Genomic DNA, 72089 nt, shown 5'->3' with positions numbered 1-72089 from the left:
CCATCTGGGTGAGAACGTGCAGCTCCTCCTCCCCAGAGCTCTCTGGTCTCATCAGATGGCTGGCCTCCACTACTGTCTTTGGGGCAGGCCAGCTCTGAGCGACTGAGTGCTAATGACTATGAACTGGAGGGTCATACACCTGAGGTTGTAAATCTGGTTGTCAATCATTTCTCAAAGTTGGCACCACTGCACAGGCTGACAATTAGCCTGAATAAAACTAAGGTGATGTTTTTAGTTGCCCCAGGCAAATCGGGCAAGCAACCAAAAATTACCATCAATGAGTGGAGTTAAAAGTCATATCCAATTCCCACAGCCTGTGTAGGCGGCTTGCTATCTAGTAACAGGTCCTCTGCTCTGCTTTTCTGTGGTTCTTTGAACAGTCACCAGTAGTGGAGCTCATTATCAGAACAATGAGTAACAACCCATTTTAATAAATCCAGCTTATTTGAGGGAGCTTGACAGACAGAATTTGCAGTGATAAAGCATCTGATTTATCAGATAAAGACCAAAGTGCAAGACTGCCCTGCTGTCCAGTCTCCTCTGTGGATGTAAAATTTAGTTCATTACCATTACCTCCTGGAAAAACATTAATTCCACTCTGTACAAAACATCAAATGGCAGCGCTGGTAAACTTGTCAAGGAATAGAGCTGCTAATCAGCAATTGACATAATATTCGACCTGCCTTTTTAGGAACTGGCAATAGTTACAGTTCAACAGCCACGGAAATAATGAAGTTTTGCAGAAGTGCACAAGAAAAATCTATAGAAGTTATAATCCATTGCATAGATTGCTAATATTCTAACAGTGTTTGTGTAATAATGATCCAAACTTCTATAATTTTTTTAGGAAGAAAAGTTTAATTTCCTGCACTGTTTGGTTTCTTTTATCAGCAAATAGCTCAAATGTAAACTCTATAAAAGCCAAGGACAAATAAAAGGAGAGAATGTTAGGATTGAATTGAGGACATAAACTGCTGTAGGGTTTGCTTTCTGTACCTTAAGCTGGATAAAATCTTGGAATTTCCTTTCTCTCACTATCTTATTTTTTGCTACTTCTTTCTCACCAAGCCCATGTGAAGTTCATTAGAATAATAACATTCTTGATTCCAATGCATCCAAAAGTATATACTTTCAAGAAAACATATTTTGCCTGTCCAAATCGAATTATTTCTGGAATGGAAGTCACAAACTACTAAACAACTTATAACCTTGTGCATGTATTGAAATCAATAAACTTAGAAATATAGATTGCTAACACTGCCAGGAATAGAGACTGACCTTAATTTATTTAGTAAACATTATTCTTGTTGTCTCAAGGTGTCATCTTCCAAAAACTGGTTTTATCCTGTAATAGAAGAAAACTTTGACTTAAAAAAAAATGTCTCATCTATCTGCCCAAAAAGGTCTAAGAGGTATATGTGCTCTTGATGTGATGACAGATTCCTTTACATCTTTTTCCTTCAAAAGAAAACTTTGAGCAGGAATCTGCTGGCAAACACATCCAGAACTTCCTTAGAAGCACTAAGTCTGACTCCCCACTACCACAAGCCAGCTGGGTGCTGAAAACTACCAATTGTGATCAAGCCCACCCCTCATGAAGATCCTTCAACGTTGAGGGATGGGTAGTAATATCTATAATTTCCCTATCTGAGACGTGTTTTTGGAACACGGAGATGGCTGAGAATGAAAACAGTGAGCTGTGGTTGCAGTTCACTGACAGGTGAGTCTTGCGCATTGAAAGAAATCGAAGGTATTTTTATGCCAAGTGCCCCACACCCCAGCACTTACCTGCCACAGGGTAGATGCTAAACAAATGTTACTTTCACTTTTCTCCTCTAATACTACTCTATGTTCATATAGCATTTCAAAGAACGTGAAGAGTATTAACATGCATTATCTTATTTGACCCTCACAACACCATTTGGATATCAGCTTTATTTTATGTTTGAAAATACAGACAATCTAAGAGGACAATCTATATAGCCCTAGGTCACACAGCTAGTCTTAGAATCCACAACCCTGATCTTCTGATTTCAAGACTCAATCTCCCCTTTACTGCTCTGAGCTGCAAGTATTTGGTAACGTGTATCTGGCTATTTTCTAACTTATTTTTAAAATTCTCTTCACTGTGTGCCTTCATACTTCCAGGGATCATTTATCATCTCCTTTGTTTCCTTTTCTGTTGGTTTCGCTGTTTCCCTGGTTCTTAGGTTGTGAAAGTGTATAATGTGAAAGGTATAATGTTCATAGGCCTGTGATTAAAAGTTCTTTATGCAGGATCTTGAGCTTTTCAAAGTTAAAGATACCCTACACACAAAGCACATTTTATTCTGGGCCTTGTTTTTCTTTAAGCACTTTTGGTCAAATATCAAACACAATTTGCATTTTGCTTGTGAGATGGAAAGAAACAGTTTTGTGGCTATAGCTATTATTGTGCCATTACCATTCTGAGGTGTTGATTTCGTGCTTCACATTCTTCCTGTGTTCTTAACTTGATGTCCCGTCTTGAATTTTTATTTCACTCTAATCATTTTTAAAATTTGAAGTCTTCTTTTTACTTTGGCAATTTCAGTCGGAACACTACGTTTGAAAATAATGTTCACAGAAAAACTGAAGGTTAAATCAGTTTTATTCTGTAAACAGTGCCTAAATTATCATCTCCTTCCCGTAACAGCCCAATTAATATGTTAGAGCATAACGGAAAAGCCAGAAACCGTGCTGAAAACGTAGAGCTAGTGCGACACCTCCTGGTGAGGAACAAACTGCATTTTGTCAACAGCAGCAAAAACTATTTCAGATGACGGTCCTTCCGGATACATTTTATTCCAACAAACCTCTCTTTCGTGACTACCTGGTATGTCTCAGGCTCTGTGACAGGTACTGGAACTACTGATAGGGCAAGATATGATCCTTCCATTCAATAATCTAACCATCTACTAGGGAAGAAATATCTGTCTGCACACCGATCTGTAGAGAGATTACAATCGTGTATGTCAGCACAGTAATTGGGTTGGGGACGCACAAGATGCTACAGGGGCCTACAGAAGCAATTTACTCTCATGATCAGGGAGGGCTTCACAGAGATGGTGATGCTAAAGTCTTGAAAGATGAATAGGTCTTCTGAGGCAACTTTTTTTTTTTTTTTTCTGTGGTACGCGGGCCTCTCACAGCTGTGGCCTCTCCCGCTGCGGAGCACAGGCTCCGGAGGCGCAGGCTCAGCGGCCATGGCTCACGGGCCCAGCCGCTCCGCGGCATGTGGGATCTTCCGGGACCAGGGAACGAACTCGCGTCCCCTGCATCGGCAGGCGGATTCTCAACCACTGCGCCACCAGGGAAGCCCTGAGGCAACTTTTAACTGGGGCCAGTGTAGAATCCCAAGCTGATCTGCAAATCAAGTTACTTTTATTTGTGTGTGAGATTGGGTGACTTTTCTAAGAGAAATAAGGGGTGGAGGGTTGGTTGCATTTTTTTTGTTTGTTTACCTAAGTCAGGGCAGGGAGGGGAGTATCCTATTTTTTACAATATTTAGGGGTTTTTTTTCTATTAACATTTCCTTTTAGCCTTGAATTTTTACTAAATTTCCTCCTGTTTATAAAATCTTGCTTCTAATCTGAGAATTTGAAATCTAAGTACTTAACGCTACACCAATTTTTCCAACGAGGTCAAGCCACTTTAACACCAGAACATGGTAAACAATTTGCAGCCGTTCAAGCAAGGTAGGAAGCAGGGCATATGGAGGGGAAGGGGCTGCACAATGGAAATCAGAAGTTATTTCAACTCACCTGGAGTACAGAGAGCATAGAGAGAGATGTGGCTGGAGAGATGGAGAAGGCCCAATCCCAAGGGGCTTTGAAAGCTCAACTAAGAAGTGTGGGTTTATAATCTAGGCTTCAGGCACCAGTGGAAGGAAGATGTAAGCGTGACAGTGATACAATCAGATTTTCTCATTAGAAAAATCACCCTGGCTGCAGTGTGGAGGGAGGGAGGAAGACTAGTGAAGGCCAGGCAGGTGAAGTAGAAAGCTGTTTAAAAGAGCTCTAGTGACATGAGAACCTGAATTGGGGCAGGAAAATGTGGGGATGGGCAGAGTAGAAAGTGCTTTGGAAAGGAGCATCAGCCAATATTAGAGTACGTCTGGATGTGGACTCTGAGAAGGAAGGAGTTTTAAAGATACTTTATGCTTATATGGCTAAAAAGAAAAAGAACATTCTTTTCCTTAAACAAAGAGAGAAAACCCTGTCTCTTAACGCAGATCTCTTCTTTGTCTTTGTATGTGATGTTAGGAAAGAGTTAAAATATTTCTCATCATATGAAAGCATAATTTCTCCACAAGCCAAGCATGCAATTTTACAAACTAAATTTGGAGACTTTCAAAAAATATTGATCGCACCTGAAAACATTAAATGCATGCAATTTGGAAACAAGGGCCCAGAAACAGCAATTTGTATCAACAGTGCCTAAGTACTCCTATAAAAAGCACACCCACGATCTTTGGGAAATTCGGATCACCATAATATTTTTCAAAGGAAGGTTTAAAAATCTTGAATGAACAGCTATGATTATAAACTGAAAAATTACATATAATGCAAAAGAGACCATGGTTTCCCTTGCTGTCGAAGTAATTCTAAAGAATACATTTTGTCCATTGAGTATCAGAAAAAGACATGCACTTATATTCATTTATTCTACAAATATTTGTTGGGTGTTTGGATGAATGAGCTGCCCAGAAAGATACAAATATGAAATACAATATAAATCCCTCACCTTCCAGGAATGGATAGTCCAGTTTATTTTTCAAAATATCTGTATGTACATGTACATACACATATATGTATGCATATATGCACACATATATGTATGTATACATATATATATCATATACATCCATCAAACAATAGTCTTAAAACCATAAAGTGTGAGAAAATATTATAGAAATAAACTAAAAATCTCTTCTTCAGTAAACATATTTGACCTGTGACAGTTGAAGAGTGAGAACAGATTATTTAATTCAAGTCTTTTTTATATAAAAACATAACTTTACAGCTTTAAAACATACCTTATACTTTTAACCATCTATATCTAACTAACTAACCATCTATACTGCCTAACAATATAATGTCCCTCCTTTAATTGGGTATATTAAATAAAACATAGAAACTTTAAAAAAAGAAATCAGGTAACTGGAGTAACAACCTGAAGTTATAATATATATATAACATATATAAACTTCTTTGGGTACTACATACAGAAGATGTGCATTTTTAAAATAGTTTCACTTAATACATTACGTGGTTCCACAAGAATAATTGTTATACACAGTATTCTTTTCAAAAAAAGTATGTATTGAGTATATTAAAAGCAGCACAAAGGAGAATAAAAATTTGCAACATAAAGTGAGTCAACCTTGCTGGGTAATGTGGTTATAACCATAACTTGCAAACATGTATCCTATAGTAACTAAACAGGCAAGCTGAATTATTTTTACCTGTAAAAATATTTGATCAAGAAATAAAAATTATGTTTATTGAAAGTCTATTTTTGAATCATCTGCTTAATATCTACAACATGTATTTCAGATGCTAATTTAAATGTCATCAGGTGGCTTTTATTCATATTTTGGAATTTTACATTGGTCTGAGATGCAAGAATTGAAAAAAAAAAACAAAAACTCCAAGTTTCTTATAAAAACCAGCTTTGGCTACATTATCTTGATGTCTTTAGCAGAATGTTTACCACATCCTGATCTATGAAGCAATGAGCCTTGGGGAGACCTTCAAGATGGCAGAGGAGTAAGATGTGGAAATCATCTTCCTTCCCACAAATACATCAGAAATATATCTACATATGGAACAACTCCCACAGAACACCTACTGAACACTGGCAGAAGACTCAGACTTCCCAAAGATATATATATTTTATTTTTTCCTTTTTCTATTTTTGTGAGTGTGTATGTGTACTCTTCTTTGTGTGAGTTTGTCTGTATAGCTTTGCTTTTACCATTTTTCCGAGGATTCTGTCAGTCCTTTTTCTTTTTTTTAGTAAAGATTTTAGTGCTTGTTATCATTGGATTTGTTTTTGGTTTGGTTGCTCTCTTCTTTCTTTTTTTAATTAATTACTTTTTAATTATTTTAAATTTTAAATAATTGTTTAATTTTAATAACTTTTAATTTTATTTTTACTTTCTTTCTTTTTTTCTCCCTTTTCTTCTGAGCCGTGTGGCTGGCAGGGTCTTGGTGCGCTGGCTGGGTGTCAGATCTGTGCCTCTGAGGTGGGAGAGCCAAGTTCAGGACATTGGTCCACCAGAGACCTCCCAGCTCCATATAATATCAAACGGTGAAAGCTCTCCCAGAGATCTCCATCTCAATGTGAAGACCCAGCTGCACCCAACAACCAGCAAACTCCAGTGCTGGACACCCTATGCCAAACAACTAGCAAGACACAATTCCACCCATTAGCAGAGAGACTGCCTAAAATCATAATAACATCACAGACATACCAAAACACAACATTGAACGTGGCACTGCCCACCAGAAAGACAAGATCCAGCCTCACCCACCAGAACACAGGCACCAGTCCCCTCCACCAGGAAGCCTACACAACCCAATGAACGAACTTTAGCCACTGGGGGCAGACACCAAAAACAACGGGAACTGCGAACCTGCAGCCTGTGAAAAGGAGACACCAAACACAGTAAGTTAATCAAAATGAGAAGACAGAGAAACACACAGCAGATGAAGGAACAAGGCAAAACCCCACCAGATAAAGAGGAAATAGGCAGTCTACCTGAAAAAGAATTCAGAATAATGATAGTAAAGATGATCCAAAATCTTGGAAATAGAATGAAGAAAATACAAGAAACGTTTAACAAAATTAGAAAACTAAAGAGCAAACAAACAATTATGAACAACACAACAAATGAAATTGAAAATTCTCTAGAAGGAATCAGTAGCAGAATAAATAAGACAGAAGAACGGATAAGTGACCTGGAAGATAAAATAGTGGAAATAACTCTTGCAGAGAAGAATAAAGAAAAAAGAGTGAAAAGAATCGAGGACAGCCTTAGAGACATCTGGGACAAGATTAAATGCACCAACATTCGAATTATAGGGATCCCAGAAGAAGAAGAGAAAAAGAAAGGGACTGAGAAAATATTTGAAGAGATTACAGTTGAAAACTTCCCTACTGTGAGAAAGGAAATAGTTAATCAAGTCCAGGAAGCACAGAGAGTCCCATACAGGATAAATCCATGGAGAAAAACGCCAAGAAACATATTAATCAAACTATCAAAAATTAAATACAAAGAAAAAATATTAAAAGCAGCAAGGGAAAAACAACGAATAACATACAAGGGAATCCCCATAAGATTAACAGCTCATCTTTCAGCAGAAACTCTGCAAGCCAGAAGGGAGTGGCAGGACATATTTAAAGTGATGAAAGGGAAAAACCTAAAGCCAAGATTACTCTACTCAGCAAAGATCTCACTCAGATTCAACGGAGAAATTAAAACCTTTACAGACAAGCAAAAGTTAAGAGAATTCAGCACCACCAAACCAGCTTTACACAAATGCTAAAGGAACTTCTCTAGGCAGGAAACATAAGAGAAGGAAAAGACCTACAATAACAAACCCAAAACAATTAAGAAAATGGTAATAGGAACATAAATATCAATAACTACCTTAAATGTAAATGTACTAAATGCTCCAACCAAAATACATAGATTGGCTGAATGGATTCAAAAACAAGACCCATATATATGCTGTCTACAAGAGACACTCTTCAGACCTAAGGACACATACAGACTGAGAGTGAGTGGATGGAAAAAGAAATTCCATGCAAATGGAAATCAAAAGAAAGCTGGAGTAGCAATTCTCATATCAGACAAAATAGACTTTAAAATAAAGACTATTGCAAGAGACAAAGAAGGACACTACAGAATGATCAAGGGATCAATCCAAGAAGAAGATATAAAAATTGTAAATATTTATGCACCCAACATAGGAGCACCTCAACATATAAGACAAATGCTAACAGTAAAAGGGGAAATTGACAGTCACACAATCATAGTAGGGGACTTTAACGCCCACTTTCACCAATGGACAGATCATCCAAAATGAAAATAAATAAGGAAACATAAGCTTTAAATAATAAATTAAACAAGATGGCCTTAATTGATATTTATAGGACATTCCATCCAAAAAAAACAATATACTTTCTTCTCAAGTGCTCATGGAACATTCTGCAGAAGAGATCATATCTTGGGTCACAAATCAAGCCTTAGAAAATTTAAGAAAACTGAAATTGTATCAAGTATCTTTTCTGACCACAATGATATGAGACTAGATATCAATTACAGGAAAAAAATCTGTAAAAAATACAAACACCTGGAGGCTAAACAATACACTACTAACTAACCAAGAGATCACTGATGAAATCAAAGAGGAAATCAAAAAATACCTAGAAAAAAATGACAATGAAAACACGACAACCCAAAACCTATGGGATACATCAAAAGCAGTTCTAAGAGGGAAGTTGTTAGCAATACAATCTTACACCAAGAAACAAGAAAAATCTCCAACAAACAACCTAACCTTACACTTAAAAGCAAGTAGAGAAAGAAGAACAAAAAAAACCCCAAATTTAGCAGAAGGAAAGAAATCATAAAGATCAGATCAGAAATAAATGAAAAAGAAATGAAGGAAACAATAGCAAAGATCAATAAAACTAAATGTTGGTTCTTTAAGAAGATAAACAAAATAGATAAACCATTAGCCAGACTTATCAAGAAAAAATGGGAGAAGACTCACATCAATAGAATTGGAAATGAAAAAGGAGAAGTAACAACTGACACTGCAGAAATACAAAGGATCATGAGAGATTACTACAAGCAACTCTATGCCAATAAAATGGACAACCTGGAAGGAATGGACAAATTCCTAGAAAAGCACAACTTTCTGAGACTGAACGAGGAAGAAATAGAAAATATAAACAGACCAATCAGAATCACTGATATTGAAACTGTGATTAAAAATCTTCCAACAAACAAAAGCCCAGGACCAGATGGCTTCACAGGCGAATTCTACCAAACATTTAGAGAAGAGTTAACAGCTATCCTTCTCAAACTCTTCCAAAATATAGCAGAGGGAGGAACACTCCCAAACTCATTCTACAAGGACACCATCACCCTGACACCAAAACCAGACAAAGATGTCACAAAGAAAGAAAACTATGGGCCAGTATCACTGATGAACATAGATACAAAAATCCTCAACAAAATACTAGCAAACAGAATCCAACAGCACATTAAAAGGATCATACACCATGATCAAGTGGGGTTTATCCCAGGAATGCAAGGATTCTTCAATATATGCAAATCAGTCAATGTGATACACCATATTAAACAATTGAAGGTGAAAAACCATAGGATCATCTCAATAGATGCAGAAAAAGCTTTTGACAAAATTCAACACCCGTTTATGATAAAAACCCTCCAGAAAGTAGACATAGAGGAACTTAACCTCAACAAAATAAAGGCCATATATGACAAACCCACAGCCAACATAATAAAGGCCATATATGACAAACCCACAGCCAACATCATTCTCAATGGTGAAAAACTGAAAGCAGTTCCTCTAAGATCAGGAACAAGATAAGGTTGCCCACTCTCACCACTATTATTCAGCAAAGTTTTGGAAGTTTTAGCCACAGCCATCAGAGAAGAAAAAGAAATAAAAGGAATCCAAATCAGAAAAGAAGAAGTAAAGCTGTCACTGTTTGCAGATGATATGATACTATATGTAGAGAATCCTAAAGGTGCTACCAGAAAACTACTAGAGCCAATCAATGAATTTGGTAGAGTAGCAGGATACAAAATTAATGCACAGAAATCTCTTGCATTCCTATACACTAAAGATGTAAAATCTCAAAGAGAAATTAAGGAAACAGTCCCATTTACCACTGCAACAAAAAGAATGAAATACCTAGGAATAAACCTACTTAAGAGACAAAAGATCTGTATTCAGAAAACTATAAGACAATGATGAAAGAAGTTAAGGATGATACAAACAGATGGAGAGATATACCATGTTCTTGGATTGGAAGTATCAGCACTGAAAATAACCCTACTACACAAAGCAATCTACAGATTCAATGCAATCCCTATCAAACTACCAATGGCATTTTTCATAGAACTAGAACAAAAAATTTCACAATTTGCATGGAAACACAAAAGACCCCGAATAGCCAAAGCAATCTTGAGAAAGAAAAACGGAGCGGGAGGAATCAGGCTCCTGGACTTCAGATTATACTACAAAGCTACAGTAATCAAGACTATGGTACTGGCACAAAAACACAAATATAGATCAATGGAACAGGATAGAAAGCCCAGAGATAAACCCATGTACATACGCTCAACGTATTTTTGATAAAGGAGGCAAGAATATACAGTGGAGAAAAGACAGCCTCTTCAATAAGTGGTGCTGGGAAAACTGGACAGCTACATGTAAAAGAATGAAATTAGAACACTCCCTAACCGCATACACAAAAATAAACTCAAAATGGATTAAAGACCTAAATGTAAGGCCAGACACTATAAAACTCTGAGGAAAATATAGGTAGAATGCTCTATGACATAAATCACAGCACGATCCTTTTTGACCCACCTCTGAGAGAAATGGAAATAAAAACAAAAACAAATGCGACCTAATGAAACTTAAAAGCTTTTGCACAGCAAAGGAAACCATAAACAAGATGAAAAGGCAACCATCAGAATGGGAGAAAATATTTGCAAACAAAGCAATTGACAAAGGATTAATCTCCAAAATTTACAAGCAGCTCATCCAGCTCAATATCAGAAAAAACAAACAACCCAATCGGAAAATGGGCAGAAGACCTAGACATTTCTCCAAAGAAGAGACATGAAAACACATGAAACACATGAAAGGATGATCAACATCACTAATCATTAGAGAAATGCAAACCAAAACTACAATGTGGTATCACCTCACACCAGTCAGAATGGCCACCATAAAAAAATCTACAAATAATAAATGCTGGAAAGGGTGTGGAGAAAAAGGAACCCTCTTGCACGGTTGGTGGGAATGTAAATTGATACAGCCACTATGGAGAACAGTATGGAGGTTCCTTAAAAAAACTAAAAATAGAACTACCATATGACCCAGAAATCCCACTACTTGGCATATACCCTGAGAAAACTATAATTCAAAAAGAGTCATGTACCACAATGTTCATTGCAGTTCTATTTACAATAGTCAGGACATGGAAGCAACCTAAGAGTCCTAAGCAACAGTTGAATGGATAAAGAAGATGTGGCACATATATACAATGGAATATTACTCAGCCATAAAAAGAAATGAAATTGAGCTGTTTGTAGTGAGGTGGATGAACCTAGAGTCTGTCATACAGAGTGAAGTAAGTCAGAAAGAGAAAAACAAATACTGTATGCTAACACATATACATGGAATCCAAAAATATATATACATATATATGGTTCTGAAGAACATAGGGGCAGGACAATAATAAAGACACAGACGTAGAGAATGGACTTGAGGACACAGGAAGGGGTAAGGGTAAGATGGGACAAAGTGAGAGAGTGGCATGGACATATAAACACTACCAAATGTAAAATAGATAGCTAGTGGGAAGCAGCTACATAGCACAGGGAGATCAGCTCGGTGCTTTGTGACCACCTAGAGGGGTGGGATAGGGAGGGTGGGAGGGAGATGCAAGAGGGAAGAGATATGGGGATATATGTATCTTGATGTATGACTGATTCACTTTGTTATAAAGCAGAAACTAACACACCATTTTAGAGCAATTTTACTCCAATAAAGATGTTAAAAAAAAAAAAAGGGTCTTCATGGGGGTCAGATAAATAAGCAATGTTGCCAAATTTACAAGCTGTTTTGGCCCTCTATCAGGCCTGTGAGGGACCAATTGTCCTTAACCAGCTTTCCCATAAACTTTGACACACTTTACATGTAGCCAGGTGGATTCAAAATAAGGGATAAACTGCTTTCTCTTTTGATGTTAATGAGTGAAAGAAAGCTATTTTAAATCTATTGAAATCTTTGGATGTATGTAACCATCATAGGCAAGATGATTTTAAATTAAGTTTTGATTCCTTCCTGAAACCGACCACATGCTCTTTCCTCAGGGCTTTTACTTGCTATTCCCTTTGCCTGGAAAGCTCTACATCCAGATATCTATCTGCATGCCTGACTCCCTCGTTTCTTCTAGATCTCTTGTTCAAATATCACCTTCATGGGAGGCATCCCTGACCAAGCTACATAAAATAGCAATTGCTCCCAACCCTCTCTTGCCCCTTACTCTGCTTTATTTTTCTGTATAGCTCTTATCATCACTCAACATTCCATGCACTTACCTGTCTATCTGCTTATCACTGTCTCATTCCACTAAAGTGTAAATGCTATGAATTTACGGATGTATATTCATTGATGTATAACCTGCCTATAGAACAATGCCTGTCTGAGAGCAGGTACTTAAGAAATATTTGTTAAGTGAATGATGTTTATTTGAAGGAGTTACAAAAGTTTTTCATCAGATGGGAAAGGTAGAGGTTTTCACAATTTACCAACTACTTACTATGTGCAAGTACTAGTCTCTACCTTACTTGAGACAAAAGACCATCGCCCATCCCTGGACAAAAAAAAAGGAGCAGTGGGAATCAGGCAAGTCAAAGGTAATTGTAGTCGATTACACCTCAGTACAACTGGGAAAAATCGATGATTGCCATTCATTCACTCATTTAACAGGTATTTATTGAGCACTTAATTGAAGAGAAATAAATTTTTCACAAGCTTTCTCTGTGCCAAGCATTGTGCGAAGGCACAGTAAGATTTATCTAATATATTTTATAGCAACCCAATATGGTAAGTAACTCTTATCCCTGACTTACAACCAAGCAATCTGAGGCCTACTAAGGCCCCAGGTTACCCCACTAGTGAAAGATAAAGATTAGACCCTAGTTCTGTCTGACTCAGTACTGTTATTCTGCTTAAAGGGATGTGGAGAAAAGCCATCTAACCTGTTAGTGAGACCAAAACAGCCCTCTGGGGTAGAACACTGACTACCTCCAAAAGTAATATGCTGGAATAAGGCAAAGATTGGAGGGTAGTGCATGCCTCAGTGAATGGCGTGCATGAAATATCGTGATACTCTACTTTCCGTACAGAAAGAAACACGGGTCTTCTGGGCTTCTGTTTTCATTAATAAAGTAGGCTAAATTTTGGCCCTCTGAATTACAATAAACACAGACACACACACACACACACACACTCACACACACACCCCATTAGAAACAATGGCAAAATCAATTTAATATGTGATATAACTCAATCATGCAAGGCAAATAATCAGCATGAGGGAATTACACATAAAGATGAGATTGAGGGAGATCTAGTATTCCAGACTCTAACAAAAGAGATATGATTGCCTATAAATAATATTTTCCATTTATAGCATATAATTAAATAACTTATGTGGCAATTAAATTACATGCCAATTAAATAGAATGGCAAGTTTTAATAAAACAAGTTCAAAACAAGTGGAAGTTATTACTGAAGCACATCAATTGCTTTTTTTTCTACTAAGTTGAATTGACATTCTAAAAATTAATACTGACCTATGTTATGCACTTTCAGTATTTAGAAAATAAGTTTACGAATTAGGCTGCTAAAAGTTTTCAAGGTAAAAATTAAATAAGGTTAAGAGGGTTACATGCTTGTTTCATCCAAACAAAATAATAAAGGAAAATAAATGTTTTGATGGATTGGTTTTACTTTTATTTTTTTAAGCATTCCGTTTTTTTCTCTTAATCATCCAGAGTGAGGTTTTCTTTGAAGCAAGATGGCATGAGCTGAGCTTTGATAGCACATACTTGATCCAAATATCAATTTTGTAATTTCTAGTTAATGTACAAACAGGTATACATACCTCTGTGTGTTCTTCTGGGACACAATTTAAACTCAGATTAAATATATATACATGATATACATTGTGTGTGTGTGTAACTTGAAAAAGAAAATTTTACAGGTAGGAAAACCTAACCCACCTTTATACTCTTGATTCCTCAAACATTTGCGTGCCTGCCCTTGGCTAGCACTCTGCTAGGTCTTATTCCTCGCCTCAAGAAGCTTAAGTTCTAGTGCAAGGCAGTTAAATGGAAAGATGAAAATATTCACTCTTCCTGATTAGCAACTGCCTAATCATTCTAAGATTCAGCCATTCCACCTTCTTTCCTATTGTTTTTTAAATTTATAGAAATTTGCTTTCATAAATGGTTTGAGTGACATCTGATGAATAGCTGCTCCCACATTCCACCTACTTACCAGAGGGAAAAATATCTTGCTCATCTTCTAAATACTGCACACAGGAATACATACAAATCATCTTAAAATTAATCAGATGATTACTTTCCAACTTTATCCGGAAGAAGGATTATAAGTGGGGAATAAATGGCATGGACAGGAGTAAAGGCAGGAAAGTTCTGAGTCTGAAGGGCAAATCAGAGGGGAAAGCTGAGCAGCACATGCTGCATTCAATTGGCTAAACTTAAGTAGATGAAGCCAAGTGGTGAAAATAAGGCTGGAAATGGAAGATTGATTATGGGTTTGGTCCAGGGTTAGGTTTCATCGAGGAGCTTTTGTAGGACGGTGGTTGAAGGTAGTTGAGGGTGTTCTAGTGACCAGCCTAGCCTTGATGGAATGTGAGGGCTGGTTAAGACCAATGGACTGAGGAGCAATGAGGGATCAAATGAATGAAGGGACTAAATGAAGGTGAAGAGCAGGTATAATTAAAATAAGGGAAAAGGATTTTAAACTACGGAGTATTAAATTTTCCCAGTCCTCATCCCCTGGGTACTGGAAGTGAGGTAAATGAGGTCACAGTCACAGTAATAACACAAATTCTGTTATTTGAATTCAGTCACTGGCTCAGGGCATCCAGCTCCCTGAAAAAATCTTCCCCAAGTATTTCTGGGGGACTCAGGGCTGTCTAGACTGAGTCTACTTTCCAAGAACCTGAGTGCTGCTGCTTTTCTACTGGGCACCCCAGTCCCCCAATCTGCCTCTGGCCACCCCCCACCATTGGGAAAAATGGGCACAGTGCTTGGACCCACCTGGCTGCAAACTCCCGATTCCTTGATGAAATCACAGTGGTATGAATTTTTACTTTAAAAATGCACTGTGAGTAAATATTCATGCAACAATTAGGGTATGTTCCACAAATTAATACACAATGAATATTTATTGATTTATTCAAGAAATGTTTGCTAAGTTCCTTTTGTGTGTGAGGCACAGAGACGGATTTAGGAAATGAGAGACAGAGCCCCAGCACTCAAGAAATTTTCACCACTCTGGTCAGAGAAGCAGGCAAATAAACAGTAAACTGCAATAGCTTACGACGTGCTTATTTGTTTCTATGTTTGCGGTGTGTGTGCGTGGGTGTGTGTAGCTCCATCTTCTTCCAAAAAGAATTTAAAACCCTAGGCAGGAAGGCAAGTGTTCAGTTTTACTCTAGGAGCACAGAGGAAAGGTGCCTGACTCTGACTAGGGGTGGTTAGGGAAGACTGTCTCCAGGAGCTTATCCTATTGGGAGGCCTGAAATTCCATGTGCCACCTTGACCTCTTTGAGCCTCACAAGGCCCTAAAAGTTTAGCCATTGAGTTTCTCTGCTCTAGCCAGATAAGCCCTCACCTGGCGGGAAAGCCTCCCCACCCAGCTAGTTCCTCTATCAGTCGGACTGGCTGCAACCTATCCTGTCCTCAACTTAACAGGTCTTCCCTCAATGCCAGCCTGTGAAACGCTTCAAACAGACAAGTCACATCCCCCAGTGGGAACCACGGGGTCCCCTATCCTCTTGTTCCTGCAAGGCCTGCTTCCCACACCCCATCTGACTTCTTCTGCCCCCAAGTGCAGAAGAAGTGCAAGTGCCCATGTGGCGCCGCAGGGCATTCAGTGCCCTCTTCTCTGGGCTGCGAGGATATGTGACTAATAACTCTTGCTACTTTCATCTAACCAGTGTTGGGTTTTGCGTTTAGCCATCTCACACTATTTAGGGCAAGAGATCCCTCCTTCACCACCTGGGTGACTAGAAGGTAATCAGAACAGTCGTGTCAGTTAAGGTTTGAAGAATGAATAAGATTTAGGTAGGTGGAGAAATGGAGAAAAGCATGTCAGAACAGAGATATAAAAGGGTATGGTATATTGTAGGAAGGACCAGTAGGTTGGTAAGACCCGCACGTAGTGAAGGTTGAGGCTAAAGAGGCAGGGCCCTTTGTGCAAAGCTATGGAGCTCATCATTTTTCCTAAAACACATTAAGAGATTTTAATCAGACATTTTACAGAGAACACTCTGGCAGTGTGTGGTCAATGGATTTAAAGTAGGGCGAGAATAAAAGCCGAGCAGCCAGTGAGAATGCCATGACAGAATTCCAAGCAGGAAGCACGGACCGTTCAGACCAAGGCACTGGCAGTGAGTCAGGTTCTGTAGGTACAAAGAGAATAGAATCCATTCAACTTGGTGGCCACCTGGATGAAGGACTGGGGACACAGGGGAGGGAAGAAGAGAGAATGACTGCTGGACCTTGGTCACCAGGTTCAAGTTGTCTTCATGCACTGAGACAGGAAATACAAGAGGAACAGGTTTGTGACTGGGAAGAATTCAATTCTGGACATACTGATTTGGAGAGGTTTGTGGAACATCCAACTGGTTTCCAGTGGGGAGTCCATATATAGGCCTTAGAGCAGGTTGGAGATAAATGTTGGAGAGTCATCAGCTCAAAGGTGATACGAATGCTTGTGTTCAGTATAAGGGGATGCAGAAAGACAAGGGGGATGTCAGTCAAGGACAATGTATACAGGAAGGAGTCACAAAAAGTAAAGCACATCCACGTGTAAGAGGTGAGTGGAAGAAGCGATGTTTGCAAAGAAAACTGAGAAGGGTCCAGGGGTATCAGGAGAATGATGTTCTGGAAGTCCAGATGGGAAAGAAATTGAGGTGTTTATATTTTAAAGGAGATAATGAAGGTACAGGATTAAGGGGATAAATGATAGAGAAAAGTTCATGAAGAGGCCAGAGCAATGGGATTCAGAGAAAAGACAGAGAAATTATGCTTAATAAGGGAAGTTATCACTTCCAATGAAACAGGAGATAAAGACAAAAGGATGCACATAAATTTGTGTGAACAGGGTGAGTATTTTCTTCATTGAGAGAAAAAAATTCCAGATAAATTGCTTACCACTGGGTGGAATAAAACTCTGGAAAACAGTGTTCCTCATTTGGTTAACACGAAGGCTGATGATAAAGAGGCAAAAAAATTCCAGCTACTTTAGAGTTTTCATTTATGTGGAAATGTAATTGGATAGACATAAACAGAACATAATCTGAGATGCACTTAGAAGCTAGGGATAGGTCTATAAACAAGAATATGGGAAACCAGTTAATAAACTCAAAACCTACTCTAGGATGAAAGAAACTGCAAGACATGTAAACACTCAAACTACATGTATAAACTGTGAAATAGAATTGCAGTGTTAGTTCCTAATAAAATAATAGTTCACCAAATAATACAAAGGTACGATTTTGTAAAAAAAAAAAAGCATTTGTCACACCACTTACTAAAACTGCTTTGCGGGCTTCCCAGGTGGCGCAGTGGTTGAGCGTCCGCCTGCCGATACAGGGGACATGGGTTCGTGCCCCGGTCCGGGAAGATCCCACATGCCGCGAGGCGGCTGGGCCCGTGAGCCATGGCCGCTGAGCCTGCGCGTCCGGAGACTGTGCTCCACAACGGGAGAGGCCACAGCAGTGAGAGGCCCGCATACTGAAAAGAAAAATAAAATACTGCTTTGCTTAGAAGTGATGCTTTCAGTTGGATCTCACATGTGATGCTGCAATCAAAATAAAGGTCCAGAACAAATTGATGAACCCAGGTTCATCTTAGGTTTTATTTTAACCATGAGTGAAGTCTGAGAGTTCATTACTAGGAATGTAAACACAAAGTTTTCCCAAGATCAGATAGTTCTTATCATCTTAAGAATACTATATCTTTTTAAAAGAAAATGGAGTATTTTCAGAGGACAATGTATTATTTCAAAAATACAAGAATAAAATAAATAAATCATTATGATCCACTTAGTGCAAATTTAGTACAAATACACTATAATTTTCTATGGAGCATGTCATAAGAATAAATCATGAATTATCAACACAGGTAAGAACTAATTCTGAATGTGCAGATGTACAATTACAGAAGATTCAAGGTAAGATAAATGTATGACTCTGAGATGTAATGTCACTTATTTTGATGTTTGATATTAAACTCTAGATCTTTTATTTTAGAAAGCATTTCTCTGAAATAGAATTTAGCTACTGATTTGTCAGAAATAACTTTTTGTTAAAAAATATTTGAAACTGTTAGAAAAACAAAAGTGTTGGGGGAAATTATATATAACCCCCCTACGAAGATAAAACATTTTGATAAATACCTACCAGGTATGTCTTGCAATGCATTAAGTAAACACAGACAACTATATGGAAGTAGAATTATATTATGTATATTCTGTATCTGCTTTTTAAACTTAATATTCTTAATACTATGTCTTGAACATCTTCCCATGTTAGTAACTAAAGATCTACAGGATCATTGTAATTGCTACATTATGTTGCACTGTATGAACGTATTAGCTTTTTAATCACTCAATTGATGAAAATTTAGGTTGTTTTCATCATTTTACTATGATGAGCAATGCTGCAGTAAAAACAATCTTGACATGTATCTCTACAAACATGTCTATCTATTTAGGATAAATTCCTGCAGTGGAGTTAGTGGATTAAAGGGATTCCACATTTTAAAGACATTGCCTATCTGTTCTCCAGAACAGAAACAATTCTCTACTCCCATCAATAGTCCTTTGTTTCCCACTTCTTGTACTACTTAAGAGGTTGAACAACTCTTTCCATAAGTTTGGAGCCACATGTATCTATTCTTGTACAGATTATCTACTCATGACCACCTCTCTTGCGGGGTGTTCACCATTTACTAATTAATTTGAAAAATTCTTTTTTAAAGGCTACTAATCTTTATCTGTTACTGGAGATCTTTTTCTACTTTTCCTAATTTGATCTTCCTTTTATAATTTGGGCTTTTGAGTAATAATAGGAGGGACTTTTCACCTCTCAAGATTGTAAAAATATTCTTTCATGTCTTTGTTTTCTATAATTTCATTTATTACATTTTAAATATTTGAACCATCTAAAAGTCTTTTGATGTTGCATGTGAAGTCACATTGTAGTTATTTTTTCGAAATGGGTAGCCAGTTCTCTCAGTGAGTAACTTTTCCCCCACTGAAAAGCCTTTTTTATCACCCACAAAAGTGAGAAGCATTTCTAGATTCTATTTTGTTCCACTGCTCTATGGTTATTCTTGGACTAACATGTCTCTACTTTAGTAACTCTAACTTTGGGGAAAAATATTTCATATCTTCTGGGACTTGTTCCAACTTTTTTTTCTGAAGATTTCTTGCTATTTGCCCTTTTTTACACACACACACACACGCGCGCGCGCACACACACACACACAACTTTAGAAACATTTTTTCAGGTTTCTAAAAAGTCCTATTAAGATTTTAGTATGAATTACTTTGACTTTCCAGAGTATGAGGGGAAGGAAAATCTTCACATGAATCTGACCAAGAATTCCTTCTTTGAGTGTTCTTCTCTGTCACCCAGGAGAGTTTTATAGTTTTTTTTGTTTAAGATCCTGTACATTTCTTGTAAATTTGGTCACTTATATTTTACCGTTTTTGAATTAGTAATAGTTATACTGCCATTGTGAATGAGATCTTTTCCCATTACATTTTCTAACTGATCAACTGGTTTTTATTAATTTTTTGATATTTATTATGCAATTAGCCACCTCTCTGAACTCATTCATAGTTTTTCTATTTGTTCTCTTGCATTCTCCAGGTTTTAAATAACAGAACTGTAAATAATGATTCTTCTGCACACTCCCTTCCAATATCTGATTATGTAAAATTTTAAAAATTTAAAGGATATGCTTATTACTAGTACTTTCATTAATTTTGCATAGACATAATATATACTATCAGTGAATAAACTTAGCTCTTTTGGTTAGCTCAGTAAAGATTTCCCTAACTACTATTCTTTTCTGAGATTTTTGGAGGGGGCACACATAATTCAAAAGTTGCATTTATATGTGTTTTTTGTTTGCTCTATCTTATTTTTTTTCTCATCCCGTTTCTTTACATTTTTAGAGAGGGATAAAATTTATCCATATGACCAATGAAGTTTTCTGTAGTCAGTAATGCTGACCTGTACCTCCAATTTGTGAATAGAGAATTTGTGTTTGGGGTTTCCTTTTATTTTTTGCATATTTCAGGATGCTCCCTCTTTATTCCTCCCCTTTTTCTCAACTTATTCTTTATGGTTAATAAATATGAAAGAATAATTATTTAGACACATCTTTGTGTAAGACAGAGTGCTAATAAGTACTTCATAGACATCAGCTTGTTTAATTTGCACAAACTCTGAGGTAGATGTTACTACCATGTTACATGTAAGGAAACTGAGACTCCACATCACTAGGTAACTTGCCCAGGACTCCACAGCTAGTCAGTAGTAGAACCAGGATTTAAAGCCAGGTCTTTTGCCTCCATAACCCATGCTCTTAACCCTACCAGAGGGTTTCATGTGCCCTGGCTCTCCTCCCTGCTCATGAGGGAGCTCAGTTCTTTTCAGATATACACCTGGAGTGAGGTGGTCTCCTAAGTGCCTGTGCCAGTTCCAGTGCCTGCTCAACTAGGGCATGAGCATCTTCTGCTGTCACCTACAAATTGGCACTTGCCGTCTACCTCTACAAGGATCAAATTATGAGCCACTGCAGCTGCTGACCTTCAACACCCACTGAAATTTCAGGGTGGGGATCAGGAATGAGGCACTCTGTGCTCTGGGAAAAACCGGCAGAACAGGTCTTCAGATAACTATTTTCAGAAGAAGATTTTATGAGCCCAATTCTTGCATCTCCTCGTATTTAGAAAAGCACTAAAATCCTTCATGGAGACATCTGCTACTCGTGACTAGCAGTAATCTTCATGAGACTAGCAGGAAACTTCTGCAAAAATATATGTGCTTGATTGCATGTATCCTCCTTCACCAAAATCACATATATACTGACCTCCCCAACTCTAGCTCTTTGGAGCAGTTTCTTTTTATAGTCTTCATTCTGTCCCAAATAAAAAACTTAACTCGCAACTCTCACATTGTGCTTTTTCTTTTTTTTTTTTCAGTCAACAGCTCCACAATTCTTAGTCTGGCTTTCCCACAGTCAGACAAATGTTCTTTGCATGAGTGCTGTATACTCTGCAGCATTTGCTGCAATCTGAGAGTCTGCTACTCTCTATCCATCTACAAGGCCGTCTCTGGGGTGACTGTACATCTGAGAGTGCAAAGTTCCCCTTCCTCCTGAATCTGCAGTTGTACCAAAAACTGAATCCTGTAGTCTCTAAAGGAGATGAGGGATCCCGAGGGCTGGGCATACATCCCTAGCTGGCTCAGATAATTTCTGTGTAATAAGGGGTTTGATTCTCCAGGCAGTGTATCTCTTGTGGCCTGAGTCAGAGGCAGTGACTGAGCGGAGGCTTTTTCTTACCTACTCTGCAGCTAATGTGGGTCAATAAATCAAATGATTGACACTGAAGTTAGTATAAATTCCCAACGGATTTTGGTACAGGGTTTCCTCATATCTTTAGTTATTCGTAGTGTTGCAGTCTTTGTGGGTATTTTTACATGAAGTTAGCAAAGGATAAAATCCAAGACTGCTAATCTGTGGCCACATTTAACACAACTAATGAGCATCTGTATCATGCATCAGTTTGGGATCAGTGTTAGACTCCCTCTTAAAGAACATCTGTGGACTGTCCCCATCAACACCTAGTGGTCATTGACACAGGCCAAAGTGGATCTAGATTTCTTTCTATGATACATTTCCTAGGCTCTTTCCTTGGATGGAGGAAGCTCCCACAATATGAGCTATTCCTAAGCCCTATGGATTAGCTAAATTGTCTTATGACAATTTTAAATGACATTAAAAAAAATCGCTCTACCAAAAGAAAAGGTAGTGTTGGAAAGAGAATTAAGGTTTGAGCTAAGGTGTTTTCCTGTCTGTGAGACATGGTTGAGGAGGCTGAGAGCCAATGTCAAAGTGACCTGATCGGTCTTGCTGTTCTTGAGTTACCTTGTGCAGAGAAAAACCTTTTACATTGTGAATTGAGGAGGTCTCTTGGAACACATAGGATTTCTTGTCTCAGTAAAGCTGAGCTAAGGTCACTATACAATGCTACCTGATTGTTTTTTCCCTGTCAGAAGCATCCAAGTTATTTTACTTTGGATAGCAGGAGGTAACAAATGCATTGAACTATTAAATGTATAACTGGAAATCCCAAGCTACACTAGGTGCCCCTCATCTGTGTCCCCATGTCACCCCTTGTGATGGTCAGTTTTGTGTCAACATAATGTCATCATGTTTTATGTGTTTACAAAGAGTCACCTGATGATTTTAAATAGATTACCCTCAATAACACAGGTGGGTCTCATTCAATCAGTTGAAAACATTGAACAAAAACTGAGGTTTCCTAGAGAAAGAATTCTACCTAATACTGCAATATAAAAACTCTGCTAGCCTACCTCATAGATTTAGACTTGTTGGGCTCCATAATTGTAAGAGAAAATTCCTTAAATTAAATCTCTTTATACATACACGTTTTACTCAGCTCTCATCCCTACTCAGCTCTAAGCTCAAGGATGTTGACTATGTCTTATACATCTTTGTATCCTCAAATTCCAGCATGGTGCCTTCTGAAATTCTAAGTATTCAATAAATACTTTGAAATAATGGATAAATGGATAAACCTTTGGCATGACAGTTTGCCTTCTTAGGCTCAGGGTGGCTGATCCATTTGATCTTTTAACACATTATATGATCCTAAGCAAATACAATTCTAAGGTCAAAGCAAATAGGAACAGAAATTCAGATGGTTGAAATGCAAAATAATGCTTGTTGCTTCTACAAGTTATTCTCTACTTTGTATCAGGAACAGCACTGATGAATGGGGTAGTAGCCCTTGGTCTATAAGCACCAACAGTGCAGTGAACATACTTTGCTGAAAACTGGGACAAGAACAGAACTAGAACGACAAGGATATTTGTACAGGGAACATGTCCAATGCTACATAACCATAAATATGGTAGTTAATGCATAAACTTTGACCAGTTTTGCCTTTGAAATTAACTGAACTGTATCAATGGATTATGCAGTGTTAAGTGAGCAGTATGCCTTAGTTTATTCTATACATGAGGCAAGTGTGAAAACAGATTAAACTGACTTTTACAGAATAATTATTCCTTTATCTTTTTGAATGGGAAGGAATCTTCCATTTTGAAATGTATATAAAATGCTAATCTCTAGATTCATGACATTGCTTTTTTTTTTTTTTTTTTTTTGCGGTATGCAGGCCTCTCACTGTTGTGGCCTCTCCCATTGTGGAGTGCAGGCTCCGGATGCACAGGCTCAGCGGCCATGGCTCACGGGCCCAGCCGCTCCACGGCATGGGCATGTGGGATCCTCCCAGACCGGGGCACGAACCTGTGTCCCCTGCATCGGCAGGCGGGCTCTCAACCACTGCACCACCAGGGAAGCCCCATGACATTGCTTTTTTTAACAATTTTTTCAAACATGTTATTTTTCACTCTACAAGACTCTAATCTGTAAAAGAAATAATAAGTAAACTTGGAAAATGCTAACAGTAAAAACACTTCAGCCATGGCGCGTAGAGCCAGAAGCCAATTACAGCCCTCAATTATAGAAGTTAGCAGTGCTTTCTGTTCACCATGAAAGCAGGATTGCACATTCAAACAAGAAATTGTCATTCAACAGAACAAATCAGGTCAAGAGAATCAACCATATAATATAATAACAGATAGGAGGCTGTGATCACATGAAGAAAAACAAGAACAAAAATAACAATCAAACCTCATCTCCTGGGACATAATATTGATGGCAAGATTTCTAGGTAATCATTCCTTAATTTAGTTTAGATAAAAACTTCCAACACAGAACACTGTTAGGAAGTAACAGTGATGTAAAAGTGATGTAAGGTGATGTAAGACAAGTACTATATGTAAGACAAACTAGAAAAACAGTTTTTAATTTCCTCTAAATTTACTGTAGTTACCATGTCATAATAACAAAAGCAGATCATTCTTAATGTATAAATTCATTTATTAATTTAAATAAAACTATATGATCCCCACAACACAAACAGGTAACTCTAAATCTACTTTGAAGTTCAATCAATCAATAAGCATCTATTTGGAAACTATGCACCTAGTATCATATTATACCAAAGATAAGGCTCCTGTCCTCACAGAATATATGGATCATTGGTAATCAATCATTAACCTAGTGAATGTCATAATATATTGGAAAACTAACAAATTTCTCTGGACATCATTTATCTTGCCCTGCTGAGAGACTTGTAGATCTAGATGAGATTAGCTTGGAAAAAGTGTCTTGTTTAGTCCAGAAAATCTTCAGAGTGCAATATAGTTCTGGGCTAATCAGAGACTAAAGAACCTTTATAAGGTTCTTTTTTTTTTTTTAAAGATTTTTGGATGTTGACCATTTTTAAAGTTTTTATTGAATTTGTTACAATATTGTTTCTATTTTATGCTTTGGTTTTTTTGGCCCCAAGGCATGTGGGATCCTAGCTTCCCAACCAGGAACAAACCCATACCACCGGCACTGGTAGGTGAAGTCTCAACCACTGGACCACCAGGGAAGTCCCTATAAGGTTCTTATAAAGAAGTAGGCTTGGAAATCAAGTAGTCTTACTTTGAATTAGCATGTTTTAGTCAAAGGTATGGAATCAGTGATCAAGTATCAGTTAGGAATTTCTGTAATGCCCTCCAATGCCAAGTGACCACTAGTATTCTATTTCCTACTATGATGAATCCATGATGGGAGGCAGAAGGCATAAAAAATACTGCCAGCTATAAAATAAATTGCACTCCAATGTCTATGATAGCTAAAGATACATCTTTTTTTTTAATATAAGAAACTCACAGAATCAAATGAATGCTAATTAAAGCAAATATAGTGTACGTAAAACTGAGGTAAGAAACCTTTAATTACGCAGGAAATCTGTGGAGGGATTAATCAATTTAAGAGAAGAATCATTTTTCCAGTAGCCCCACTGCTATGAATGATATCTTCATGAGCCTGAGCCACCTTCTCCAATGGATACTGGGGACCTATTACTGGTCTCAACCAACCAATTTCCATTCCAGCTTGAAGGGCTGCTGCAAACTGCTGAAATTCCTCCTGAGGAGGAAAAGAAAAAGTTTTTTCAGTAGAGGAACACATGTCTTAATTTTCAGAAGCATTAAAATTTTTCAGAATCTAAGAGAACATTAAGGATTTCTCACAAATATGTAGCTTTTGTCAACCTGTCCAGAACTACAGAAAAAGTAGTTCTCTATAGGTTAACCATTAGTGCAATTTGTCTGTGGCGGTCTCAGTTTACAAAATACCTATCGTCCTGAAGTAATCAGTAATTGCGAATAGTATCTCCTTTCTCTTTCATAAGTGCCTTGGCTTGGAAAATAAAGTTATATTGTCACCCTAGTTATCTTCTAGGGATTAATCCTTAACCCACTTAGTCAGATAACTAACTTTAACATCTACTTAAATTTTCAGTCTGCCTGACTAGACAAATTATACCAATGTTTAAGGTACCAAAATCAGAGTCACTTCTTTTCCTACCTTGGTGGATGAATAGAGAGCAACTCCTATTATGCTAGATTCCTTTGCCATGGTGTCCCGTGGGTTTATTTCAATAGGACCCCTGCTGCCAACAACCTAGTATGAAAAACAGCATGTCTATAGTTAAAGATGACTGCAAAATAGAGTTAAATTATGATAAAACTACAAAGTGGTTAAAAAAAAATGAAATACTTACTATTACTCGTCCTCCATGTGACAAAAGATTCAAATCATTGCTAAGATTTACATTAGCTAGCATTTCAATAATCACATCAACTCCTTTTTCACCAACAGATTTCTATATAATATAAAAGAATGCAGAGTAGATTAGGAAAAATAACTTATCATAGTCCCATATATTACAGAACTGTGTTTCAAATGACGTAAGATGCTACATTTTAAAGAGTAATAATGCAAATTTTAAGATAACGTAATTATATAGTGATGCTGTAATTCCAAGGTGCTAGTCACAACATCTAAAATGATAAAGGTCTGTATTAAATAAATTGCTATAATGAAATAAAATTTGTCCAAAATTTTCAGGCGCTTAGACTCAACTTGACTATAAAGTACTTTTTCCTTAGCTGAAAATTTTCTATCTTCAAAATGTACTTCAATAGAGAAAGAAGGAACAAATCAAAAATCCAAAACTGGACTTTGGGTTTGCCATTTTTATTAAAAAACAGAAAACAAAAGAAAAAATCACTGGCTGTTTGCTGTTGCAGGATTTTTTTTGTGTGTGTGCATTCAGTTTTGTTCTAAGTGGTCTACAATCAGCTTGGCAGACTATTTCTTTTCCTTTGGACTCTCAGATGTCAGTTCCCAACATCTAAAACTGGCTCTTAAATAAGCTATACATATCTACCTTATATTCATTTATTTTAACAAAAAAATGAATACCTGTGTCAGGCACTGTGAGAGGTACTAGAAATGCCAAGATGGACATTAAGAGCTCAAAACAAAGTGAGGAAGATGGAAAACACTACAATCTTCGCTGTGATGTGATGGGCTAAGTACTATATTAGCAGAAATAAACCACAGGTTATGGAGGGAATAAAAGTTACAACTCTGATCACCTGTAAAGGTCAGAGAAAATTCCACAAAGATGATGACCTGGGCCCTGAGGGATGAGTAGGAGTTCCTTAAGTAAAACAGAAGGAAGAGGGCACAAGAGGAAGTTAGACATGAGGCAGTCAGTCGGTCTGGACAAAAGAAACAGAAAAGCAAAGATGTAGGGACTAAGAGTACCAGTTGGAACTGGAAAGTGGCCCAGCAGAGCTGGAGTATGTATTTGGGAAAGAGATGGGGGTGGGGGAAGAGGTGGGAGACAAGAAATTGCAAATTGGTTCAGACTGTGAAAACACATCAAATGCGCGTTAAAAGATTTGGACTTTTGGGGGGCAGGTGTTCATTAATTAATTCTTGTGCCAGACACTGTTTTAGGCACTGGAGGTAAAGCAGGGAACAAGAAAGACAAAAATTCCTATTCTCATGGAGCTCTCATTTCAGTTATTTCTGAAGACTTATTTCTTTCTTTCTTCCTTTTTTTAAACAGAGAACCAAATAATGCTGGAGACCGTAGAGAAGACAGAGGGGAGATTAGCTCAGCTGGGAATAATAGTCAAGGCTGAAGAAGATGAGGACTAAACTAAGTCACAACAATGAATGGAAAAGAGAAACAGAGACATATATGAAAGGTATGTCAGAGATGACACTGATAGATGAGGTGACCAATTTGATGGGTAGGAGGGAGAATGGAGATTAAACAACAGGGACAGGAAATGAAATGTGGGTTTCTGTCCTGAGGGACCAGATGAGTGTCAATATCTAGCAGGCTGATGGTGTGAAGGAATGAAACAGGCCAGAGGTAGTGTTGGAAACCAGCAGTAAAAGTGTGTGTATGAGATGAATCAGGATGGAGGTGCAGCACCAGAGAAGATTAGAGAGCAAGGGGAAAGACCTAAGGAATACCAACATTTAAGTAAAATGAAGAGAAGGGAGACTGAAAATGAAGTCAGAGAAGTAAGAAGAGAGCCAGCGTCTAGGAGGTGTGGTCAGGGTCAAACAGGATGAGGACTGAGCCAAGAGCAGCTGACTGGTAACCAGGGGCTTACCAGCACCCTTGACAAGCTATGTAAGTAGCTGGGGTGGAAACAAAACTGCAGTGGGAGGTAAGGAAGTAAGAGCAGTTAAGTACCCCTGACTTTTTCAAGAAATGTGGTGGTAAAGGAGGGGGAGGGGGCGATAAAAGGTTAAGAGAATGCTTTTGGAGAATGAGACTTAAGCAGAAGGAACCAGTAGAAGAGACGGAATTAGACTGCACAACAAAAACATATTCTTAAAATAACTGACAATTTTTCATCTCTGATACTGGTATCATGAGTGCACACTCAATCAATTTTAGGTTCCCTCAACATATAACAAAGGAGTGCCTTTACTCAGTTTTTTTTTTTTTTTTTTTTTTTTGCGATACGCGGGCCTCTCACTGTTGTGGCCTCTCCCGTTGCGGAGCACAGGCTCCGGACGCGCAGGCTCAGCGGCCACGGCTCACGGGCCCAGCCGCTCCGCAGCATGTGGGATCTTCCCGGACCAGGGCACGAACCCGTGTCCCCTGCATCGGCAGGCGGATTCTCAACCACTGCGCCACCAGGGAAGCCCCTTTACTCAGTTTTTTGGCAAGATGATTTAGTGGTAATAAACTCTCGGTCATATTTTTCCTCAGTTTGTAATGACCTTGTTTATACAGTAATCAGTACCTGGAATATACCAATTCTTTCTCAACATGAGCAAGTAGTTTGGGAATTAGCAAAGTAATAGGTGTTTAGTAAACTGCTACTATAGCACAAATGGAGAACTTCGGAATCTGTTTGAATTCTGTTGCAGCAATGGAATGGATGCAATAATAACTAAATTCTATCTCGCGCTTGGATGACGTAGTGCTCACTCCTCCAAAGTATCCAGTAAACAAATAAACTTTACTCCCTAGGCTAAACAGACCCAGTTTTTAATCTGTGGATAACTTCTCTTCTGTGGAAAATATACACCAATAGAAATCATATTAAGACTACCTTTTTTTGTGGCCAGAGGTGGGGTGGGGGTGGGGGATGGGTGACAGGGGTAAAGGTGGGATCAGAAGGTACAAACTTCCAGTTGTAAAATAAGTCAGTCATGGGGGTGTAATGCATAGCATGGTGCCTACAGTTAATAACACTGTATTATATATTTGAAAGTTGCTAAGAGAATGGATCTTAAAAGTTCTCATCAAAAGAAAAAGAAATTTTGTAACTATGTATGGGGACAGATGTTAACTAGACTTGTTGTGGTGATCATTTCACAATATTCACAATATATATTAAAAAAACAAAAACGAAAAACTGCCTCACAGCTGCAAATACAAAGCTGTGGCTTTACTTAAAATGTGATTCGCATTAAAGAGTACCAGTTTTTATAGCTATAAGCCTCTGGAGAGGCTATATTTTACTTAGTAAAAATAAACAAGACAGAAATGATAGTGAAGGTTTGAAAACCAGACATCTCTGTTAAATTAATTAAATCTTTAAAACACACATAAGCAAAACAAACAACTTTAAGAGAGTAGTTGATAAAAGAACTTACAAAAAAATGTTGCCTCCCATGAAACAAAATTTTACTTTTGTAAAATTATAGAACAATTTTACCTTAATTTTATCAATATAATTAGCTTCTTTGTGATTAAACACTTCATGGGCTCCATTTTGCAAAACAATCTTTTGTCCTTCCTCAGTACCAGCTGTGCCCAAAACCTTTAAGCCATAAGCTCTAGCAATTTGGCATGCTGCTATTCCAACCTGAAAAACAAAATATGGCCCAACATTTTAGATTCTTTGCATCCCTGCAAACATTTATTAAATACATATAATGAACTTTAGGTTCTTCTAGGTTCTAGCTATTGTTAAGAAGTTTAAGAGCCTAAACAAAGAAATAAGAACAACAGCGAACTACTACTGAGCATTTATAATATGCCAGGTATTACACTCAATACTTTCTATGTATTGCTTCATTTCATCCTCACAAGAAGCCTATGAAGTAGATATTGTTATTGTCCCTGGTCCACAGATGAGAAATTTGAAGCTTATATATATGGAAACAGGAGCTGGACCAAATCAGACTGCAGAGCTTGAGTTCGTGACCACTGCACAAAATGTTCATTTAGCATCTGCTTTGTGCAAAAGATACAGGGTTTAAAGAGAATGAAAATGTGCTCACTGACTTCATACTTTAATTGTACATATAAAATATTACATAACAAAGGTAAGGCCTCTACCACTTAAGTGGAGGAGACAGGTACATACATGAGCAAATTAATCTATTCATTAATATGATGAACGTTTATTATTTATTATGTGCAAGACATGATTCTTCATGCAAGAAACTTATGTTTTAAGGTAGGGGGAAGATAATAAACACATGAACAAATAAATGAATAAAGTAAATTCAGAAAATGAAAAGTACTTGTAAAAAATAAAATAGCCTATTGGGTTATAAAGAGATAGGGAAAGGGGCCAGTTAGGTCATCAGGAAAGGCTGCTCTGAAGAGGTGAGACCTGAATGAAGTGAGGGACAAGCACGTGACGGTCTGGGAAGCCTGCTGGAGATGTTGTAGGCTGAATGGTCATGGCTGAACCAGGAATGAGCTTGGGGCCTTCAAAGGTCAGAAAGAGGGTCAATGTGGGACTTCCCTGGTTGCTCAGTGGTTGGGAATCCACCTGCCAGTGCAGAGGACACGCGTTTGATCCCTCGCCAGGGAAGATCCCACATACCCCGGAGCAGCTAGGCCCGTGCGCCACAACTGCTGAGCCTGCGCTCTGGAGCCCGCTGGCCACAACTGCTGAGGCCCGCATGCCTGGAGCCCGTGTTCTGCAAAGGGAGAGGCCGACGTGGTGAGAGGCCCGCGTGCCGCAACAAGGAGGGGCCCCTGATCGCTGCAACTAGGGAAAGCCCATGTGCAGTGGCAAAGACCCAATGCAGCCAAAAAATAATTAATTAATTAATTAATTAATTTAAAAAAAAAAAGAAAGACGGTCACTGTGGCTTGTGGGTGGGACATGTGGGACAGCAGAAGATGAGGCCAGAGGGGCACAGAGAGGCCAAGGCACACAGGGCCTTGGAGGTAAAGGCTTTGGATTACATTTAAGAGCCATGCAGAACTACTGGAGAGTTTAAGCAGGAGAGGGATATGACCCAAATTAGGCTTTTAAAAGAAATTCCAATTATGAGAGGCAAAAAGAAGGTAGGGGGAAATGGGAGTAGGAAGACCAGGCCTTCCTTATAGATTGAAGGTGGATGGTGAGGAAAAGAGAAAAATTAAGGATGTCTCCCAGGTCTTTGGCCAGATTAACTGGGTAGATTGACTGGGACAAGAAAGATTAGACAGGACCAAGTTTGTGAGAGCATCAAGAATTCACTTTGAACATGCTGAGCTGTATATTGCTCACCTAACTGAAGATGTAAAGTCATCAGCTGAATATGGGTATGGGCTAAAAAGAATTCAGAATTGGAAACGTAAATTTGAGATTCATCAGTTTACAGATGGTATTTAAAGCCATGGGACTTGATGAAATCACTAGAGCATTAGATAAATGTACTTAGTATACAGGAAAAATAAAATTATTTTAGGAATATAGATAAAAGCAATTATTTAAATTGCAATACTAGGAAATACGTTTGATCACATGCCAAATGAATGGCACAGATAAGGGTCCCATGCATTTAGAGTAAGCTTTCTCAAACTTGGCACTATTGGGCTGGGTAATTCTTTGCAGTGGGGACTATCCTGTGCAGTAAAGGATGTTTCGCAGCATGCCTAGTTTCTATCCACTGGATGCCAGACCCCTTTACCCAGTTGTAACAACCAAAAATGTCCCCAAGGGGGAGAAGAGATGATATACAATCACCCCTTATTGATAACCACTGATTTAAAGGAAGGTACCATGATTATAGATTGGGCATGATAGAAAAGAATTAAGGTGAAAAGTGATGATAGAAACTAATTAAAATTGTAACAGAATCACAGACTCCCAGGCCTGAAATAGACCTTAAAGATTGTATGGCATATGGGAGTGATGAGCTTGAACCCACTTGGGTTATGGTGAGGATCTGTTTGATTTAACCAAAACAAACACTGGGAACTCACTGTCTACTGAGTGCAACAGACATTCAGTTCCATGAAATAACAATACACTATGTGGGTAGCATGACTGATTTTTGCTACTTTAACTTTCAATTAAAAAAATGGGGCTTCTAATAAAACCACATTTTAACCTAAGAGTTAATGTAAATATACCTCTTTATGCTCTAACTACTTCAAAGGGGCACTCAGTAGCTATTTTAAAGATGCTGTTTATTCTATTCTTGTCAACAATTATACTAATAATATTCCTTCAATAGATTATATACCATTATGTGTCAACTATTTTTTCTTCTATTTATTTTGCTGACACTAAAATAGGGCACTCCCCACCAACATATCTGAATAATAGCTGTGTTCATACATTCTACACCATTTTAAATACACAACATAATCCCAAAGGAATTTGATTTAAATAAGGACAGAAAGTACAAACAGAAGCAAGACAAAACCCAGCACTGTTTCCCTCTGATAGGGCAGAGAGAATCAGAAGTGCTTCACACACCAGGTCGCCAGCCTATCCCTGCCAGCCAAGGATTTAACAAACTCAGCCAGCACAGAGAACAGTGCGGATTTTGCCTTTTAAAAAAAATCATGGTGAAGCAACCTGGCTTTTTACAAGAGAGTAAAGGGAATAAAAAAGAGATTTTCTTTAAACTCTTCTCTCCCCTTCCTACTGAAATCTCTCCCTTTGATACAGAGCACAAGGTTAGCTCTCTAAAAGCCAAAGCAATTTAAATACATGAATGTTTGACAGATCCTTTAGTTATTTAGGGTTAAATTTAATTTAACCCCAAAATAGCCTCTTCGCTGAAGCTAAACAATAGGCGTTTTTTGACAAGGTATATATGTCATATTTTCTCAAGCCCCAGAAAGACAATCTTGGTGTTCTTTAGTAAATAGTCTGATCTGTGAAATCCTTCAGAATTAATCTATTGAAGGTACACAGGAAGCTGGGTGTGAAACCTGGTGATACATTCACATTAAGTAACAGATATACAGAAGTCTGAATTCTCTGTATTATCTGGCCACTTTTAGCGGTAAATTCACATTTTCAGGATGCCTCTCATTATTCTGGGAACAATGTGCCATTAATAGGTTACTTCTGTCCATCTACTCTCTGGAATACACAGTGCCCTGAAAGGGTTAAGCAGCCTCCTCAAGGTGAGCCATCCAGCCCCAGGCCCTGTATTTTATTTTATTTTATTTTTTTTTTTTTGCGGTACGCGGGCCTCTCACTGTTGTGGCCTCTCCCGTTGCGGAGCACAGGCTCCGGACGCACAGGCTCAGCGGCCATGGCTCACGGGCCCAGCTGCTCTGCGGCATGTGGGATCTTTCCAGACCGGGGCACGAACCCGTATCCCCTGCATCGGCAGGCGGACTCTCAACCACTGCGCCACCAGGGAAGCCCCCTGTATTTTAAAAATGCGAAATCCTGTCTCCAAAATTTCTAAAGCCTTTATGTGAAGGACAGAGGTCATGTGGATTTCTTGTTAAATTCCAATCTCAGAGCTCTAACTTTTCCTCTAAGCTCCTCAGAGGCAGATTGACAGCCAGTTTCTTGAAGAGGTTTCTGACAGCCTTGCGTTGCGTGATTTCACTGCAGGGCTGATTTTATAAGTTCTGAGTCCCCCCCCCAGCCCCATTAGCATTTTAAACCATGGGCTGTGGTGTGAAGGACACAGCTGTATACTGTGTACCCCACAAATGTCATCAAAGCACAGCAGGCAAGGAAGAAGGGAGCTAGAAAGGACACTCACAGTGTGGCTTTGCAGTGCTGTCTAGGGCAACAGTGGCAAAGCTTTAATGAGCCTTAGCTTCCTTATCTAAGGGAATGTGGAATTTACATTAACCTTAAAGAACTGTTTTAAAATTCTAAATAAATATTCTTATAATATTCACTACTTGAAGAGAAAAACAAAGCCAGTTTATCTTAGTCCATACCCAACACAGGGGGAAAAACTAATGCATACATTTTTGACTTGGTAATCTATTGAATTTATTAACCAAGAAATGCTAAACTAATGAAGGGAATCACCTTCAGAAGATGCAATTTAAAGAAGCCTCGCTACAAAAAGAAAAAAAGCACCCTTGACTATAATTACAAATTTGGCTTTTAAAAACAACTTAAAGAAATACAACGTGAAACGCACCAACGTAAGCTCTTTTAAAAATAAACTTAAAGAATAAATACTTACCCCTCCACTAGCCCCATGAACCAGAACACTTTCTCCAGCTTTCACACGGGCACTGAAAAAGAAAGCATAGCTTCATCACATTACTCTGGAGCTAATTAAGCTCAATGCTTGTCATAATTCTTTTTTTTTTTGTGGTACGCGAGCCTCTCACTGTTGTGGCCTCTCCTGTTGCGGAGCACAGGCTCCGGACACACAGGCTCAGCGGCCCTGGCTCACGGGCCCAGCCCCTGCACAGCATGTGGGATCTTCCCGGACCAGGGCACGAACCCGTGTCCCCTGCGTCGGCAGGTGGATTCTCAACCACTGCACCACCAGGGAAGCCCCTTGTCATAATTCTTAAGAGAACTCTACCCTCAGTTCAACTAACACTTACCCAAAGAGGAAACTCATTGTGATATATAACCCAAGATATTCTCCAAGCTCCACAGGATCAAGCAATGGTTCTTCAGAGCCACAGATAAAAGTAAACCTTCAATTCACTTATTCATTCAACAAATGTTTATTGGGAGTCTATCACGTGCCAGGGACCGTTGGGATGCCGGGATCACGTTATTGGGCTACCTTCTCAGAGGCCTTGTTGGTGTGTTAAGTGAAATTGCTTCACCTAGAGGAACTGGAGTCTGCCATTCATTCCCACAGAAAATGTCTCAAAACAGGGTCATTACAGCTCAGTCTTTATTCCATGGTAAACACAGAATAATACCCAAGTAATACATAGCAGCTACTGCCTTCCTTCTCCATACCTTTGAACATCTGGCTGCACAGCCTCTAAGCCCTCATTTCAGGAAGCAATGCTGAGTCAGTGATGGTAAGAGAGTATGAAACACAATAAATCCTGTCACACAGGTTCCTCTGTCAGCCCCTAAAATGTCCAGACCCTCTGGTGAAATGACATATTCTTTTTACTTCTGGTTCATACCACTGTTTTTCTATTACACTGAAAACATGGAACGTGGAACGTGCAGCAAGACAGAGAGGGATGCCTTATCATTTCAGATGGACAAGTGCTGATGTCACAAGCCAGCAACCAATGTGTGATCCAGATCTGAGGCCCAGCAAGGATCCTTTACTTACCAGGACAATAGGGCATGGCCACCCTGTATAGACAGTATGTTCAATCTGGGAGTGAGAACACAGTAACCTGGAGTTCTGCTCAAGCCCCCATGCCAACAGCTGACAAATGACAATTGTGAGTCAGTAAATGAAGTTTCTCCAACATGCTTGCTTGGAGATGGGGGGTTGAGGGCAGTGAGTTAAACTGAGGGTTTGCAATAATAAACTGAGATAGGTATTACCAAAACACTTGACATTTTAAAAAGTAAAATACAAATGTAAGGGAATAGGATTACTAATGTTATGCTATGGGTGATGAAATACTTCCCAATGATTTTTTTAAAATCTTATAAACAACTCCTCACACACTAAGCACATTCTCCTAAACCTCTGGGCCTGCAGTGGGTGGAGAAAAAGCTGGCTAACCTTCTCCTGGATCCCCATGGCTATGATCCTTCTATCCTTGTGTATGGTCACCGTGATGGTTAATTTTATGTGTCAACTTGGCTGGACCATGGTGCCAGATATGAGTCAAACATTCTGGATGTTTCTGTGAAGGTGCTTTTTTGGATGAGATTAACATTTAAGTCAGTAGTCTTTGAATAAAGCAGATTATCTTCCATAATGTGGATGGCCCTCGCCCAATCAGCTGAAGGCCTTAATAGAACAAAGACAGACTTCTCCCAGAGAAAGAAGGGATTCTGTCAGCAGACTGCCTTTGGATTTGAACTGCTGCTCTTATTGGGCTCTACAGCTTGCCAGTCTCCCCATCAGATTTTAGACTCACAAAGCCTCCACAAATCAATTTATCAATATACACATTCTGTTGGTTCTGCTTCTCTGGAGAACCCTAACTAATAGTCCTCTGTCCCTGGGGCCCACGGCAGGCCTGGAGCATGTGGCCTGGCCTTCTGTGCTGCTGTAGTACCCCATGTCACTGTCTCTCCACTGCTCCTTTTCTGCCCTCTTGCTGCTCCTGGCCTCACTTCCCTCCCTAGTCAGCCTGGACCCCATGGTACACTGCCCCAACTTCTCTCTGTCTTTCTCCTTCAATGTCCCACCTCCCTGCCCACAAACTTTCCATGATTACACTACCTCTTCCAGGCTTTACAGATTTGTGTGAAGCCAATCTCTCTATCTCTGACCTAAGTCCTCTCCTTCTTTTTTTTTTTTTGTGTGGTATGCAGGCCTCAAACTGTTGTGGCCTCTCCCGTTGCAGAGCACAGGCTCCGGACGCGCAGGCTCAGCGGCCATGGCTCACGGGCCCAGCCGCTCCGCGGCATGTGGGATCCTTCTGGAGCGGGGCACGAACCCGTGTCCCCTGCATCAGCAGGCGGACTCTCAACCACCGCGCCACCAGGGAAGCCCCGCTTCTTGCCTTGCTCAGGGTCTTGTTCCATCTGCCACTCCGCCCTCTCTTCCAAGCCTCCATCTCTCTCTCTCTCTGACAGATCCTTTCTCAGCTACAAACATGCCCAAGTCCTGTCCATCCTTAAAAAAAACCTTTTGTTCACACACTCTCCTCAAGTACTCTTCTACCCCTTCCTGCCTGTCTCCCCCACTTTTTAAGAGTAGTCTACATTCAAGAATCGATTTCTTTTTTCCTTCCTCAACCCACTCAACCAAGCTTCTGTCCACCACTCTACTGAAAATGAACTGACGAAAGCCACCAATGACCTCCTAATTGCTAAGCCCAGCTGGTATTTTTTCCCAAATAGCCCTCACTGATGCATTTGACAACTAGCTTACCTCCTTGTTAGCAACATCAACTACTACCCCTAACACTACCCACACTGACTGTACTACTCGCATACTAAGAGCTTTACATGCACTAATTACCTCATTTAATTCTCACCACACCCCATGAGGTATGTGCTATTGTTATCCATGTTTTTCAAGTCAGTAAACTACAGTTGAGACAGGAAAGCAACTTGACCAGTAGTAGGTGGAGACAATACTATAACCTAGGTCTTTCTGTCTTCAACACCTACGAGCTTAACAGATGTTTAACAGACATGGTGACTCTGGACTCTCTTGCCCTTGGGATACACTCCCTTTGGTTCCCTTAGGACTCTGTTCCCTACGTTTGACCACACTCTTCAATGTTAATGCTCACTAAGGTTCTAGTCTCACTCCACTGTTCTTCTCACTCCCTGAGGGATTTCAATGACTTTCATTTTGTCAGCTCTCACCACATGCTGACAGCCCCAAATTTATACCTCCAAGCCTCAAGCTTCAGACTCTTTCATCCGACAGACCGCTGGACTTCTCCATGACGAGGTCTGTCTTAGTTTCACATCCCAAACTGAACTCAGTTTCCCTTTGAAACTTTTTCCTCCTTCTCTTTGTCAAGGTAAACATTACCCAAGTTTAAAGCTGTAAGTATTCTTAAGCTCTTTCTCTCCCTCATTCTCCACATGCAGTCACCAAATATTTCTGATTTTACCCCCTAAACAGTTGTCCTTTCCTCTCCATCTCTACCACGACCCTTGCTCTAGCCCTTAAGTACTGTTCCTAGAGGGTACTTCTATAAGACCCTCCCATCTCTTTCTCCATTCCTGTCATCAAATCCATCCTTTGCATAGCAAATAGGTGATCTTAATGAAACACAAATATGACAATATCACTCTCCTGAAAAAAACACTGTATGACCCCCCCCAATCTCTTACAGAACAATTTGTGAGCACTATTATCTAGCTTTTTATTATCTGAATCCCGCCTATTTGATAATGGCAGCTAACCATTTATTGAGACTACTATGTTCCAACCTTATTCTTCAGCACTCTTTGCCTTAAAATCTTCTATCTAACAAAAGCAAACTGCTATAGTTCTTTCTCCCCAGATACCATGACGTTTGCCCCACACACCAACTATTCCCATTGTCTAGGACGCCCTCCCCACTCCCAGCTGCCCTTCCCCAGGATAAGTCCCTCTGATCCTTTTCAAATATCTAGGGAATTTAATTGCAATATAGATTCTCAGGTATCATCCATGGAAATTGACCAGTGGGTCTATGGTAGAGCCCTTTTAAGTTGCAGCAATTAGTTTCTGGAGCTGGATAACAAGATTTTTGAACCATGGCTTTAAAATAATCCAAGTCTTACATCTTGCCAGGAAGCCCTACCTCATCACCAAAGGCACATCCCTTGTGATCCCATAAATCGCTATGCACATCTCTACCACTGTCCTTTCCACATTATACATTAATATTATTACTCTTACATCTCCCTCCCTTACTAGACTGTGAGCATGTTGAAGACAAAGACAGTGTTTTGCTCTTCTTTTTTTTCTTCAGTGGTTGGAATAGTCTCCCAAATTAGCAGTTTCCACCCCATAAATCTTAATGAGAACCAAATGGGAACCAAAAATGACTGACAGTGGACGGGTGGTAGGAAGCATAAATTATATATTATCCTCCTCCAGTTAATGTTGCCCTACTCTAGTGCTGATTATAAAGCTGACAGAGTGGGTTATTACCTGTGAAGCAGAGCTCGATAAGCAGTAAAATACGGGATCCCGATGGCAGCTCCTTGCTTAAAGTCCAGTTTTTCTGGCAGTGTGTAAACAGTGTGATCGGCTGCCAGAGCATACTCTGCGTAGCCCCCAGAGATTGTGCTGGTAGTGAAAACTCTGTCACCTTTCTGGGGAAAGCAATAAATTAATAAATGCTTTAGGGATTAAAAATGATGTCAAAAAAAATGATGTCAAAATGGGTACAATGCTTTATAATGCAACCTTTATAACAAGATATAAATGAGTATTTATATATTGTTTTCTACACCCTAAGGTCTCATAAAAATAACTTCAAAATACCAAACATTTAAAAATGTTTTATTAATGGGAACTAGAAAGAAGTAAAATCAAGGGAAATAGGAAAAATAAAAGAAAGAATGTCCAGCATGGTCTAATAATAATGATGATAACTAACCTTTATTGAGAGCTTGCTGTGCTAAGCACTGCATTAAGTGTCTAATGAGTATTATCTAATTTGATCTTCATGACGGCCTATGAGGAAAGTACTTTCATTCTCTCCCTTTAGATAATCCCACTACACAGATGAGGAAATTGAGGCACATACAAGTTCAGTAATTAGCTCAGATCAAGCAGTTAGTAAATGGCAGTTAATATAAACCTTTTTTTTTTCTTTTTTTGGTCCAAAATACTAGGGAGAAGAAACAAATAAAATGTAAGGTTTCTTCCACACACCAAACACCTGTGCTAAATCTTTTCCATAGATTTGTTTCTGTATTTCCCTCATTTTTCATGCATCCACCAAAAAGCAGGCAACTCTGCCTGGATCCTGACAGCAAAGATGAGCCAGGACAGATGTCTTCACCTGTCACAGCACCAGAAACATAAAAACTCTCAATAAAAGTCTGCTGGGTCCTTGCTGCTGGAAAGCAGATGCATGACTGAGGGTAGGGTAAGGAACCACACAAGCACTACAGGCCTGCCCAAAGTAACCTGTGCACTAGGGAAATGAGACTGCCCAGTACAAGCACCTCTCCTAACTCCTATTTCTTTTTTTTCTCCATAATACATAGAAATCTTATAAGATTTCTTTTCAATTGAGCATGAAATAGGCAACAGATTTGTTGCCACCTATGTAGAATTACAGATTCAAGAATAAATATATATGATAGTGTACACACACATACACAATAGCTTACAAAGATACAGAAAAATAAAAAACACCTGTAGAAAATATTTTTCATGTTACTTGTTATGCAGGTCAGCCTAAAACCAAACTTAGTGGCCAAGTTTGAGAAAGAACGGTCTTCCATTCCTTTCAGTAATATAAGAGTGTAATGTACAATGATGAAAATCATTATCATTTTTTGCCTCTTCTCATTGTTGTCCCCCTGCAACACACGTACCCAAGATAAAGTAAGAGAATACAGTTTTTCATAATCTATTTCACAGGTCTATTAAAGAACTAGCATCAACAATCTCAATGTAGTAGAGACAATATGAACATTAGAGTCTGCCATACCTACATTCAAATCCCGGCTCAGACATTTATTAGCTGAATTTTATGTCAGCTGTGAATTAAAATAAAAGCTAACTCCTATTTCTTAAAGAGAATAAAAAAGGAAATATTCCTTGGAATAAGCAAAACAGTAAGGCAATAATTCTCAATATACTTAAATTTGCCCTATAATAAAGCACTACGTGGTGAGGTAGAGATAAAAAAGGTTCAAAAGGCATCTAGGAGTCAAAGAGAAGCATCACTGCTTAACAGTGTTGCCTGCAAATGGTCAAGTATGACTAATTTAAGATTAATTCTGTTTTTACAGCTTAAAAACACATTGCATTGATTTCAATATAATTCAAACCTGTTCTGAGAATCCACTATGGAAAGTAGTACTTCAAGTTCTGTGATGGATATTAATAGCAAGACACTTTCCCTAATCTCAAGCTTCTTAAATGCTAGGAAGAGGGGAAAAAAAAGGATAGAAATAATTACAAAGCAAGGCAAATATGATGGGCCATCAAAGACAGGTACAAGCAAAAGAAAGGAATTATTTCTAAGTTGAAGGATTCAAGAACAGCTTCACTGAGAAACTAGTATTTGAGGTAGGCTTTGAAGGACAGAACAAGATCTTGAATTGAAAACCAGACCTGGGAAAAGTCATTATGGATGAAGGAAACAAAGTACGTCAAGGAACAGTGGCAGCAATAGGTGCTGAGAAATCACCAACATTCATTCCCAACGAATAAGTGGTTTAATGTGTGGAATGTAATAGTTTCGGGAGATAAAATGAAAAGAAATGAAAGCTGGAGGGTAAAAGCCCTTGAACCCATGTTTGTAAGTTTCCGTTTAGTTCTGCCACACAGAAGAGCCAATATGAACAAAGACACAGAGATGAAAGAGCATGGGATATGCAGGGAAGAACAAACAGTTATTACTAAAGAATAAACTACAGGGTTAGAAGGAATGGGAGATAAGAATGGAAAAAGATAGGTGGGGGAGATAGCACGAAACAGTCTTCTTTTATAACATAAGCAGTTCCAGCAGTACCGTGAAATCTACAGAGAATTAATGCAAGAATTAAAACAGAGGTGTATAACAATCATAAGTATATTTAGAAAATTACTCCTTATAGAGCAAAGATAGATTCTCAGGGGAAGAAGGGAGGGTGGTAAGTTGTATCTATTATAGAAATCCAAAATCCAGGTAAAGGACCATGTAAGATAACTGGAACTATACTACAGGTAGTGGGGAGGAAAAGAGGAGAGAGGAAACAGTTCCAGTAAGGGAGAGCTGAGTGAGGGAAAGTGAATGGAGAGGTAAGCCTCAAACCCCAGATGTCACCAAGACAGTCACACGAGAGAGCAGCAGATCTGCTGTGAGAAAAGATGAGCTCCCTTTTAGACACAATGAGTAAGAGGTTCCTGGAGGTTGCCGATGTGGGTCCTGTGCCCTGAAACACAACCTTCTGTGATGATGTAAATGCTCTGCATCTGCACTGCCCAATAGGGTAGCCACTAGACACCTGGGTCTATTAAGCATTTGAGTAAATGAACTTTTAATTTTAATTGAATTTGAATTTTAAATAGCCATGTGTGGCCAGTGGCTACTGTATTTGGACAGCACGGGTCCAGAGCTTATTAGAAGATTCTAAGCTAAAGATATCACATGTGATAATGGAAACCAAGGGCGTGTATGAGACCATCATGAGGGAGAAAATATAAAAAGCAGAGTCTAGGGCTTCCCTGGTGGCGCAGTGGTTGAGAGTCCACCTGCTGATGTAGGGGATACGGGTTCGTGGACCGGTCGGGGAGGATCCCACATGCCGCGGAGCGGCTGGGCCTGAGAGCCATGGCCGCTGAGCCTGCGCGTCCGGAGCCTGTGCTCCGCAACGGGAGAGGCCATAACAGTGGGAGGCCCGCGTATCGCAAAAAAAAAAAAAAAAAAAAAAGCAGAGTCTAAGTAGGGACGGCGAGCCCTTGGCAACACCAAGATGTGAGAAGCATGCAGAGAAAAGGGAGCTTGAAAAAGGATGCCCAGAGAGGAAGGGCGAGAGAGGATGTCACAGAAGCTGAAGAAAAAGTTTTTTTTAAGAAAAGTGGCTGAGAGTGTCAAATGTCACAGAGAAGTCAAGAGAGATAATGACATAAAAGGGCCCATTAGCTCCAGCAATATAGAGGCCATTAGTGACATGAGCAAGCATCGTTTCAGTGGAGCGGTGGGGGCAGAAGCCAGAGTGCCACAGGCGGAGGAGTGGAAAGCTGTAGGAATTTGCCCGGCTTCCTGGGCCCGGGCCATGTTAATCTTCGCTGTCTCAGTTCAATTTTGGTAAATGTGCTGCCATAGTTGAGCAGGTCAAGGAATCATGAGGAAAGATGAAAGAACATGAATATACTATGTTTTTTATGTCTTTTGGAACATAAATAACGAAAGCCCTGATCATAACATTTTCATTGACTCAGTCACCTTGGTCTGAGTCACAGCTCTAAAAATGCAGAGCTGACCTTGCATTTTTTCATCTTTTACTTATTATTCAAAAGAATTAGCCTTCCCTTTATTCTGTGAAACTAATTTTATAGAAGGAATAAAAAACTATGTTGGCTGTGTATTACCAAGAGTTAGGAAATAGTATCATTTCCTTGCTTCTTTTCTTTCCTTATGTATTTCTGTTAAATCAAAGGATAATAGTTCAATTCTGTGGGGATATGGAAACACAGAAATGACCTAGCACTTATTCCCAACGATCAGACAAGCAAGGTCTCTGGAATAAAAGGTAATTTCTTTTTTGACTAGAGGAGTCCCCCAAGTGGCAGAAATTGTATAATCGGGCCTTTTAAAGACTTAAACACAGACACATTTTAAAGCTATGTTAAAATGTTAAAAAAAATACATACATATTAAGCTAAAATAGAAATAATTAAAAATGTAATACCTTGAAAGCAGATACACTCTCTCCGACAGCTTCTATTATTCCAGCCACATCTAAGCCAGGAGTATAGGGTAGAAGTGGTTTTCTACTGTACGTACCAGAGCGAATATATGTGTCCACTGGGTTTACACCACATGCTTGGACTTTAATTAGAACCTGCAATAACAATGTACTTTAGTTCAAACAGAGCATTTAGGCATTCATTCAGCATTACGCTAGGACTGTAGTGATTATGGGAGCTATAAAAATGGTGAGGAAAACCCTGCCTTCAATGAGCTCACGTTCCAGTTTTACAAACCAACATATACACACACTATAATATATAAAATAACTAATAAGAACCTGCTGTCTAGCACAAGGAACTCTACTCAGTACTCTGTAATGGCCTATATGGGAAAAGAATCTTAAAAAAAAGGAGTGGACGTATATACATGTATAACTGATCCTCTTTGCTGTACACCTGAAATTAACACTACACTGTAAATCAACTATACTCCAATAAAAATTTAAAAAATAAAATCTGAGTGCACTTATAAAAAGAAAATAAAAGATAAGACAGAATGGTTTATGTGCTATATTATAAACATTTGGGAAAAACAGTGGTGGAAATATGAGGGGATGTGTGGCAGAGACCACTATGTTCTCATCAAACCTATTTCCTCCTCCTCCTAGGCAGGTAGGAAGACTATTCCTTCCTGGCTCCTTCACAGTTACAAGTAGCCAAATGGAATGTGAACAAAAGTGATGAGAGCTACTTTCAGACGTGGCCCCCAAAGACCTTCCCAGGCAATTCACATAGTGTCTCCACCCTTTCATAGCAACCTCAGAAGAAAGGTGTTGAAGGTGGCAGAGCCACATGATGGAAGAAATCCAGGTCCCTAAATCACTTTGGAGGAGAACTCTATCCACCAACATCTTAGAATTATGGAATTTAGTGAATGAGACATCATTTTCTATTGTTGAACCCTTGACATTTTGAGGCTACATCAACAATAGAAGCTAATTTTACCTTAACTGATACAGAATGATTACTTCTGCTATAAAAGTAAGGAAAAGTCTTACAAAGGAAGTGTATTTGAGCTAGGTCTTAAAGAATGAGTAGAAATTCTTTCAGAATGGGAGAAAAAAGCTATTTCAGGTTAAAGGAATAGTATGTACAAAGACAGAAGGAATGACAGGACCTCTCAGGAAAACCAGATAAAGCTTGTGTTGTTACAGCAGTCTGTTGAGAAGGAATGATAAGAAATAAATCTTTGCCAAATTATGGCCACACTGTAAAAACTCTCATAAGGCTTGCTAAGGAAATTAGACTTGAGAGCCATGGAAGGTGCAATAATAAAAAAACACATTTTTTTTTTTTTTTTTTTTTTGTGGTACGCAGGCCTCTCACTGTTGTGGCCACTCCCGTTGCGGAGCACAGGCTCCGGACGCGCAGGCTCAATGGCCATGGCTCAGGGGCCTAGCCAGTCTGCGGTATGTGGGATCTTCCCAGACCGGGGCACGAACCCGTGTCCCCTGCATCGGCAGGCGGACTCTCAACCACTGCGCCACCAGGGAAGCCCAAAAAACACAATTTATTGAAAAAGTATATTGTTGAAGTCACCAGAAAGGATTAAATTCTGCATTTAAATTTTCTTATATGTGAAAAAGCATGTATGCAGAAGAAAATTATTTTCCCCATGCATAAAACAAAGATCATGACTGTAAGTCTGTAACAGAATAACTTGTTCAAACCTGAACTCCATTTTCTGAACTCCATTCAGAAAATCCAATTACAAAAATCCAATTACACAGATGATTCTCAACTTTAAAACTTTTCTTATAAGATGTTATTCCTTTTCATACATTTACTTCACTAGTTAGAATTATGTTAGCCTTGTCAGAGCTTTAGATGCAAACAGTGCAAACTCTGTCCTAATTCAATGTCTTTATAAAGCATTGTGAGTTTGCTTCTTTCGAACATTAGCTTGATGTGCTAGAGACACACACTCAGTGTAATTATTGCCTGTTTTTAAGTTATGATTTCCACCTGATGGTCTTTCGGAATTGGTATGGCAACATTCAACTGGAGTTTCAGCACTTCTGGTCCACCAAATTCAAAAACTCTAATAGCTCTCATCAACTTCTGTCCAGTCGCCATGGTGACCTAGATACTGAGGAAAAAAATTAACATATTGTCATATTGTATCTAGGCTATCACTATGTTTTTTCCCCTGGAGGGAGAAGATCAAACAATTTTTCAAACAACAGTTTAAATCATGAGCTTACCACTGATCTCATTTCACGTTTGAGGACCTTTCATCTTACAAATCCTTCAGCTACGAAGCAAAGTACTTCATATTACTTTCTGTAGGGATTCAGTGCCTTCAACAAGGGAATCAAACGTACCAACAAAAACATCTGGATAGGTGAAGCATGATACAATATCTTAGGTTTCCTTTGGTGTAAGCTTGGGCTGCAACATCTTAGAATTCTAGGAGCTAATTTAAGTTTTCTTAACATTAGATAGATAGATCTTCTTTTGTTAGATTATGTAATATTTCAAATGTAGAAATAAATATAAAGAATATAATAAACATTTACCTGCCACCCAACTTTAACAAATCTTAACATTGTAAAAACCTTAAACATATAGATGTAACCAAAGCCTCCTGTACCCATCCCCAATCCCACTTCTATCCCACAGTTTTAAGAGATGACTATTCCCATAAACTCAATGCTCATTCTTTTCAGGCATGATGTAATACCACTGCCACATGTATTTGCATTTTTAAACAATATGTGCTATTGTTATTGTTTTGCATGTTTTCAAACTTTATTTAGATTGGATCATATTGTACCGAATTCTGAAACTTGCTTTTTCCTCTCAGCATTAAGTTTTTGAGATTTATCAATGTTGAAACACTTAGTTTTATGAAGTCCATTCATCTTAACAAAGAAGAATAAACATTAAAAACTAAAAACACTGCTTTGTATGTAATCTTTTTTAATCACGAGGGTAATTTATAGTTAACCTTTCTCTGCTACCACTGTTAATACTGAAATGAAAAGAAAACTCAAGAGTTAAAATAAGTTTAGAAAAGGTAAAGAGTATTTATATATAGAATTGGATAACTTTGAAAATCTTATACCTATAGAGATGCAATGAAAGGGTTTTGACTGATCTCCATTATTTTATTTGTGTGCTATGACAATTTCTTGAAATTAACCATATCAAATATGTTAGACTCTGTCACCACCGGGAACAACTTTGCCAACTTCTGGAATAATCATATTCACCAACCACGAGCCACTGAAACATCAAAAAGAGTTGCAGAAACTAGGGCTTGAGATGAAAGATCTTTACTGTACTGCAGTTCAACACAGGACTCCTCAGAACAGAGCCCATGCTAACTATGAAGTAGCCTTCCATGTGTGAAGGGAATCAAAGCACTTTGATGGTATTAATGGGAAGTTCTTGATATAATTAATAAAAAGTTGTGTCATTTTAAAACCCTTTATTTAAAATGATTTACTATAGTACCTAGCACAGAGGAGAAAGTAAACCCTCCATTGCTAAAAGGCTGTTTGGAAATGACATATCCTGAAGGGCAGCCCTCTTATTAAAAAAGGGGGCAGAAGCAGGCATAAGCCTCACTGCACTGTAGAGCACCAAGGAGTCCTAGGGTAAGAAGTCCTGTGCAGGGAGCTAGAACCAAGAAAAGGCAGCTCACGGCCTACCTACCCAGCAGTCTCACTACTGCATTTCTATTTGGGTCTTCACTCAAGCTGAGTATTTCTAAGAGAAGAAAGTTTAATATATACATAAAGAAAATAAAACAGAAAAAGAAAAGGTTGCACAGATCAGACTTTTCCACTCTGAAAATAAGAAGATAGGTTTTTTGTTTTGTTTTGTTTTTCCTTTTTGTCTTCAGCATGGTGTTGTGGGAAGAGTGTGGGCTGTGGAATCTGACAGCTCTCAGTACGAATCCCAGATCTATCATGCACTAGCTGTGTGGTCTTGGGCAAGGCAGTCACTTTTTTTGAGCTTCTTCATCTGAAAACTGAGTTCCACTCAGGGTTACTATGCAAGAGACGGCAAGTATTAAGCACAGAACCTGACAAATGTTTACTCCTATATATATAGTGATATCACAGTTCCTTTCCCATCTATTTTCTCCTTTCCAATTTCTTATTCGTTAAAATATCTTTGGTTCTATAATTCTATAGTCATCTTTGATTTAATGTGACAATATTCATAGCACTCCTTTTGTAAAATCAAGTCCTTAGCCTCAAAGAGTTCACAGTCCAGAGAATCATTTAAACAAAACACTAATACCAAACAATGGTTGTTATTCATTCAACATGTAGTTTTTGAACTTTAACTGTAAGCGAGGCACTGTACCAAACTCAGAGAGCACAGAGGGCAAAGAGAACAAGCCCCATCCCCTCCAGCTCCTGCTCACTCCGCCCTCATCTCCCCCCAATGCACACACACACCACGTTAAGAGGAGTAGCTCTTTTTCCACTTTCAATATCTACCTACTTCCTACCTATTTATTTCTTTCAAGCTCTCACATTATCTTTTCAACAACAGACATCACTGGTACCCTCAAAAAGCAGTAGTAATAATAAAAGCAAAATTACCCTGAAATAGGATCTGTCAAAAATATCTAGCACATACATTTTTCCCCCTCACTTTTGGACATTTGCTAAGTTGGAGGAAAAGAACAAAGGAAGGAGGAGACTCATCCTTAATCCTGGATTTAGAAGACCCCCCTGCTTTGCCCAGTACTACACCTTATCCTACGGAGCTCTTAAGGAAACAGGGCATGACCTTGATAGCTCTGACTTCTACTTCGTTTCTGGCGATCTTACTTCCCACTGAGCCTTTGCCACCATGATTGATCAGGCTCCAATCTGCACTCATTGCCTTTGAACCCCCTCAACTACCCACAGGATCATCATCTGCTTCATAATATAGGTACTATGCTAATAAACTAATACAAAGAATAAAATAACACAACACACTAATAGTAATTACAATTCTTAAACCTTTGCGATACCTGATTTCTTCTAAAAAGCACATCTTTCACACCCATTGATATAATTTTCACAATAGGTAGAAAAGCAACAGTTATTAAAACCACCATTTAATTGTATGCAGAAGTGGAAATAAAATCACCATCCATGTTATGGATGAGAAAACATCCAAGGGGTTAAGAGACTCACCAGGGTCACACTGAAGCATAGCTGGAACCCAACACCTTAAATGTTGTTAGGTGTTTTTTTCCCCTTACTGTAAAATCCTTTTCATCTCACCCTTTGAAATGCTGGCATATAGGACCTTTAATTTCTTAGAGATTGCAGGTAGCATTACATATTTTATGATTAAGGTATCTGCTCTGAGTCTGAAAATTTTCAAATGCCCATAAGTTAAGGGCTCTACTAGAGATACACAGGATGTGATTCTATTAGGAAAACTAATAATTTCCCTATCTGTAAAATGGGGCCAATACTCCCTAGCATAGGATCCTTATGAACATGAACTACAACAGCACATAGTGAGCACTTTAGAGCACGCCTGACATGCTGTAAGCTCTATTATTCAGAGTAAATCATTTGCAGTCAGCAGCAGGCTTGTCACACCACACTGCTTGTGTTTTTAAATTAAGCCTATACTTCAAATAGGTTTTTCTATTTATCAAATATAAACTTTAAAGAACTAGAGCACCTTGGTTTAATGTTGGTTTTACTTTTTACCTCTGAAAGGTTGCCAACCATACTTTGCAAATGGAGGAAACACAGAATTTAAAATTCTTCCTCAAACAGTAATCTTTTCCAAGCTACACTTGAATCCATTTGGTTTAAATGAAAATTAAAGAGATAGGGAAAATGTGGGAAATGTATTTTCACACAAAATGAACAGATCAATTCACAAAGCCAAAGCAAAGGCATATCATAAAAGTAATCAGAAAATTCTTAAATAATTCTTAAGTATTTCTAGCAAGAAGAAAAACTTGGAAAGAGAATCAAACACTACCAAATGTGCTGCTTTTGATCAAGAATGACTCATGTCAGCATATTATTTATTATTCTTAACCCAGAAAATATTTTAACAATTAAAAGTAGCCACAGAAAAGTCTCTTCCTGGCCATGTGACCTTGTCGGGTTACTTCACTGGCCTGGATCTCAGTACCCACTTCTGATAAGAAGGGGTGAAGGTGGAGTTGAATAGATAATTATTCTAAACCCCGCCAGGTATTCTGAGGAAAAGACTGGATGGAGCAGAGCTCGGTGGGATTTACTACTGCTGACCAGACACTCATGTAGCATTCCAGTGGTTTCAGTGGGAATCACACCGCCATTTCTACTAGTTGCGGACTAACAGTCCAAACCCTAGCCTTTCAGTGGTTCAATCATTAACACACCTTTCTTGGTCACTGAGATAAGTTTCCTTTAGGAACTGCGTAAATATCCCACGATGTGTTCACCGGGTGTTTTGTTAATTTTCTTTCTTTTGAAGATTCTTCTAGGTGGGAGCCATGGGGGGGGGGGCGGGGGATGAAAAAAATCTACACATTTCTCTCCAAAAGTAAGACGGCAACTCTGATGGCAAAGCAGGAGGAAAGGCCGTACAGAAAGAGCCCTGGGAAACAGGAGGCTGAAAGGAGAAATTGGCTCCTCCGGCTGCCTGTGGCGGGGGTCACAGCAAACGCGTGCGGCCGCGGGAATCCAGATCCGAGGCCGGGCCTAGGGGAAATCTGGAGGGAAGACAGGCAGGGGGGAGTGGAATGGGGGGAGCACAAACGGGCGCCCCGCCGTGGGACCAGAAACGCTCACCCTGCCAGAAAGCAAAGCCGGGCTCTCAGGACCAGCAAGTAAAACTGCCCTGGTGATTTACGGATGACCAACTTGCAGCCCCTGGAGGGGAATAACTTCGGCCACGAACACCTTATTCACTGGTTCTAGGGGAGGACGGAACGCAGGACAGGAGCGCAGCCAAAATCGGTTCCTTTTGGACGAGCGCCGGGGAGGTCCGCAGCCTGAACTAAGGCGGCTTTTTAAACCACTTACCCGGTTCTAGAGTGGGAAATCAAAATCTGTAAGTGTGCCCTCAGGTTCCACGGAAAAAAGCCACGGGCCGGGCCATCCGCGGCGCTCTCAGGCTCCGCCTCGCCCCGCCCCCAGGGGCGGGCCCGAGGAAGGAGTTTGGACCTTTCCGGCCACCACTGGCTTCAATATGGCTGCCCACAAGGAAAGGCGAGGCTAACGTGAAAGCACAGACCCTGGCTCCCTCGTCGCATGGATCGTAGCGCAGAGTTCAGAAGATGGAAGGCGCAGTGTCTGAGCAAAGTGGACCTCAGCCGGAAAGGCAGTGTGGACGAGGATGTGGTAGAGCTTGTGCAGCTCCTAAATGGGCGAGAACAGTTTTTCACCACCAGTTCCTGTGCTGGCCGCATCATCCTCCTAGACCGGGTGAGCAGGACCCTTTGTGCCCTTCCAGCGCCTGCCCTGTAGTGTGTGCAACACCAGGAGCCTTGTGCTCACCCAGTGTAACACCCTGTCTGTGTTTGTTCTTCTGACCGGTGGTCTCGGTTTCTTTATCAAGGAAACTGAGAGGGTGACTTAAACCAATGCTTCTAAAATTTTAATGTGTCTGTTAATCACTTGGAGATATTTAAAAATACAGATTCTGATTCTGTAGGTTCTAGAGTAGGCTCTAACAAGCCCCCAAGTGATGCTGAAACTACTGGCCTGGGGATGATCTTGAGTTGCAAGGGTTAGAGAATTTTATTTTTTTAATACTAAGGAATTCTAAAGACTTCCCAGCCTGGCGAGGCGGCTGTCTTCTCGTTAACCGCTCTACCAAATCGTTGTTAACCACCTGATTGAAGATCGTTATGGTTAAGAAGTTTACTGCCTCCTAGTGCCTCACTCCGTTATTACAACTCTGGTAATTCTTAACTTTACCTGAGAAAGTACATTAGTAGTGGTCAGTCCCTCAGGCTTTGGAGTGATACTGCTTAGATTCCAAACCAGTTTTGGGTATTATTGGCTATGTGACTTTAGGGAAGTTATCTAAACTTAGCCCCTTCTTGTTGCATGAACTAAGGATAATAAAGAGTATCCACTTCATAGGGATTCTATGTAGAGGAAATGGGATAATTTATTTGAAACCTTTAGCACCGTGCCTGGCATATTAAGTGCACTGTAAAAGTTAGCATTAGGACTGAATTCAGAGCATGAAAGACAGCACACTCAGAAATTCATTCTTTAGCTCCTCACTGACAGACCATTTGCCGGTCTCCCAGGTTAGCAGGGCCTGCTCATTCTTTTTTTTTTTTTTTTTTTTGCGGTACGCGGGCCTCTCGCCATTGTGGCCTCTCCCGTTGCGGAGCACAGGCTCCAGACGCGCAGGCTCAGCGGCCATGGCTCACGAGCCCAGCCGCTCCGCGGCACGTGGGATCTTCCCGGACCGGGGCACGAACCCGCGTCCTCTGCATCGGCAGGCGGACTCCCAACCACTGCGCCACCGGGGAAGCCCCCTGCTCATTCTTATATTGCTTCCATTGCCCCCTGAGCACTGGCACTCTTGCTTGTCTTGATCTCTCTCTCTTCCTCCATTTCTCCTGCCCTGTCTTACCTGGATTTCTGCAGTGGTTTCCTAACTGGTCACTGAACTCTACCAGTCTTTCTACCCCAAACCATGTTACACACTGTTAACGGATTCCCCTTTCTAAAGCACAACTCTGTGCATGTCACTCATCTATGCTGAAATACTCTAATATACCTTTCAGCTCTGTTTTCCACTATTACTCTTCATCTTAATCTGTTTACTGAAACAACTATTCTCTTTTCCCTCTTATATTTATCTGCCTTTGCCTTTCCTCATGTTTATTTTAACTAAAATGTCTTCCCCCATTTCTGCATATCTGAGACGTACCTCCCCAATCTCCCCTTTTCTACCTGAATACAAACACACATATCCATTTGGAAGCCATGACTATTTCTTCTGAACAGCCTTAGGACTTTTTCTGAACCTCTTTTCATTTTATGTATTATCTTATACCTTGTATTTATTTTCACTTTGCCTTATTTCTGGAAGAATTTGGATCAACTTACAAATAGGCAATACAAAAAGAAAAATAAAAAGTGAGAAAACCTGCATAAAGGGAGTATAGATAAGATGAAGCAGAGATGGCATTAGTTCTCAAAATATACCACTAGACTGTAAATTTGCTAGAGGTGGGCCACACATTTGGCTGTAAGATTTAGAGCAGCCAGTATAAGATCAGAAACATAAGTCACTGAGGTCATTCAGTGAAAACAAATCAGTTATTTAGGACAAGCACAGCTCTTCTCCTTTCCAAAGCCAGACAGCAAAGCCTCCTGTGTACCCACTGTATAAAAGTTACGTTGTAAAAAAAAGAAAGAGAAAATGCATAACTTTAAGGAAAAAAAAAAGTTACCTTGTAGAAGTATAGTGATTTAAAAGTGCATGTGTTTCCTGCATCCTCTTTCCAGTGTCCTTGAGGGTAGGATCTGTTTATATCTAAAGTACCTAATAGAACTTAGCAAATAAACATTTTTCCAGTTAATAAGCAAAAAGTTACGCTAAAATATTTGCCCTCTTGAAATTTTGATCTTTCAATCCTAGCTCTGCCCTTTGGGACTACACATAGGTCTAATCCAGAGGTCACAAATGTATGCCTGTAGCGACTAAGGACATAGGAAGGTATGAACAGATCAGGTGTCAGTAAAAAGTGGTAGGTCCTGTGTGGGACTGGAACACTGCTTTCTTACAAAAGGAATTCAAAAAAATTTCTTTTTAATATTGTGCTAATCATATAAAACAGCTAGAGTACAATTTAGGGGCTATTCGTGTGCAACCCCTTGTGATAATCCCTTTGCTCCTGACAAAATCATGATCGTATTTCAGAAAATATTTATTAAGTTCTTTTACCTTAATAAACAAATTTCTTTCTTTCTATCTCAAATAATTTGGTTGCATTTTTGTTAACATTTACGTTAACTTTACCCAAAAGCCTGTTGAATTGTTCTCAGTAATACTTAAAATCACATGGGATTATTAATTTAAGAAAGCCTAAAATATGCTATACATTGTACTAATTATTTTGTAAATATTATATGTAAATTAAATTGTTATTTTTTCATTTTAGGATATAAATGGTTCTGAGGTTCAGAAGCAAAACTGTTGCTGGCTACTGGTTACACACAAACCCTGTGTGAAAGATGATGTGGTAAGTTTTTATATATAAATTTAGAAATAAACTTTAATTCACAGTCACTTTAAATACACAGGAAAAGAATAGAAAATTCAAGGTGGTTTATAAATTTAAGGTGGTTTATAAATTTAAGGTGGTTTATAATCTACAGTCATTATGTAGAACCATAATGACTGTAGATTATAAAACCTAAAGAAAATTCATTACAATGGCTTTTTTGTTAGTTGTGGGAGGTTATTATCTGCGCTGGATTATTTAGTTTCCTAAATTAAAATGTTTAGATGAATTCATATAAGTTTGCATTAGTCAGGCATTTTACGTTACTGGCTCAGGTGCTTAAATGTTGTCTTCAAAGCTCACTCAATCTCCATCTCCTTTGGGTACTGGTTCTCTCTGTATGTCTGCCCTTCTCCTCTTCTGTGGCAGATAATCTTTGTGGCAGGAAAGATAGCTGCCAGCAACTCCAGCAGAAAAAGATTTACTTTTTAAGATCCATGTATCATTTCCAAAGAACAATGAGTTATCCTTCCTGGTTAGGTGTTCTCCCCCCTGAGATCAGCTATTTTTGCCAGTAGAATGGAATGCTATCCTTGATCACACCTAGGCATTGGCGTCTCTGATATTATGATAGTGGGAGTGATGAGTGACAGGGTCATGCTTGACAGTGTTACCAGAATCAAATGATGTGAAGGAGGGAGGATGGTGCAGGGAGACTAGGCAGACAGAAGAAACAACTGCCTTATATAGCTTCTAGCTGAGACATAATAGTATATGTGTCTCAAACCTCAATCTAACAGCAAAACATTTAGACAGACCTTCTAGTACTTTCTAGACCTTCTAGTCTTTATATACCATATTCCTTAATGAAAAATCTGCTATGGAATTAAATAGAGTAGTAGTTGACTTTTTTGAGGTATGGTTGGAAAGAATGACACAGAAGGTTTATGGGAGAATTAGAAATCAGGTCTCTTAAAAGAATAAGCGGATCAATAAGTTTTGGAGAAAGAGGACACAGAAAACAGAGTGAAAAGTTACTGTGGAAGGATGCAGAATGAGTCTGAAAGTTCCTTGGAAGAATTGAAGTTACATAGGATAAAGGGTCACCAAAGAACAGGATCATGTATTTGTGTCTGATCCTAACATTTTCCGTTTATTTAGATTGTAGCCCTAAAGAAAGCGAATGGCGAAGCCATTTTGAAATTTGAACCACTTGTTCTTCATGTACAGTGTCGACAGTTGCAGGATGCACAGATTCTGGTAACATTTTGTGATTATACTTGAATTTATAGGTATGTGAGTAGATTTAATTTTAAACTTTAAATTTTCTACCAAAATTAATGCAATGCTAGTTTCATCAGCTAGTGTTTTATTTAATTATAGATTTGGGGTTATAAATGTTTCTGCAGTTTGTAGGGCTAAAGTGTTTATTTGATTAGCCAGATGGTCCAAATTTAACAAATTTATTTTCTTACAGCATTCAGTGGCAATAGATTCTGGTTTCAGGAACTCCGGCATAACAGTGGGAAAGAGAAGAAAGATTATGTTGGTACGACACCTTTTGACAAAAAGCAATTTTTTGATCATGAAGTAATCCAGATTATTGAATAACCTTCTACTCAAATCTTCTTGTCATTCCCTTGCTCAGAAACCTTCAGTGACTGACTTTTCTGTACAGGGCAAAGTCCAGAGTTGTTAGATTTACATTTGAGGTCTTATTTTACAGTATTCCCCTCCACTTACTTTTAACTTGATTCTCTCCATCCTCCTCATCCTAAATAGTCAAGGCCCAATTTAATCAGCACCATGATGTAGTGGAAAGAATCACAGACAGGGGGTCTAAAGTCTTCTGCCTGCATCCATCAGGGACTGAACTTTCTCAGCTATATCAGGGATCTATCGAACTACTGCCCTAGGGCCACATTCAGCCCCCGGGCGGGCAGTTCCAGTACACCCATTTGATTAATTACTGTCTAAGGTTGCTTTTGTGCTACGATGGCAAAATTGAGTAGTTGTGACAGATATTATATGGCCTGCAAAGTTGAAAATATTTATTATCTATCCTTTCACAGAAAAGGTTTGCCGACCTCTGGACTAGAAGATCTTTAAGGTTCCTTCTTAGTCCCACAGCCTCTCTGAGTCCTTTCCTGGCCAAGCCAACCCCTAGTGATTTTGCTGTATTCTCTCTGATCACACGTGGCAGCTACTGTTTGTGTTTACTGTTTGGCCTGGTGTACATTGTTTGCTTTTGAACTACTTCAGATAGTCTTCCATTCTAGCTCCCTAGACTTTACTTTTTTCTATCTATTTTTAACAAATATTTTCCAAAAAGAGGTGGCTTAAAGAGAAGACACCTGTAAAGCATGACTAAATCGAAAATGAAAGGTCACGGTACTGATTTGCATCCCCATCTCAGTCCCTACTGCGTGTTGTGGCCCAGGCAAGAACAGAGCCACTCTTTCACCTTCTCTCCTTTGTCTTCCATATTCAACTAGTGACAAGTTCTGTCCCATCTACCTCTGATTTCTCACTCCTGACTCCACCTCTCCAAGCCCTCTGCCACCGCGCCTGCTTGAGCCTGCTTGAGCCGTCATCATCCCTCACCTCTATCTTTATAGTGGTCTCCTGACTGGTCTTCCTCCTACCCATCTTCTCCTTCAGTCCCTCTAGTCAATACTGTCAGAATCCCCCTTTTAAAGAAGTCAAGGTCTCCTGGTGTTTTCTCAGGCCTTAAATAGTTTTTCATCTACCTTATTTATGCTCTTGTTCTGCCAGCATACTTCCACCCCAACCAGATAGAATACAATTGGTTGTTTCCCAAATGTATTATGCTTTTCATGTTCCCATGACTATAGAAAAGTTAATCCTCTGGCTGGAATGCTCCCCTTCTCCCATTTTTACATCTGGTGAAATTACACTTACCCTTTAAAATTCCAATTCAGATGCCGCATTTCCCATAAAACCACGACCTGTCTCAGTTAGCTGCTCCTCTTCTACATTTCCTTAGCATTTTGTGTGCATATGTACGTGCATGCATGCACACGTACACGTATGTGTTTCTTCTGTCATAGCACCATGACTTATCATGATTCTCTGTTCACTTGTTTGTTTCCCGTTCAGAAGTGTTAGCTCTTCTAAGGGCAGGGACCATGTTATATTCATCCTGTACCTTCATACCTTACATGGGGCTTAGAACATTGCAGACGCTTAGTAAAGGCTTCTTGAATGAATTTTTATGCCTCATAATAGTTTTTGTTGTTTCTTAACCTATATCCAGTGTTTGGATTTACTTGGAATATGTTGACTGTTTCATCAACAGGGTTGGTAACATTGGTAAGCATTGAGAAAGCAGCCACTTTGTGAGATAGAAAAGGCATGGTTTATCTTGTAACAACCATGCTCAAGCAGTGCTAAGAGGCCCTTTAGCATCCAGTCCATTTTGATTTTCCCTTGAAGCTTCTGTTGAGGTTTCATTTATTTCTATTCTTTAAATAGTGTTATTAAAGCTTCCTTAGCTTTAGTGAGAGTGATACTGTTAAGTTCATTGGATTCTTTGATAATATGTGCTTCTCTGAAAGACAAAATATATAGACTGGCTTGCTTTACAAATGATTTTATACTATGGGAAAGTCTATTTGAATCTCCTTTGATTCAACTGTATTTAACTAAATTATATCAAAGCACAAGCTTAAATGTTGTAATGGAGCTAAACTATATATAAACACAGCCCCGACTGGGACTTTTCTTTAGTTATCTTCAGTTTCTCTAGTACATAAGTCATCATATCTAAATTGCTCCTTGCAGGCTGTCCGGAGCACACATGGCTTAGAAGTTCCATTAACCCAGAAAGGAAAACTGATGGTGACAGAGGAATATATCAACTTCCTGGTAAAGATAGCAAATCAGAAAATGGAGGAAAACAAGAAGAGAATTGAAAGGTATAGTCTTACAAGCCTAGGTCTTCTTTGAAAATATTAATATACACCATCTTCAGTTTATACTCCCAACTGCTTTTATATTTGTAGCCTTATCACAAATAATTAAATGATGCAAGTAATTGATGAGAGTAGGCCAGACTGCAATGGGTACTAAATGGAGCATAAAGGGGAGGAAGCTCCATGGAGGATAGTGGGACACGTGACTGCCAGCAAGAGGCATAAAGGAGAAACAGTCACTCAGGTAAGAGAGCCCAGCAGCCCCAGGGACCATAACTGATCCAGTTGAAGGCAGCCAGGGAGGAGGTACACTCCGCCTCCTGGGTGTGGCCCACTGAAGACTACCTAGAATCTCCTTTTGAGGAGAACAGCCTGGTTAATTTTAGTCTGATAAATATTTTACACCTCTGGCTAGCTCAGAACCCAGCTCCTATCATGCATTAGATTTGAATTGGCCTAATTGTACCAGTCAGAAGGATTATGGCTATCAAGTCACATCTTTATATTTCTCTTGTTCTTAAACTTCACCTCCTGGTAGATTAATTTTACATGACTTTCTTTTTAAACTTTTTCCTAAGAATAGAATCTTTGATGTAAAGAAGTGACTATTATGCTGCCTTTTATATGTGAAGATAAATGCCACTGACCTACCATCAGTAAGATGTAAATTTCGGAGTTATTTAAGCACTGATGGTCATCTTGTTGTCATTTATAATATTCTTTTTGCTTTTTCCCCCACCCCTTTGGTCACCTCACAACTAGCCAATCACTGCCTAAATAACTCCTGAGTCATTCTTCTCTCCCCACCCTTTGTGCCATGTTCTTTATTCAGGACCATTGCAGTAAGCTTATTAGCTGGTCTCATAGTAGAATGCTTCCTGTATGTCTCTCTGCTAAGCCATTCTCCCTCCGTATCACCATCAGAATCCTGTCTGAAATGAAAAGGAATCCTATTGCTTAATTTGCCTGCTTAAAATTCTTTAATACCTAGAACTTGTTATGAAACAGCTAAGGCCAGAAGTGCCAATGGCAGCAGTGTGGCATGGTGGAAAGGGGTAGAAATGGGCTGCAGAGGCAGAACTGAGTTCAAATCCTGCTTCCCCCACAACTTACTCAACTCTCTTGGCTTCGTTTTTCTTGTACCTACGTATCGTAAAGAACAATTTTAGTATACACTAGACGGCATATGTATAATGACAGGCCCTGTCCGTGTTATGTCATGGATTCTTAGGATAGGATAGCCTTTCTCCTTCTTCACCGACTCATACAGAGAATAAACCTATAATCACATCAATACCACCATCCAGGCTTTCTTAACCGGGGCTCCTTATTTGAGCCACAGAATTAAGAAAATTATTCGAGTGACTATTTCTCAGTTCTCCCAACAGTGGTATATAACTTGTACTACTCTAGATACATTGGAGAGAAGTAATTCATGACATACAATGGATGTCCTCAGGCATTAGGGCTGAATTTTTTAGTGGAAGCCTGGCTGAAAAAAGCTGAGAGGTTACCTGGCCACAAGGTTCTTTGAGCAAACATTCTAAATAAAGTGATGATTTCAAGTAAGCAACTGAAGGTACCCAGCCACTCCACCAGACTACACAGTTTGAACTATATGTAGGTACTTACTGGTACCATTCCAAAAGTTGACTACTGTTGTTAGATAGTATTCTAGTGAGACTGTTTGTGAAAATGTACGAGGTGGCAAATCAGTTTCTCTGTTTCCTTACTTGAATTTCAATAAGATTATAAATATAGCCCAAGATCAACTATACACCTGGTGAAGTTAATTGAGTCACGTTCACCAACTATAAAATCAAATTATGCTTTAAATCCATTGACTCAAAAATATGTTTTGAGATTATGGTGTGCATGCTGCTATCAAGAGAGTCATGCTCATCATATAAAATCAGTGAAAAATTAAAGAAGGGTAAAAAGTTTCTTAAGATACTGATTAGAAGATTACATGTGAATTCAGAAAGGGTGAACAAATTAGGGAGCTCCTTTGGGAACAGCTGTATATTCAACCAAATGCAGAGAAAGAGTTACTGTTCTGCTGTGGAAAAGAGATAAACACTGGAGGTGATGAGTTCTGCAATCAGACGTTGAGTACTAAAACTGGTTTCTCACAGGACCAAAGTTTCATAATTCAAACAACTATAATAAGAGAATTTTTAAAAGTTAAAATCCTAATGTGTAACATTCCAGCAATAAGAAATATTCTTGAGATATGAAAATCAAAAGGTAAAATAATTTTAATAGAAAAAAAGCTTCTTTTGTTAAAAAAAAAAAAAAAAAAAAAAACACAAACAATTCCTAAGCCCACTTCTTAGTGGGAAGAGTAAGATAATTTCATACATAATGATTTCCAGGTAAAAAATATGAAGTTTGGAGATCTATTTATCCATTACAAGCAGAGGGCTATCTTTATAGCTGTTAATAAGAGATCAGGACTGACTTGGGTTGGATGGAATTAGCCATGTTCTTCTCACCAACTGTGTAATAAGACAATAAATGTTAAATAAAATGTAGAATAAACAGAAATAGAATTACAGATGTAGAAAACAATCTTATGGTTACGAAGGTGGAAGGGGGTGGTGGGAGGGATAAATTGGAAGGTAAGGGTTAACATATACACACTACTATATATAAAATACGTAACTAATAAGGACCTACTGTATAGCACAGGGAACCCTACTCAATACTATGTAATCACCTATATGAGAGAAGAGTCTAAAAAAAGTGGATATATGTGTATGTATAACTGATTCACTTCTCTGTACACCTGAAACTAACACTACATTGTAAATCAACTATACTCCAATTTAAAAAAACATGGCATCTTAAAAATTTTTTTTTAAAGATAGAGTAAAAGGACCAAATATATTGGCATATAATATTGATAAAAATAAAGCAAATTAGACTGAAAAAGTAAATGAATATTTCCAATGGTTGGTTTTTTTGTGGTAAAATATACATAACTAAAATTTATAATTTTAACCATTATACAGTTCATTGGTATTAGGTACATTCACATTGCTATGCAACCACCACTATCACTGCTGTTTATCTCCAGACCCTTTTCATTATCCCAAATTGAAACTCCATGCCCATTAAACAATAATTCTCCACTCCCCAAACTCCCAGTCCCTGGCTGGTAACCACTCTTCTGTTTTCTGTCTCTTATGATTTTGACTATTCCAGGTACCTCATACAAGTGGAATCATACAATATTTGTCCTTTTGTGTTTGGCTTATTTCACTTAGCATAATGCTGTCAAGGTTTATCCATGTTGTAGTGTGATCAGAAGTTTACTTTGTTTTTTTTCTTTTTTGCAGGTTTTCTTTTTTCTCTGTTTAAATTTTTATTTTATATTGGAGTATAGTTGATTTACAATGTTGTGTTAGTTTTAGGTGTACAGCAAAGTGATTCAGTTATGCATGTACATATATCTATTCTTTTTCTAATTCTTTTCCCATTTAGGTTATTACAGAATATTGAGCAGAGTTCCCTGTACTATACAGTAGGTCCTTGTTGGTTATCTGTTTTAAATATAGTAGTGTGTATATGTCAATCCCAGACTCCCAATTTATCCCTCCCCCACCTTTCCCCTTTGGTAACCATAAGTTTGTTTTCTAAGTCTGTGAATCTGTATCTGTTTTGTAAATAAGTTCACTTGTATCATATTTTTTAGATTCCACACATAAGTGATATCATATGATATTTGTCTGACTTACTTCACTTAGTATAATAATCTCCAGGTCCATCCATGTTGCTGCAAATGGCATTATTTCATTCTTTTTAATGGCTGAGTAATATTCCATTGTATATATGTACCACATCTTCTTTATCCATTCATTTGCGATGGACATTTAGGTTGCTTCCATGTCTTGGCTGTTGTAAACAGTGCTGCAATGAACATTGGGGTGCATATATCCTTTCCAACCATGGTTTTCTCCAGATAGATGCCCAGGAGTGGGATTGCTGGATCATGTGGTAGCTCTATTTTTAGTTTTTTAAGGAACCTCCATACTGTTTTCCATAGTGGCTGCACCAATTTACATTACCACGAATAGTGTAGGAGGGTTCCCTTTCTCCACACCCTCTCCAGCATTTATTGTCTATAGACTTTTTGATGATGGCCATTCTCACTGGTGTGAGGTGATACCTCATTGTAGTTTTGATTTGCATTTCTCTAATAATTAGTGATGTTGAGCATCTTTTCATGTGCCTCTTGGCCATCTGTATGTCTTCTTTAGAGAAATGTCTATTTAGGTCTTCTGCCCATTTTTTGATTGGGTGGTTTGTTTATTGATATTGAGCCACGTGAGCTGTTTGTAAATTTTGGAGATTAATCCCTTGTTGGTTGCATTGTTTGCAAATATTTTCTCCCATTCGGAGGATTGTCTTTTCATTTTGTTTATGGTTTCCTTTGCTGTGCAAAAGCTTTGGAGTTTAGTTAGGTCCCATTTGTTTACTTTTGTTTTTATTTCCATTACTCTAGGAGACAGATCGAAAAAGATATTGCTGCAATTTATGTCAGTGTTCTGCTTGCATTTTCCTCTAAGGGTTTTATAGTGTCTGGTCTTACATTTAGGTCTTTCATTCATTTTGAGTTTATTTTTGTGTATGCTGTTAAAGAATGTTCTAATTTCATTCTTCTATATGTAGCTGTCCAGTTTTCCCAGCACCATTTATTGAAGAGGCTGTCTTTTTTCCATTGTATAGTCTTGCCTCCTTTGCAGAAGTTTACTTCTTTTTAAGGCTGAATAATATTCCTTTATATTTAACATATATTGTTCATCCATTCATTCATCAATGGATGTTTGAGTTTTTTCCCTTTTAGCTATTGTGAATAATGATGCTGTGAACATGGGTATACAAATATCTGTTTGAGTGTCTGCTTTCAGTTATTTTTGATATTTACCCAGAAGTGGAATTGCTAGATGATATGGTAATTTTATATTTAATTTTTTGAAGAACCTCCATACTCTTTTCCACAGGAACTGCACCATTGTACATTCCCACCAGCGGTATACAAGGGTTTCCTTCTCAACATCCTTGCCAACACTTGTTGTCTTTTGTTTTTTTGATAATTGCCATTCTGACAGTTGTGAAGTGATATCTCATTGTGGTTTTGATTTGCATTTCCCTGATGATTAGTGACATTGAGCATTATTTCATATACCTGTTGGTAAGAATTTCTGTTACATCACTTTGCTGCTTTCTTTCCTGTTTGTGGTGCTTTTTCTTAGCTTCCTTCTGGATTTCTCTTGTTATTCTATCTGTTGGTTAAATGCTATCGTTCTCCAGGATTCCTTTCCTGGCCCATTGCTTCAGCTACTTCCCCAGATACTGGTAGATCTTTCAAATCTCTCCTGAGTCCTGGGCCCATATGTCTAATAACCTATTAAATATATGTAACCAAAATATCCTATCAGCCTTTCCTTAATATCTTTCTTATCTTAATCCCAACCTCATTTACCCATTTCCTTGGTTCAAATTCTTATTATCATTTACCAGCATTATTACAGTTTATGCCTCAGTGAAAACAGAAATGTGAACCATATTAAATTACAGATGTTTAATTCCACATATGTCTTTTTTTCCCCAGTACAACTTGGTCACATTGTGTATAGGACTGACTTTCCCCTCCCACCAACCAAACACATACCCATACATACACACACTTCAAATATCTCTCATCCTAAAACCTTATAGAGTATCTGGCTCACAGTAGAAACCCAATAAATGTTTATTGACTTTATCCTAAACAATAAAGGAACTTAAAAGTTAACACATTATATTGAGTTCACCAAAGGCAAAGACAGTTTCTTATTATTTTCTGAGTGTCTGACAGGAGCATAGAAGTCAATAAATATTTGCTCAATTTATCTGACAGACTCTTTCTAACAGTAGTACTACTTTTATGGCTTCAAAGCCTTAGGGTGACTATTCTGGAAGATGTAAAATGGCTTACTCATGGGGCAAGCAGGAGTAGGCTCTTGCTACACAGTCCAGGCAAGAAGTAACAGGACCCTAAGTAACAAAATGAATGGGAGAGATACTGCAGAACATAACCCGAATGTGGCAGCAGATAGAAATGGGGGGAGAAGAGAAGGAGTCAAGTCTTATTTTTTAAAATGGAACTAAACCTGGTAAATAAATAACTCACACATTTCCCTATATACTTAAGATCAGAGAAGTAGATAATGAAGATCAGAGAAGTAAATAGTGAAAACACATATTTTCTGATAGTTCCCCCTTGGATGTCCCCTCCCTTCAATTTTTCCTCTCATAATTCCTCTCCCTTTACCTAGCCAGCTTCCACTCATCCTTGCAATTCAGCCCAGGCATTGGTTTTTTTCCCAAGGAACATTTCATGATCTTACTTGGAGCAAAGTGCCCCCAGTGTGCTCCTGCTTTATCTTAGCTTTTTCATGGCACATTGAATGTATCTTTAACGGCTCTGCAGCCCCCATTAAACCCTGAGCTCCCTGAGGGCACAGACCACATTTCTTATCTGTTTCTAGCACTGGCACAGGCCCTGTCACATACATCTTTTTTAATAAAAAATGCTAGAGCTTAAAATCAGTTAAAAATCCAAATACATGATATATGAGAATAGCCTTCTTTTGTTATTTGTGAATAATAGAAGCCTTAAAAGGGTATGAAATTGTGCCTAGATTTCATTAATTTTATGTTCCTATTTCGGAAGTCAAGTCAACGAAATACCGGCTTTTTATTGCACATGGTCCTCTAACAGATCCGAGAAACAAGAATTCATTTTCCCAGGACTGTTCTGAAAAGTTCTTTCATGAAGAGAACTGTATGCAGGTTGCCTTATGTCATGATAATCTTGACTGTGGAGGTAGAAAAACTGAAGACAATATGATTTTCTTTTGAGGGGGGAAAAAAAACCAGTTACCTGAGCATACATTTCTTTTTATACTCCAAACTCTTTTTGTTGCCTTTGAGAGCTGAGAAAATTACACTTTGAGAATTGGGCTTTAGAATGCTGTGTGAAGGGTCATATCATGAGAAGAGAACGTGTAATTGGAAAACAAATTTCTGACTTATTGAGTAAGATAGTTTCCCAAAGGACATTTTAAAAGTTCCCTTAACCAAGGAAAACAAAAAAGTAGTTGAAGTTTTATTCTTGGCTTTCAGCATGGAAAGGTCTTTGTTCCATTTTACCAGTTGTTTTTTTGGTACCCCAAGGATATAGCTTTGAATTCTTAGGTTGTTTGATGGAAGATTAAAGTAAGGCACCTGTTCCTCTTTAATTACCTTTTTAATGTAATTGACAAGGTATTTTACACAGCTGTTAATTCTCTGTGATCATAAAAGAGGAATTTAGTCTTATCTTTAATTTTCTAGGAATGCAGTAGAATCCAGAGAAAAGACTTGGTTACCTAAGTTTAAAGAGAAGGGTTGGGTAGTGAGTGATAGAAGATAAAGTTGCACATCATGAATAACCTCTTATTATCAGATAAGGGCGATTCATACCCTTTTGTAGTATGCTTGGATTTTTTTAGATAAAATGAGTTATGCTACTGGGTCATTTTTTAAAACCATTCTAAATAGGCATTGTGGAAGATGAGAAGAAAACCAGTCATTGAAGTCACCCAGGATGATGGTAAGACCTGGAGACAAAGATCAAGCCAAGTGTAGAAGTTTTTTCCATGAATGTACAGGACTGAACAGAATATTGTTAGATAACCAGGGGGGCACGTGAAGGAGTTTAGTCTGACAAGCTGTTGGTGAGGCAGGTGAATTCTGACCTTATCGCTCAACTCTGAGGCAGGATATGGAAATAATAAGCAGTCTCCACTTAAGAGGAATGCAGGGCAGTGGTGTCTTTGTGGGAAACCAGGTTTCTGTTAAGTAAGGATATAAGGAATGCATTAAATGAAAAGGTTGTTACCATGTTATGGGGTCTAAAAAATTAAACATCAGTTAATATTTTTCAAAGCCTTTTGCTATAACTCTTAAAATACTGTTTTCCCTTTTACTGTACCTCCCTCTTTGAGATTGATTTATTCATTTTAGAAATATCAATTAGCCCTTATTATCTGCCAGGCATGGTGCTGGATATCAAGGTGTACAGCGATGAGTATGTGGTAAGCTTTTGAAATATGGATAGGATATTAGTAATCATGTTAGGTATATATTAGCATTGTGTGGAGTATTTGGGAAGACGTGATTATCTTGGGTTTTTTAGGGCAGTTTTAGAGCTTTTGCATGCAGAACTTAGCCTGTTCATTGAATTAAAGAAAGAAGAAAATTGGTCCAAATAGCAATCTCTTCTGCAGATGTCAGAAATTTCCTGTCATAGCCTCCCATTATAATAGGATATTAAAGCACGATGAGATCCCTACAGTGGCAAAGGAGTTCTCAACTTTTAGATCATTTTATTTGGGACCTAAGATAATACATTCATATTTACCTTTTTTGTTCAGTAGTTATTTATTCACTTATTTGGCTTATTTTTACCCAAGTGTGTCTGTACTGTACTCCATGCTAAGAAGATAACGGAAGACAAAATAGATGGAGTCCTTGGTCTTATGGAGTTTATATTCCGTAAAAATAGTCGTTTTTGAGAACTTACTCGGTGCCAGGCACTGTGTTAGGTACTTACATATACATCCCTCCAATAGCCCTGCTAGGTACAGAATAACAGCTAGGTTTATAAATGAGGAAATCGAGACTCAGGTTGGAATTAGCCAACCTCAGCTTTCCCAGGGGACCACTCGTCTGAAGCACACACAGCATACCAAGCCATCCTGCTGCTTTCCAACATATGCTGAAAACTAACACAAAAACTCCAGCAGGAAAATGAGTAAAGGAAAAGAATAATTTACATTAAAAAATTAAAATAGCTAATAAAAAATGTTCAATTTCACTTTCAAACAAAGAAATGAAAATATAAATAATGAGAGACCGTAATCACCTATAAGTAAAGCGTGTTTTTTGATGTAATATTCACTGTATGAGTGAAGTGGTCTCTCAAGTTCTGCCCTTAGACGTATATTTTTTGAATACCCATTCTGGAAAACAGGTAGTACTTATCAAGAGCCTTAAATATTTATAACCTTTAACCATGCAGTTACATTTCTAGGTATCTATACTAAATAGCTAGAAACTCAGATCACATTATTTCCAAAATGTTTATCACATTGTTGTTTGTATTGGGAAAATTTGAAAGTAAATTAAGGCCAATCTAAGTGGCATAATGTTATACTACCATTAAAAAGTATTATTTTGTAATTCATTTAGTAACATGGAAAGTATTTTCAATAAATATTAAATTTGAAAAAACAATGTAAAACTTTATATGTAATACCACAATTGTATAAAAGACAGTAGGTATATGTATACATTTACAGATGTATTAATTCAGAATACACTAATAAACTGGAAAGAATAAAAATATGAGAGTCATTATTTTTAGGTAGTTATGTAAAGGTGATCTGTATTTGTAACTTCACGTATTTTGCAAATTCTCTAAAATGAGCCTCTATTACATTTATGATTCTTTTCAAAGAATATATTTTTTTCTTTTTTAAAAATCTTTGTTTGATTCCTATATCTGGAATAGAAATTAAGGTAGGATAGAGGTTGTCAAGAGGTGATTCCAAACCAGTTTTCAGGACTGTTCTTAAAGAACTGAAACATTTCTTCTCCTAAGTAAAAAGTCATAAAAGCAAGAAGCACGTTATTTCTGTGATTTATTCTATATCTTGAAGTTAATATGAGACATCAGGTTTATGTAATTTATAAATTCTAGGTGTATTTCATTTTTTTTCAGAACACACAGATATAACAGTAATACTTTATTTCTTTACAGGTTTTACAACTGCCTACAACATGCTTTGGAAAAAGAAACTATTTCTATGATCTCATATCCCAAAGAGAAAATCAAAGAGATAAATAACTCATCATATACTCATAAGAAAAAAAGAAACCCAGAAAAAGCATGTGGCAAATATATTACTGAAGAAAATAATAAAGAACTTGAAAATGATGATCATGATGATCCAGGAATCAGTGCTACTATCTTCCCTGAAGATTACTGAGATTTGGTTCTGAAGTGTCTTTGTAGAATAATGTTTCTAATAGATATATTATAAAGCTGCTCTTTATAGGAGTATTTTAGTTTTTTGAGTGTATCAGCCTTTCAGAAAAACAAGATTTAATTTTTCTCTATATTTTAGGGAAACCCTTAGCTTTTAAAAATAGCTGTGTATAATATCAATATTTGCTCTTAAATACCATCTTTTTTAGTCACACAGTCATTGCAAAAATAAAATTATGATTTTTTAATGCTTCTCTCTCCTTAAGTTTCAGTTTCTACTTCTGTAAAACAGGAGAACTGTAATACCCTTTCAAGAGAGCCTTAACATTAGGAATATTAGAGTAAAAATCATAACAACATTTTACTTATTTTTAACTTTGAAATCTCCAGCCTTCAAGGGGGTCACTTTGCTGCTTGTTGCCATGGAGTCCAAGAAAAAGTTTTTTCCTCTCTTTAGCCATTGTGGATAAAACAACTGATATCCTTTTTGTTCAGGACAAAATATTATACTTGAACCGTCTTTCCCCATTATTTCTCACAAACCAGAGCTTGCCACTGGCACATCCTCCATGAAGCAGGTAGGCATAGTTTTTTACTACACCGGGTCAGAAATGATAACTTATGACACAGGAATCTCAATAGAACAAATGTGCTATGAAAAATTGCAAAGAATTAGAAGCCTCGGGTTTGAGTTCCGACTACTACAGAGCAGTTCGTGGTCCTTAAACGAATCACTTAATTTCCAAGGGCTTCCATTTCCTCTTCCACATAATAGTAATTCTGATCCCTCCCATATTTACACCAGAGAAGTGTTGAGAGGATCAAGTTAAATAAAAATGTGAAAGCACGTAATAGACCATTTTGCATATATGTTATTATTTACTTTGCTATTTATTTTCATTATAAATTGAAGATTTTTCACAATGTATTTTCAGAATATCAAATCATAGAAAGTATACATTTAAAGAGAAATTTCTAGTTAGTCATAGAACTAATAAATTGAAAGACAAAAACACCAGAATATCAAGTAAGAAAAATTATATGAGGTAGTCAACACTGAGTTGTGATTTTGGCATTTCCTAATATTTTTATAATTTGCTTAAGTCTTTATATAAATTATTTTTAGATTTGTATCCCAGATGCTTATCTTGTGACAGACACCATTTTGTACTCTCATTTTTTAAAGTCAATTGACTTTATAGCTATCTGTTGTCCTCTAAGCGAATTTATCGGGTATGGGGTCCAGGAAGCTCCAAAATTACTGTGAGATTTTTCTTTACTTTTTTCTTTCTTTTTTAAAACTATTATTATTTTTAAAACTTTTATTGAAGTATAATTGATTTACAATGTTGTGTTAATTTCTGCCATACAGCAAAGTGATTCAGTTATACATATGTATATATTCTTTTTCATATTGTTTTCCATTATGATTTTATCACAGGATATTGTATATAGTTACCCATGCTATACAGTAGGACCTTGTTTATCCATTCTATATGTAATAGTTTGCCTCTGATAATCCCAAACTCCCAATCCTTCCCTCCTCTGCCCCCCTCCCCCTTGACAACCACAAGTCTGTTCTCTATGTCTGTGAGTCTATTTCTGTTCCATAGAAATGTTCATTTGTGTCATATTTTAGATTCCACATATAAGTGATATCCTATGTTATTTGTCTTTCTGACTTCACTTAGTATGATAATCTCTAGGTCCATCCATGTTGCTGCAAATGGCATTATTTCATTCTTTTTATGACTGAGTAATATTCCACCGTGTATATGTACCACATCTTATTTATCCATTAATCTGTCGATGGACATTTAGGTTGTCTCCATGTCTTGGCTACTATAAATAGTGCTGTTATGAACATAGGGGTACATGTATGTTTTTGAATTATAGTTTTGTCTGGATATATGCCCATGTTTACTCCTTTTTTCTATCATGGCTCTGAACTCTCTCTTTGGCCTTTAAAGTAAGATACTAATATTTCCCTTAGTCATTTTGAGTCCTCCGTCTTCTTGCCATCCTGCAACATTTGGCCCCATTAACACTCTTACATCCCTGAATCTGCCCTTTCATTGGCATCCTGAATGCTTTCTTCTCAATCATTTCCCTGTTGATAGTGAATCACCAGTTATTTTTCTCTCCAACACTTTAATATTTTTCAACATTTATTGCACCTTAGAATCATCTTTAGAACCTTGAAAAAATGCAGAAAAAACCTGAGAATCTCCAGGGATAAGCACGTGTATTTTTTCTTTTAAAGCTCCCAAGTCATTCTCTAATTAGAAACCAAAGGGTAATAACGCTGTAGGCATTCCCAAGTTTCTGTCTTTGGCCTTCATCTTGCATTCCTGTCTGCACCCCAGCCAACTCATCCATCCCAGTAGCCTTCACCTCTGAGACAGTGACTCCCGCCTCTCCTGTCCTGGTCTGTCTCCTATGCTCTAACTGCTGGGCCTCTCCAGTAGAGCTGTTACTTTTCAAAAGTGTTCTCTTGTTTGACTGTTTCCTGGTTCTTTGGCTAGAGAAAGCAGACTTTTGTTGGGGCTTTTTTTTTTTTTTTGGCTGAGCCCATTGACATTTCTGGGTTGCTGGCTTTTCCAATGCCCAGTCTGGGATATGTGAGGTAAAAATAAAACCCAGGGAACTCACAATTATGTTGTTCTTTAGGTCCCCAAATCCCTAGCTGGTCTACCTTTCCCTTGTCATCTCTCAGTCTTCTTATGTTTGTTCTATACATAGTGTCCAGAGTTTTTATTTTTATTTTTGGCTGTGCTGCATGGCTTGCAGGATCTTAGTTCCCCAACCAGGGACTGAACCCAGGCCCCAGCAGTGAAAGTGCCAGGTCCTGACCACTGGACCACCAGGGAATTCCCTGTCCAGAGGTTTTAGTTGCACTTAGTGGAAGGTATAGGAAAAAGTATATCTATTCCATCTTCCAGAATCAGAAATCTAATATATTTTTTAAATTAATAATATCATCACATCATGGGGTATTGTTGAGGATACCTCTGGAACCCATCCAGATGGCCCAGCTCCCTCTACTTAGTGCTGTGCCCCATCTCCCAGTTTGTATGCTTGGCTGTTCTTGCTTTAGGCTGCTGGAGCCTCTTCATTCTAAAATAGAGGAGAAAAAGCCTGGGAGTCTGTTTCCTGCCTTCTGCCCACCCCCACCACACTCACACTCACTGTCTCGCAGCCAATAATGACAAGTGCAGAGTTTCAAAACAGTTCTGTTGCCCAGAAATGGGATAAACTTGGATGTGCAATTGCCATTTAAGCTCCCAGCAGCATCAGGCTAAGGCTGGGACGTCACCTTAATCCTATCATGTTTTTCCCACTCCCTTCCCCATTTCTTCTGGGAGCTCCTGCTTAATAAATCACTTGCACTAGAATGGTGTCTTCTTTTACAAGAACCTGACCTAAAGTACTGAGATTATTTTGGCTATATTTGAGAACGTGATGGCATATGTTTATTATAAAAAGCTGATGTTTTCATGTGCTACAAATTATATCATTGGTAGTGATTTAAACTTATGAGGCAAATAAATTTTTATATTAAGTACAGAGTTTTAAAAATTCTTTTGGGGGAAGTATCTAAACAACAATATTTGAGGATCACTTCTACAATACATACTGTTATAAGAACTTGTCAGGAAATAATTGATTCTAGGCAAGGGAGTACTACCATCACAATTCAAGGGCATACCATGTCGTTTAGGTTTTAAAGGCCAAGAAACAAGTTCACTTGACAGAAAAATCCAAGCAAAACTCTTGTAGACAGAGGAATGTGTAATATGAGGCACCAAAGAACACGATGTATTCAGTGATGGTGAATATTCCATTAAAGCTGAAATACAACATGTGGTATGAAATGAGTCAAGCTGGTTGAAGCACAACTGTGAAGGGCCTTGTGGTCCAGCATGGAGGTAGACCAGTGTTTCCTAAACAGGGCTGTTCAGCAGAATTCCCTGGTGGGAATGGGACTGGGCATGACAGGCTGCTTTCTAAAACACTGAATTCCAGGCCCTACTCTAGACCTCTCAAGCCAGAATCTTCAATCTACAGTCTTGGAATCTCTTTTTATTTTTTCCTTTCTCTCTGGGAATCTTTATTTTTTCAACAACTCATCCAAATGGTTCTGATAAAATCAACCCAGCCCTTTTAGAAGCCACTGGTAACAGACGTAATCCTGAAGGCACTGGAGAGGAATTAAAGATTTTTTAACAAAAAAGGAAAAAGCAACGATTATAGTTGCAATGTATCTATATCACAGATTTTGTGTATTCATGTTATATTAATGTCATAGCTCCTCCTATAATATAGGAGGAGCTTCCAATATTTTAATTAGTTAAGTCACTGTCCTTATCATTAGGTCTCAGGCAGCTGCCAGGAGGAACAGCCACATGCATAGCTATGTGTTGGACTCTGTACAACTCCAGGAGAAGGAGACATTCCCCACAGATGACAATGTGCATGGCACTCTTTGAAGTCGTGCAGTGCACATTCTTATATACAGTACTGCTAGGAGGGAATTTGGGGAGGAAAAAATCTTAATCTTAGAATATCTGGAACATTTCTTCTAATTTAATGAGTAGAATATGGAAATACTTGCCAGGCAGGTAGACGGAAAAAGAAGGGAGACAATTTTAGAAA

The 72089-nt window shown here is 38.4% G+C and overlaps 2 protein-coding genes across 5 annotated transcripts; one reads left to right on the top strand and one right to left on the bottom strand.

Moving 5' to 3' along the window:
* Window positions 1–24310: 24310 nt before the first annotated feature.
* Window positions 24311–50371, bottom strand: CRYZ (crystallin zeta). 3 transcript variants are annotated; one of them, XM_067005735.1, is made up of 10 exons: window positions 50248–50324; window positions 45460–45591; window positions 45221–45344; window positions 43195–43347; window positions 38768–38931; window positions 34238–34289; window positions 29551–29700; window positions 26070–26171; window positions 25874–25969; window positions 24311–25432 (listed from the first exon to the last, which is right to left on the bottom strand). In XM_067005735.1, exons 3-10 carry the CDS (start codon window positions 45329–45331, stop codon window positions 25268–25270), a joined length of 993 nt encoding a protein of 330 aa, XP_066861836.1. In that variant the 5' UTR covers window positions 45332–45344; window positions 45460–45591; window positions 50248–50324; the 3' UTR covers window positions 24311–25267. The 3 variants fall into 3 exon arrangements, with proteins under 3 accessions (XP_066861836.1, XP_058911597.1, XP_066861845.1); XM_059055614.2 differs by lacking the exon at window positions 45460–45591 and having other exon boundaries at window positions 50248–50371; XM_067005744.1 differs by lacking the exons at window positions 45460–45591; window positions 50248–50324 and adding an exon at window positions 49602–49702 and having other exon boundaries at window positions 25206–25432.
* A 1-nt stretch (window position 50372) lies between these two features.
* On the top strand, window positions 50373–70998 carry TYW3 (tRNA-yW synthesizing protein 3 homolog). 2 transcript variants are annotated; one of them, XM_059055619.2, is made up of 6 exons: window positions 50373–50649; window positions 53355–53435; window positions 54579–54677; window positions 54895–54966; window positions 57222–57355; window positions 67206–70998. In XM_059055619.2, exons 1-6 carry the CDS (start codon window positions 50476–50478, stop codon window positions 67432–67434), a joined length of 789 nt encoding a protein of 262 aa, XP_058911602.1. In that variant the 5' UTR covers window positions 50373–50475; the 3' UTR covers window positions 67435–70998. The 2 variants fall into 2 exon arrangements, with proteins under 2 accessions (XP_058911602.1, XP_058911604.1); XM_059055621.2 differs by lacking the exon at window positions 54895–54966 and having other exon boundaries at window positions 50395–50649; window positions 67206–68285.
* The last annotated feature ends 1091 nt before the right edge of the window (window positions 70999–72089 follow it).

This window comes from Kogia breviceps, chromosome 1, assembly GCF_026419965.1.
Source record: "Kogia breviceps isolate mKogBre1 chromosome 1, mKogBre1 haplotype 1, whole genome shotgun sequence".
In the NCBI taxonomy this organism is placed as follows: Eukaryota; Metazoa; Chordata; class Mammalia; order Artiodactyla; family Physeteridae; genus Kogia; species Kogia breviceps.
Note: the sequence above shows the minus strand (reverse complement) of the source record. Positions and strands in the feature narration are given on the sequence as shown.

What these genes read in the sequence shown, in the direction of transcription:
- TYW3 (XM_059055619.2), top strand. Translation starts at nt 50,476, where the DNA reads ATGGATCGTAGCGCAGAGTTCAGAAGATGGAAGGCGCAGTGTCTGAGC. An exon ending in CCTGTGTGAAAGATGATGTG is followed by an intron (nt 53,436 to 54,578) that starts GTAAGTTTTTAT and finishes CCGTTTATTTAG; the next exon opens with ATTGTAGCCCTAAAGAAAGC. An exon ending in AACAAGAAGAGAATTGAAAG is followed by an intron (nt 57,356 to 67,205) that starts GTATAGTCTTAC and finishes ATTTCTTTACAG; the next exon opens with GTTTTACAACTGCCTACAAC.
- CRYZ (XM_059055614.2), bottom strand. Translation starts at nt 45,331, where the DNA reads ATGGCGACTGGACAGAAGTTGATGAGAGCTATTAGAGTTTTTGAATTT. An exon ending in ATTATATTGATAAAATTAAG is followed by an intron (nt 26,172 to 29,550) that starts GTAAAATTGTTC and finishes TATATTATATAG; the next exon opens with AAATCTGTTGGTGAAAAAGG. An exon ending in CTCTCTATTCATCCACCAAG is followed by an intron (nt 25,433 to 25,873) that starts GTAGGAAAAGAA and finishes TTTCCTCCTCAG; the next exon opens with GAGGAATTTCAGCAGTTTGC.